The sequence below is a fragment of the Varroa jacobsoni genome, unplaced genomic scaffold, assembly GCF_002532875.2.
Source record: "Varroa jacobsoni isolate VJ856 unplaced genomic scaffold, vjacob_1.0 scaffold_1278, whole genome shotgun sequence".
In the NCBI taxonomy this organism is placed as follows: Eukaryota; Metazoa; Arthropoda; class Arachnida; order Mesostigmata; family Varroidae; genus Varroa; species Varroa jacobsoni.
Genome location: NW_019214180.1, coordinates 49,346 through 121,434, shown reverse-complemented (window position 1 = coordinate 121,434; position 72,089 = coordinate 49,346). Strand labels below are relative to the sequence as shown.

The window sequence follows — 72,089 nt, the reverse complement described above, 5'->3', positions numbered from 1 at the left end:
ACGGAGATGAGGGGCAAGCGTGTACGGGATGAATACATTAGCGGGGCTTTAGACGTTGCCAGGTTAAGTATCTTTGGCGAAGTCAGCGACAGCCGATGGAGCGAGTAAACTCCACACGACTGCTTGAGGCTTAGCTAAAATTCTGTGCAAAAGAAACAAGTTTTATAACAACCTACTGACTGCCTCTTATAGCGACAGAACAAACCGGGCAGATATTAGGTATTTTTATTACTGGGTAACAATTCTATTTTTGTGCAAGCACATCAGGTACTTGGAGCCTATACTTAGTACGCGACAATGATAGCTGCCGCCATCACATGCGTCTAAGTGCGAAATTTAACAGTGTTAGAATTATGTTTTGTAGTAGTATCAAGTATAGATTTCAATCAGTATTCAGGTCGTCCGCACATATTCAAGATAGTAACCGACAAAGCATGAAAATAGAGGAATGCAGCGGGACCAGTGGGCCAGTGAACTAGATCACTCGTGTCTCTCTATATATCCCACATATCCTGACTATACAGGTTTAATGAATAGCGGACTTGTTTGTATTATGGTATAAATTCCACGTGGGTTTTTTCAGGAGCTGTAAAGCTTTTAAAATAGCTGTAAAAGCGGATTAGATACACCAATGGACCTTGACCGAATGACTTTATCTGCTGTCGTCATTACCAACGAAATCATATAATACAGAGCAATCGACTAATGGAGTGTCTGACTATCGGATGACTTGCGGGACCTTTACGCTCAAGTCCTGAATGATCCCACTCTAACTATAGAAGCAAAAGGATCTCACAGTAGTGAACTAGTGTTGATTATCAATTGGTAATAAGTAAATAGAATCTGCTAGCACATATTTGTCACAGCAGATGTCTTTTATAAAGTCGCCGTATTTCACGTGTCACGCTGGCTAAATAAATAGAAAACTTATATCAAATTCGGGAGAAATCGGCAGGTCGGAAACATGGCACTTAATTCATGTTAACAAATTCAATAAGGTATCTCCTGTCAGTTAAGCCAGCGGCGTATACTGGTGTGCGTGTGGTAGATTGGAGAATCGTAACTGCTATTTGCCAATATATGTTGACTCATGCAGAGGGAAGAGAAAAAAGCTCAGGGGTTTTCAAGCACGTGTAGACGACTCAATGAGTACGTCTAAAAAAAGAAGAACATATTTAATAAGAACATGTATGAAGTTCATAACTATCGGCTACAAGGAGGTGTTTGGAAAATTAAGTGGCTCAATTAGACGATAAAGAAGAGAAAAAAGAATAGGTTGATGTTAAATTTCCAGAGAAAAGCTTCTAAGTGAACAAACGCATTTAGCATACAGGAACACATGATGTGTATGCGCATACGGTATACATACGACCTTAGCGGTCTCCACTGAAGATTCCTATTTTTTTATCCCGCTGTAAAGCGCCATTCCAATACCGGTCTGAATTTCCCAAAGGTCTTAGAACATTTTTGTCCTTAGAAAACGTCTTTTTTGATCTTATCCTTGGCAATGAATAATAAAGCAGATGAAGCTTGTCGTTAGCCGCGATACCTTCGCGACCGGAGCAATTTCAGCAAACATGTTCGCCACTCTTCAGTGCTGCTGCTGTTGCTGAGACTGACGATTCAGAAAGTTGGGTGAATACCTGCAGTGCATACGTTACAATAACGTAAACGACCCTGAACTGGAAGTAAACACGATTGTGCGGCAAGTACCATCTACTATCACTGGTACCGGCATGACTGCTACTACGACTTCAACCGCAATACAAATAGACAGCAAATGTAATACGTACAGAACGTACACATATACCAATGTAGAAGTGACGGCGGAATGCGTACAGCGTACTTCTTCTATGCCTTTGCGAGCTACGTAAAGTTCCTGAAAAGATGAGGACTAAACGGCAAGCGTCAGTCATAGTACACATGATCTGCTGGGTACGACCAGGTCTGATGTTGGGGTTTCTAGCATTGCTGACGTTGTTGCTATGACTGTCCGAACATGCGACACCGGGCTTTCTCGGCCGCTGCTCACTGTAATCTTGCAGATCTTGTAGACAGAGAAAAAAAAAGCAAGTAGGACTGTTGCTGGAGTTTGGAAGAACGCAGCCTTAGACGGAGGTACCCGTTTGTACTACGGTTGACAGACGTCACGTTGTTATTGGACAGTGAAAAAATATATAAAACTCTACGTTTGTCTCTATTCACGTGTATTATCTTCTATTTTATGTTTAGGCCAGCCAGTCGTGCGCGCATTGACGCCTGAGCTGACTCCCAATGCCTGTGCGGCGGATCTGTGTGTGTGCGACTCGGAGATACGTGGGAAAATAGAAACCAGTAGGGGGTGAAAAGTCTCGCCCCAGGGCACCAACAACGCAAGCCATTTCAACGCCAACTCGCCTAGCTGCTCGAAAGTTCAGCTGCTGTTACTAATCCCAGTGTGAGAGTTGAATCTTTTTCTTTTCCATTTCCGCATAGTATGGAATTGAACTTGAGTGTGTGCCTGGGTGCGTTGGGGTTACTTGGGGTGGTTCAGTCTCCTCATCTTGCCGCAGCCAGCGAGCAGCCGGGAGATGTCAGCTGAACCACAATTGAACTGCCGACTTCCACACTCCACTATTGTCGCTGTGCCATGCCCATTCGTTTTTCCCTTCTCCCAATTCCTTCAGCAAGAGTGTGAACCCGACTTAATGCTGCCGCAACGACAGTGGGAGCCTTGAGATACCGCAGTAGCCCCAGTAAGAGTAACCAAGCAGTAGACCCCAGCGCTGCTGATCCGTGTTTCTCATGCAGTCGACCGACCCAGCGACCGGCCAACCTATACACGTGCTTCGTGTCGACAGCGACTCAAAACCAGTACTATTAGGGCACACCATCAGAGGAAGTTCCATAATACAGCAAAAAGGATGAAAGAGAGAAGGAACCATGCAAGCGAGAAAATGATAATCTAAACCGGGCGAATGGACGGACTTCGTGTCTAGGAAAAACACTACGAATGAAGTATGACTGGGTGGCAGCTGAGAACCTCATTCTTGCCTTCATATGCTTGTTCTTGGTCTTCCTCCTTGCCGGGCTCATCCCGCTTCATCCTGGCTGAGCTCAGTTCCTTAAGCAGATATAAAATAAATGGCTCCATCGTGTTGGTTTACAAATAGTTTGCCTAGTTTGCGGTGACGCCGGTTGGGTCATTACTAGGTTTTTCTTAACGCTGACCCCCGAGAGAATTTTGGAAAAAAAATTAGTTCGAAGAAGTTCTCTCCTTTGCATTCTAATGGGTCGAGGTTTTTAGGGGTGGACCTGGAGAAGCTGAACAACAAACGTAGGAGAACAGAGAAAAAATAGCTAGAGAAAGACGAGGGCGGGAGAGAAAGAATTAAGTACGAGTGACGTCAGAAATCGATGCGGGACGTCGAAGCTTTAGGCGGTTTATCCATCACATCAGGAAAGTAGCCGTGGTAGGTCGAAATGATCTAAAATGATGACACTGAGATCCTGTATCTGTGACCTCTTGAAAAAATAGTCCACTTCGAAAAGAATGTTAAAAGAACTGAAATTAATAGAATACTTCGCGTACTGTAACATTATTATATATAACTATATAGCCAGATCCCATGGAAACCCAACTTACTCTTCAATATATATACATATATATACCCTGCTACGGCCTCAGCCATTGTTACACAATGACGAGATGCTGCCAGATTGAATCGCATTTATGGCGGTACCATAGTGCACCATCATTATTAGTGCTGGCAGCCAGAGAGGAGCAAATTATCGAAGCCGAAAGGCTCGTGAATTTAAGCATGAACGGAGGGATCGTCCAAACTACAAGGCTAGGTATGTGGTATCGCTTTTAAGCGTAAAGGAAATTATTAATGGAAACTAGGATTTCATAACTCGACGGTCGCAGAAAATGCTGAAGTGCGTACATGCGCGCGTGCTTCAGCAAATACGGTCTCAAGAGCCAAAGAAGTGTCTTGGTTCGGACAAGTGGAGCACGCAGTGTTGCAATGACGGCTCGACACTGTTGGGAATAACCTTACAGCCTGCACGATGATCAACCACAACTTACCTTATGTATCAAATATTAATAAGCGTCAATTCAAAGCGCGGACAACTTGTTGTATCCACGCAGTATTCTAGGTGTAGCGCGGACGAGTGTTTCGGCCTGTACCACTAACCCGAAACATTTTCGTTACTGTTGCTATATAAACGCAAGATGTTATTTGAATAAACAGTATTTATACAGGTACTAGTTGCTCCGTCAAGAAAAACAATTATTAAGATAGACAAATTATATTATGCACAGCCATAAGGTAGAGCATCGGTTCAAGTTGCTAATTATATTCCTGTGATGAATTTGCTCGTAAGTTGACGGTCATTAGCTTGAAAATTAAAATTCAATCAAGATTTGTATTATTCAAGACTATGTATATATATATATATTAGGTTATAAACGAAACTGTCATTCTTTAAGTAAAAGCTTGGGCATCTTCCGTAAGCCTACCTAACGCTTAGGCATGTATATTATGATTATAGAAAAGAAACTTGTATACATGTGTAGCGTTTCTCAACTACGAAACAATCACTTGTATGCATCCTCGACTCCACCCAGTTGACATTAGGGGTTCATTATTTTTCGCTATGGCACCTTTCAATGCGATTTGAATGTTTGATGATTAACAAGTAACAAGAACATCTCAAAACAGTTGAAACAAAAAAACGAGTCTCATTTAATATTGTGTGAAAACTAAGAAGGGAGGATTGAGATGGTCGGGCAGGTGAGAAGCGTTGGAGGTGTCTTACTTCGAGATAATGAGAACAAGATCGCACAAGTAACAAGGATATGAAGGCCGAATCGGAGATTTTAAAAAAATGTCTCGTGCTCATCTTGTATACGCTAAAGCCATTTTTATGGTAACATCGGATACTGAGCCCGTACAATATGGCATGAATAATAAGCCTGCATTTTTGAAAATTTAACGAAAGCACATGTGGGTCTATTTATTGAGGCGAATAAAAGGTTTTCTTAATAATAAGTAGACTTGCGGTAATTTTTACGAGTACGTTTGCTATTGAAATTCCGTAAAAGAGTTTTCTGGACTAACTGTAATCCCTGAAGAGCAATTTCTATTTCTAAGAACCCTATTAGCTTAAGTAGCATTTTACTTCCAATCTCAGTGCACTTTCAGATATCTTCTAGTATTCTGCACATCTCCCTTGTCCTTCGCTATCGTTCCCAAATTTTGCTTACCCCTTGCCAAGTTGCACCTTCTCTTGTTTCTTAGACGTACAGCTTGTACGAGCTCACTTGGAGAGCTACCAGCACCTTTCAAACACCTGCTTCTCGATAACACTGACGTTAGATTAATGATCTGCATTTTCAATGTGAAGTTCGCTCGAAGAATTGTTTGAAAAAACGGGATTCTTCTATTAACTCAAGATTCGATGGCTACATTTCCATAGAGCAAAGCGTCCAACTTACCTTATAACTATGTCACTTGAATTCGACTCGAAACTCTACAAGTACACCTAGAGGAAATCGTTCTGTTTATAGTACTTGCTACGTTCGATTTCCTTCGGTGTAACTTAAGGCCCCACTGAAAGCAATAGGACTTTCGACAGGGCATAGATACCGCCTTTTCATGCTGGCTTTAGTAATATTACTTCAAAAGCTGACCTTAAACAAAAATAGCCTAAAAGTTAGAGGCGCAGCAATATCGACTTCGATTCAATTTCACACACTCGGAACCTTACGAGCTCGCACCTTCACATCGAGTGGCGGATAGTGGCCATCTGCACTCGTCGTTCTTGACTATGTCTCTACGTATAGCGAACGGAGAATGCGCTCCTTGAAGCGTAGGCATTTTTGATGACCGGCCGAATCGATTTTCAACTTAGGGAAAAGCAGCCGCCAGCTTCCATCTGCTTGGTCTTTCTAGCCATCAACGGTTGTACCCGCGATGATGAAGTCTGAATCGGCAGAAAAGTTACTCTCTACTGTAGATAAAGTATATGCATCCGTATAATAACAATATATGATTAGTATAAAAAAAAAAGGTATAAAAAGAAAATATTTATTTAAACGTCTGTGCAGGTAAAATATACGGACTGCGGCCTTCTGGCTTATGAGATGGAGAGAAAAGGGTATTGCACACGCTTCAGATCATCCTTGCAGCCTTTGACAATGGTATTCCCAGGTTCTCCTGCATGAGCTCTACTAGGACCTTTAAAAGGCTAGAATGTCATACGTATAAGTCCTTCTCGATAACTGCTTAGGCCAGGTATAACCTAACAAGTGGAATCAGAAGGCAAGACAGATGACACGCCATTACCCATTCTTCTTGTATAGTTGTACTGCAGGACAAGGCTGTTCAACTAGGAAGAGGCCTGTGAGGTAATATTGTTCGTTTATAATGCTCCTGGGACACCATGATCATAATCAATAGCCTATTAAGGTGCTAGACCTTCTTCTAGCGGAAAACAACTTGCCGACCTAGTTAAAATATAAACAGCTTGTAGTACAATTTGTAAGGTGCCTTTAGCTGCTAATTAATTATATCATCAGTTTGGAACATTTAGTAGTATTCGGTCGTCAAATATTAAATCCTGTATATCAATCTATAATGGTACTAATAACGTTAATGGTAAGTTTTTCAAGCAAAAAAAAATTTGCCATCTGTTACCTTTTTTTAAATATAAGGGCCATTCCAATATCGATATTCGATGTTTTAAACACACTGAGAAAACTGAAAGACATATAGATAAGAAAAAATGTATATAGATTACAAAAAACAACTCAATGAATAGTTAGCCCAAAAGCGGACGTATGTTCCTATGAACCTGGTAGTTTATACCAGCCATTGCCCCTTACGTAACAAATCTTATTAGTCGAATAACATGCTTGTCCAAATGCACTGTAATTTTATAATTAATAGCCCCTATAACTAGAGCTTGGTTCCAAGGCAAGCTCATCATGCTTCCTAACATTCCTAGAGCTGTATGTAACCGTGTCGGTACTTCTTGGTTGGATTCAAACAACATGAATCGGGTGGTTCAGTGTAGGTGAAGCCGAAAAGGGGAAGAATGTTATATGCCTCTATATACTTATTTCTACATATACATTGGTGCGCTTGATAGAAAACGTAAAGCTGTCATGATGGGTAAAAAGGATAAATGAGATCTGAGCTTGTATGGCCGTATTGTGGAGAATAGGGACAGATGTGGGGCTCCGGTAGGGCAGAGTACATTTTTATCATTGCATGTTAGCTCTGCCGGAGGACGTACGAACGGATGCGGCAATACAAAGCCTCAATATGGGGACAGAGGACATGATACGGGGATCGCGTTACGAAAGCTAAGGATTCGTACGCCTTTCTTCCAGGTTTGTTTCAAATACACGCATCTAAGTTCTCTCTGTTCTTCTTCTTTCGTCCTCCATTAAAATCGCGCCCCTCCTTTTTCTTTGTTGCTATCCAGCTTTCTGTCACAGCCATGTCTGCTACTTGCCATAGCGCACAATCTAGGCTATTAACTGAATTGACAGGGCTGCCGCAGCAAACAAACATAACAGAGAATGCAAGGCACAGGACACACGGGTCCTCGAAAAGGGAGACCATGCCTTATCAGAAGTACATTTGTATAGGGTACATCCGGTAGACAAGGAGAGAGTCTACGAAGGTAGGATAAATAACTGAAAAGGATTTGCTAACCTGACGTTCAGATGTCGAACTCGCATGTGGGTGTATGAAGGAGGGGGCTCAGATGTGAAGGCATATTTCTAAACAAAATACGCTGAGTTACACAAAAGAAAAAAGTTCGTCACTCTATTGTTGAAATCGCCAGCCACTTATCCAAACATGAGTCTATTATTTGTACAACGGTTGTAGTTGATACATGAACATCATTTCCTTATTAACAATATCTTCTGTCTCATTACAGCAGGTCTCCTCAGAAGTGTAGTCGCGGCTGTTTAATTTTTCTGTGCACCTTTATACTCAACTTCCCTTTGTTTACGGCTAAGGTAAACTTGTTGGCCTGTACTCCCATTCCAAAACTAGTCATTTTGTCCGGGTCCTTTACAATAACTTTCGAAGGGACAGCAGCGTTTTGGTATTCAAGTTACGTTCTGGTCATCTGGCATTGGAAAAATTAATATGTAAAGAGATGGGTATAGTTACGGAAACGGAAAAAAGAAAATAAAAAAGTTGCCTGTCCTCAACCTTAGCGCATTTGGAGCTCTACTGAATCGCCACCCATCAATACGGCTTTGAATATACGCGCCTATATATATATACCACACCATGATCTTAATAAGTGTCGTGTCTGGACTTTAATGTAGCGCGATATCTTCTATCGCATCTGTCGGAGATGAGCTGTAGATTCGGCGCAGCTACCTCGGATAGTATATGACATGCAAGGGTAGTTTCTGCAACAGGATTGTAGCCACTGGCTGTATAGGGTATAATGTTCTACAAGCCAAATAGTTAAATACGGCTTTAATGATTTGACTTGGGAAAGCGTGCCGCTAGAACCGTAGTAACTGAATTAGTCCAAGAACTATAGAAGACTTTGAAGAGATATTTCAATAAATCTGTAAATGATTATTTCATATCTTTAATGTAGAGGCATGCAAACGATGTTTCACATTTTAAATAATGTTGTAAGAAAGATGACGCTTAGAAGAGGACAATCAATACTTGACTGTGAACTTGTTTAGGCCTGCATGAGGTCGTTGCTTAATCTTAGAATCATTCCTGGCGTTTTTTTCACTGTACTTCAATAAAAATGGAAATAGATATCTACAAAGAAGCAGGAAACTCTTTGTGATAGTCTATAACTTAGCTGAAACCAATAGGCTTCACAAATTATCTAATTATTATAGTAGATATATACAGAGGATGATCCTTCTTATTATTTTCCTAGAAAACGGTATGCTTGAGGTATGCATCTGTTGGTGACCTTATACATTTATTTCAGCTGTCACCATTTTTAAGATTTCGATAACAAGTCTGTTTCTTTTTGTGGTTTTTTGTGTTTAGGTTTCAAACGAGAATAGCACGAGCATTGTAGAAATCACTATGGTTGTTTGAGGCGTGGAATCGTAAGTAAGGATGGGTAAAAAAATTGGCTGAAATCATAAGAGCTAAAAATAGGATTACAATAGACGTTTACAGCAAGGCGATTAGCAAGCGGATTTTTGGTTTAATGCAAGCAGTTTATGGGTTAATTCAGGGTCCAACTGCGAATGAGGAAAGCTCTAATATCTCGCGTAACTTAAAACACATACACACAGGTGAACAAAGACAAATAACACTAGTGTTAAAACAGTGCTTCTGCTTGGCAGGTAAGCCGTTGTGAGCTTCTGACACGCCGAACTTCGTTTGTGGCCCTGTAGAGAATAGGCGGATAATGTGTATAGCACGTTCCCCCTAATAGCCCCTTGGCCATGCTCACACCATCGGTGTGAATCAGAAAGTGGCATGAATTGATGGCCGGGTATCAAAGCTTAAAACCTTGGAAGGGCCGCAAAAATATCTATAAATTAACTAAGAGGGGTTGACTCTTTGACTGACTGTCTAGTGGGGCGATTATAATGAGCTATGCACAGCGAGAAATGACTGCTGGAGGGAAGAAAGTCATCGCAAATTCACTTCCAGCGCCACTATTTTCTTGCAGAGAATACTTGAATAGGACTCGCTGCTGAGGACTTGTGCGGGCGTCCCGTAGCGCACGTCAGTCGGTCTTCTGTAGCGACAGACCGGGTAATCGCCTTGTGAGGGGTACTTGATTCCACGTCATTCACTACACGAAAACTCACAGACGTAAGGCCGCGTACGTACGAATATAGCCAGCAGTGCCTCCTGGTAGTGATCTGCGAGTTCATATTGTTTTCTGTAACGGCCTCATACACATGGCAATTAGACCGTTGCATGGCAGCTGGCCCGCAGATGTCTCTACAGATATGACTGACGTGGCCGTCCGTCAGTTGGCATCAGGATACGTTACCGCTGTTCCCGCCATTCACCCAGTTTACTAAGACCCACAGAAGACGGGCCAAAACGCGAACGAAGGTTGAGTTTATGTAAAAGAGCATGGTATGGAGTTGTCGATGTACGTGAGCAGATGCCATCTGTGGAGCAGCGCCACCTGCACTAAATCGTTCAGCCTGAGCTTGTTGTGAAATTGTTTCACTGAAGTACTCTGACTGATTTGGCCGGTCTGAATGTTAAAAGGTAGCGTATGGATAAACCTCAACGAGTGTAGCTGGGTAATACATATCGACAACTTTGTGGGTTATACGATGAAATGATATATTGTACATGATATTCACCAAAAAGCCGGCAATAAGACTGTTACCTAGTTAATAGTAAATATTCCATATATAATAGTGAACATGATTAAATTTCAAGCTAAACGTGCTATCGGGTCCACACTATGCTCCATTATATAACATGTACAGTATATGTAGGTTACTGTATGTAATATTTAGGATATAATGCTTGCTCAGTTGCTTCACTTGCAATATTCAAGTCAGACAAGAATGAATTAACCAAAAAATTGATAACCATTGAACACGGACCGGGGTCTTAAGCTGTTAGTTACTACTAGCTCAGTCGGTAAGGCCGGAATTACAGCCACACTATACACAGCGAATAAGTCACAGTGTGAGATAGTAGAGTAGTAGGTATCAAACTTTGTATTTTTTAGTGTATTTTAAAAAGTATAAACGTAACTGTTTGGTACTACATACTTATAAAATATTACAGGTATGTGGCTGAACGACAGCCGCTTCCACAGGACTAAGAACTGACTCTGTAAATAGCTTTTATTGGGAGTAATAACAGCATCGTATGCTTCCATTCTGCTTTCAGGGCAAACCCTCGAGAGTAACAAAGCGCATTGTAAACATCTAATAGAGTCTTCTTAAGCGTTCTATTCAAACAATCTCTAGAAACGTATATCAGTCGCCATATGAATAGTCGGTCGGAAGCTAGATACCAGTAAACACAATTTAGTTGTTCTCAGATATTAACGTCCCGAAGGCAGTAAATGAACGAGAAGTACTCGTAAATGTGGTGGAAATACTTGTAAATATAGAACAATGACTCAGCATGTACGTATAGTAAACGTCGATGCTTTTTTTTGATGTGAGGCTGCATGCCATCCTTACATACAAGGTGGTTGATCGAACGTGATGCTACTATAGACATTGATCATGCTAGTACATATAAGCTGTCCATTCTGTTTTCATTTCCTTAGTTTCCTCTCCTACAAGAGCATATCGCTTGAAACCATTTTCTCGTTATTCTTTGCTTACTATAATTTTGAGCTTCCAAGCTTCCGCTGATCCCGCATAACTCCCCAGGAATCTTTCCTCGCAGGTTTCACCTGGTATCATCACCCCACCCCACCCTACATGACACTAAGAAGTGGGCAAGGAAGGTCCCGTCTGAATCCTGACTAGGTGGCAACACGTGACAAAGGCCAATGTAGCGTAGGCCGTACTGTTGGCCTAGGCTAAAACCACTATACGATGGACTCTTTCAGCTCTGTATACAGTACTTGCGTACCGATATATTACACATAGACACATACATTGATCGTCGAGTTAGATTCACCCTAACCTAGATCCATTGCGCTGTAGTGCCCACCCGGTATGTCATGGCTTTATTTCTTACCCCCCCCCCCCCCTTTTCTACTTTTCTCTTGAACATGTTGCCCTCGGCCGGGTATACCAGAACTCCGCTGCGGTAATACTAAGAGTGCAAGAGCTTCGACAGACAGGGGTTTGGGTCTGGCTTGTCGACATTGAAAATCCATTCTCCCCCGCTGGCCGGACAGGGGACTCCTTGCCATCGTCCTTTTTCCCCTCGATCCTTTGATATATTACAAACCAGGTTATGGTGAAGGGATGGGGTAACGGACTGGTGCAAAGACTAGGCAGCAGGATCACGGCGGGTACGAACTGCCGCTGATGCTACGAAGACCACGGACTTCTGAACACCGAAAATCCTCTATAGGGGCTCTTATTTACGCTGTTAGCAATGCTGCTAGCCCGATGCTAAGTCGTGCCAAAAAAGAATCATGAACGAAATTAGGCAAAGCTCTATCGAAAAGAAGGGATGTTATTATTGCTGTTGTTGTTGTTGTTATCATTTTGCCAGCCAAAAATAACTTTTCGCTCTTCGCCCATCCAAGTCCAATGTGATCGCACACTGCGACCCCTGGAGGCCTTTGCAACCAACCAATCCCCTGTGAAACACATTGGCTGCCCCATTTGTACTCGGTCGACACACACTTTGTGGATTCGCAATGACATTGCTGCTTCAAGAAATAGCAGCAAAAAGAGAAGCAGTCGAATTATGTTTTTTTTTTTCTCCACTGTCGTAGACATAGACTAAAAAAAGTGAGAACTTACAAAGGGAGGGCTAACGAACAAACATCATATCTTACAATCAGGCCATGGGGTTAGGGCTAAGACGGCAATCCAATGACAATGGAAATATTTGAAACGTCTGAGATGCAAACAGCAGGAGCCTTAACGGGTGACAATTCTCATCGTTATTTTCATGCTAAGCTTTTTTTTTTTTTGTTTTCGCATGACTATCGTTCATTAGTTTCCTTTGCGGGCGCCAAAATTCAACTTTATCCATCAAATTTTACACATAGGCACATGCTCATAACTCTAGGGCCTCCACGACATATTCATCGAGCCATAGAACGAACACTCCGTACGTAAAGCGGAGAAGAGTAGATAGCTGTTTTCGCATATTGTCCTACCAGACTGACACATCACTGTTACCTAGAACACGCTCAAACGAGTGAAAAAAATGTATCTATTGCCAAACGAACACGTTTATTCACGGGCGCGAACACTAAATAAAGGCGGATATGTAGTGGGGAGATAAGCAGGAATGATAAGGATCATGACTGTTGTTGGCTTTGCACCTCTTCCCCCGCCTTCCCTCGTGTGCCCCACACACCAATGCCAATATCCCATCCTACTCTTACTGTTACCCGTTCCAAGTTGTTGCTCCTAGAAACATCTCCACCGCTTAACCACGATGCTGCCTTTGTGCTCAGTCCCACTCGCTGGCTAGGATCACTATTTGTTCCCGCTTCTCCAACTCCTCTTTTTCGCAGTGCTTCAGTTGGATGATTGTCTTATCTAGATTCATCTCATGTCCGCTTACCGTACATCTCTGCCTGTTGACCTGCCGGTCTACCGATCCGCTCTTCAGTGACTCGCAACCACGCGGGTACTTACATATGCTTGTGTGAGTATATGTCGATATGATACGATAACACGCTCTATACCAGCCGAGCGTGCTCAAGCCGGTGCGGTAGGTTGTTCCTATTAGCTGCGGTTTTGGCTGAAGTAACCATTGAAGAACGGACCTAACTGAGGGTACACAGACAAGCACACCAACAAATGCAACCATTGACCGACCATATGTGCGCTGCTGTAGGTAAGTCTTCGCATGCATTCTGCCGCTTTACTAAAGTTCTACCGGCCTCTACGCTGTAAACGGTGGCGATACATACTAGTGGGTTACTGGTGCACTAGTGGTGTAAAGGGGTCCGGTTCTATTGTGGCACTAGTGATGCTGGGTGGTAGTGCGTGGGGTGATTTTTTATCGAAGTTCGCAAAGAGGTAAAGAACGCGTGAGTGAGGCAAAGAAATGAGCCAGGCGTGCAGAATGCTGCCACCCCCCCGGCCTCCCGCCACTGCTGCTCTGCTTATTGGCCGTGGGTTTGGTTTGGACATTTCGTTGTACATCGCGAAACATCATCACTTGGGCGTGGGCAACATGATGGACTCACGCGCTCGGCCACAAATTTGACGCCATTTCTACTCTATCTTCATTTAAATCTCTCGACATTTCTAGATTTGTGTATACAGATACTAGTAGTTGATTTTATGGTGCTCGTTTGAAGTGGGAAGCGCTACAATTCCAGCGCTTGTTGCATATCGACGTACCCATCCAATCAGGGCCAGACAGTATTTGCACGCATAAATGGTTACTTTTGTTATTTTCGAAGGGTGAGATAAGCCCAATCTTAGAATAGAATATTTTTGGTCTTGCCTCAAAATGGTTTTATTCATGTTTTTGTTTATGAGACCATTATACGATACTAATTACAAAATAGATTGCTTTATTTGCGTAACGCGGGTGAGCAGAGCCATGATTTCACACGTATATCATACATTGACTTTATATCATACATTAACACCGAATGATATCTGTATTTAAAAATATTCAAGGATATGTATATAGGTATTTAGTAATCCTATTTAAAATCCTCTTTCGGTATCCTTTTTCTGAAACAGCAGTAGATATCTAGAAAATTCCGTTTATGCTTTTTGTTCTTATGATTATGTCCATATGTATATGGTATGTTCTTTTCTGTGCACACACAATATCTACTTATGTCATATTGATTTATCTGTTCCCCGTCGCAGGATTCCATCGGTGCCATAGTATGGCCTTGTAGTACACTAACAATTACTGCTTCCACAAGTTTGTGTCGTAGAGCAAGTTAATCAAGGGAAGCTTTATGGTATAAACGACTCGAATCGTCTTTCAATCGATCATGCCATTTTGAAATTCTTCACTAAACTCAAGATACAATCATTCCCTATGCTCTTCTGTGTTCAAATCCAAATCCGAGCACCCAGATCCGTCGGCGGACCTGTATTTCGGATAGCGGGAGCAAACAGCGTTGCCGATTTTGATACGAATACCAAGGCGGCAAATAGACGCGAGTTCCAAGACGAAACTGCCCTGGACCAGCTTGGCCTCGGCAAAGCTAGAGGAAAATCAAAGGGATGAAAAGATCCCGCTGGAGGCGGCTCTATTTCCCTCCAATTTGGATCTTTGCTCATACCATGCCCGGGCTCTTTTCAGATATTGGATTCTATACACTCAGAGTTGAAGCGAGGAGCTCAGAGCAAGGACGGAGACTTCGCCGGGTTTGTGTCGGAATGGAAACCTGAGTGAATACGGCTTGAGGCAATGAGTAAATGACGGAAGGAAAACCTAGTACTACTTTTGGTTGTAGCAGTAGTTGTTCTACTGAAAAGATGTGCAAGGCAGTTGCTTGAGGCAGGCTGGAGGTGCGGTCGATCGAAACTACAAGAAGGCGAAGGACAGACAGACAGACAGCTAGCCAACCCGGGCTTTAGAGAGCTGTCCACGTACACAGAGTGAAAATCCATACACGTAGTCCAGTCCTGACTACAGCTGCAACAAGCGACGTAAGAGCGAAAGCTAGCAGAGGGAGCCAAATAGGATTAGACGAAGGGGAAGGAACTGCTATGGGTATAAATTGAGTACTATGCGCCGCAGCTGAACAGAGGAATACAGTAATTGGCGGTGGTGGACTCTCATTGTCTCGCGGAGGGGAGGCAACGTATGTTTGTTTATGCTGGAAAAGGGATTAGAGATGCAGAATGCGCCAAATATGCTATATGACCCAGAAATACGTCCAACCTACAGTAGTATTAGTTATGTTAATTTTGCGGAGAAGCACTGAGGGATTAGAACGTAAAGGAATTTATGATGAACCCTTGGACCAAAGCAAGGAAATGGGTCAAACGTAAAGGTGTAAATGAGTTACGGCACTGTGTTCTGGTGGATTATTTCCATGATCTGACTTAACGAACCTGATAGGCCATCTTCGAGTATTACACCTCTAACTAATAAACGCATGTAACAAACATCATGTACGATTTTTGTTTGCACGATAAAAGAAATTAAACATACAGTAGTAACATAAGCTTCCCCATTTTGGAAAACAGTTTAGCGATCCGTAAAAGAGCGGCGTAAGGTAAGTAATCCTTTCAAGTCGTTTCCAAGAACTCTTTCGGTCGTTCACCACGTATGCAAATCGTCACGTTTGAAATATATATATATATATATACACATATACTTGTCAGGCCGCTGTATTTGCGACAGGTTACTGCTGATTACCCTCATACGATATTTCTAAACGGCACTTTACGCTGGGAAAAAGGGAGCGTGTAATAATAATTAAGGGTTTGAGCTAACGGTGACAAGCGTTTGTAGTTACGCTAAAGCTCTATACATATAAGGCTTATGCCTCACGGCTTTTTTATTTGCCTACCAAAAGTGCCTCCAGCATACTTCTCATGGTTTCGAGTTTGCGTTCTACCCCCCCTCGCCCTTGCCAACAATATAATCACTAACGATATTATCACTAGCAGCAGCTCTCTTCTGCCGGGGTTCAGGGAGGGCAATCATCTTCTTCAGCCTTTTTATTTATATGCTTACACTATTCCTCTTGTAAATGTATGTATGTAACCAACACTCGAGCATAACGGACCCAAACGAAGACAAGGGAAGAGCTGTGCATCAAGTGAACAAACGGCCTCGTTTTCGTCGTTTTCTTTCCGTCCTTCTCGGCTGCGTTTATCTGACACCTACGGATTTATTTTGTGTAGTGACTGAGCAATAATGGCGGTAGCAGTAATGACAGAAGCAGTGGCAATCTACGAGGTGAGCGACCCAATCTCCGTCAAACTCAACTAGGGCTCTGAACGCTGCTGTGCGTACGGCAGTTCTGGTTGAAACAGTTTTCCTGTGCCCACTTTCTCTTCAGCTTCCTGTCCTTTCTCTCTCTCTCTCTCTCTCTCTCTCTCTCTCTCTCTCTCTCCCCCATACACACTCTCTCTTTCGTTGTTTCTCTTGTGTATAATACTTCAAACCGTCGACATCGGGTCTCGCATCTTCTGCAAGCGAACGACGGTCGCGGCGACGGGCTTCAAATTATCCAGCGAGTCGACTGGCCGACGGATCGTTTGCAAGTGGGTATTCCGCAAAAGCTCGGGGGTAGCGATGCCTTTAGTTCTGTCCGCTTGGCTTTTTCCTAGTCTTGTACGTTCTCCTTCTTGAACACAAGTGCAGATACGAGCTTGTTGAGAGTGCGTATTCAGTACGGCGGCTAGGAGACGAAAAATGAACGCTGCCTTGGGGGCTTCGGTGAAGGACTTGGGAGCTACTGGAAATAGGAACAGGAAGGAGAACCAAGGACCAAAGGAGTTTGATTAAGTTTCGGATAAACGATTACCACCGTAAAGCGAAAGCAGTCCGAAGAACCTGAACAGCAACGAAGCAGTCCCCGCAGGCGGCGGTTGCAACATGGCGGTGGCAGGTGACGCTGGCAAGCGTTGAAATGGTAACGCCGCATTGCCGCAGGCTAGGGGCCTTTCTTTGGTACTTGTGCGGCAGGGTCAATAATTCGAATATATATACTGACGTATAGTACGATCTATAAATGTAGCAAATGCAGTTACCGACACTTACCGTCATTAAGCTAAGAATAGGAGGACCCGTAAAGGAAAGCTTAAAAGCACAGTGTCGAGCAATCGACAACTGTGAAATTCAGGAGCAATTCAGGAGCTATATATGTCACGGGTGCACCTAAGTGCCTCTCTTATCTGTGTGCTCCAAACTTTTTCAAAAGAGCGGAGTGACATGAACTGCGTTAAAGACTGGAAACGGGCCACTAAAATGGGAGGCTGAGAGGAGGTGGGCTCCAGTGCTACTGATTCGGACCAACCGCAATCAAACGAACGGGTGGTAGCGCTGTTAGCGCAAGGGGCAAAATATGGGGACAAAAGCCAGGACTGAGCAGGAGAAATACACGAGATCAAGTAGTAGCATAGGTGGGCTCACTAGAAAGAGATGTAGAACAGAAGCTTCGGCACTCGGTGCGTCGCGATTTGCGTAACGATCTTTGGACGGCGGCACAATCAGACCCAAAATGGTGCAATGAGGGTTAAGGGAAAAAGTGCTAGAAGGAGCGCAAAGAAAGATGTTAGCACAGACTTGGACTGGACTGGCGGGAGCGAGTTGACAATTGGGATGTGGCTTTAGCCCTCAATAACGAGAGACCGGCGATGATGTACTTCTCGGGAGACAGGTGCAAGTTCGTCCTGGTTGGCCTCGCCACGTAAATCTGTCGGACGAGGCAAAGCACGGAAGTAGAACTGTGGAACTATGGTTGGGATGAAATGAGGAGGTGACAGTTGATTACAGGGGTGTATCGATCTAGGCCACCACCCCACCAACTGAAAATAGTGACGGCGGCAGCTACGGTCTTAGTCGCTCGGATGAAAAAAGCACTTATCGTGTCTTGCTCGAGTCGGGTGCATGAACAAAATTGAAGTTGGGTTCTCATGGGACTAAGTGGTTTTTCCTAGACCTTCCCTTGAAATGGATCGATTGGATATAAAAGTAAATGAACATAGAACAAGCAAATTAGCTCGAGTAAATTTGACAAGCAGGAAAGTCTTGTGTGGCTCTTGTATAGAGAACATATAGATCGACACTGACCGTTTTGTCGTATTTTCCCAAGTTCTTCCAGGTCAATTCAAAAGGAACGGTTGCCGACAAAACCTCATCTCCCTTATCTAATAATAAACACTTTAATTTTTCGGGGACAGTACAAATAATAGAGCATTAAATTAATTTATTATTATTATTATTTAATAATCATCGCCTTCATGTAATAATTTCAATCATAGTATTTGCTGCCTTTGCGGCATTTTTCATTCGTGTACACATGTTCACGCGGGCGCATTGTATACTATACAGCGGGAAATTTCACCTTATTGTCTTTCTCGTAATACCTAGGCAGTACTTTCTCCACAGCATCGTAAATAACACAATGGAAACCAAATGTATCGTTTACCTAATGCCATATTGTATTGTGTTGCCTGTAACAGATTTTACGCTAAGCACAGGTTTGCTGATGGACAAAAGTGAACCACGCATTTGAGAACTAGCTTATGGCAGACGCTTATTTTTCGGCATACGATACATCAGCCCATTTTTTTTCCCCATTTCACGTTCGCCTCCTGAGAGAGACCGACAACCCCACAATACGGTCGGTTAACAACTGGGCAACTCGAAATTCACGCAATTCTGTACTGGGCGTGATGATCTCTCAAGTACGCTTAAATTGATGATTTGTTTACTTGACATATCGTAGTTGAAAACAACCAGTATTTGGAAAATTGTCGTATGTTCGCCCATCTGAGATGTTTTCCTTCAATTATCTTATCTTGATTTATACATTTCATTCGTTAGTATGTACTTACTATCAGTCATCGCTGCTGTTATCATTCTCATAAATACTGTTGCGTTAAGATTACAGCGGTAGCGGAATAGCCCATAAAGACGTGGTTCTCTCTTGTAGTCGCTTTAGACTGTCTATATATATATATATATATATATATATATATTATATAATAGTGTACATTCTAATTGCTTTGGGATGTGCCTAAGCGTTCACGTTGCTTTCCGAACCCAAGACACTTAAAGGATTCATATCGCCATGGTGCGCGTCCTTTATCCGCCGCTTCCCTTTAACGGCTACCATCGTCCCACATCCGCATGTAGCATTGTTGACCGTTGACTACAGCCGTCGATCGTACGACAGCCGTTCTTAGTTACTTCACTTTTATCTCATCACATACAAACTCTGCTCACTTTTAGTTCCTATTTCTGTCTGTCGAATTTAACCTGGGATTAGTTTTAGTTTCTCGCATTTTGACAGTTATTGCTTTGCCAAAAAATGCAAATGTGTTAACGGACACACTCAGTGTTGTCGCCGACGGTTAGAGAATTGTATTTACAAAGGGAGACGTTAACATATCAATACACACGCTTTACCCTATGTGCATGTAGAGATATTCGGGTGTACTGATAGATTTTCAGTCTTGTTCGTATACGCCATGTACATACATGCTGTTGTTGTATAGAGTTTTGACGCCATTTCTGCTCATGCTGAGGGGGGAGAACGTCTCGATCAACGAACGCTCAGATAGAATGGCATTAGCTGTAAATATACCGTATATACATGTACATAACTATTTTCCTCCTCAGATTAGAGCGTTAATACTATTGGAGTTGCTTAATGTGTCATTAACAGAAAGTCAACTTACAGAGAAAAACAGAGTGAACAATAAAAATAAGAGTAAAAAATAGTTTTATAAAAAATACCACTATATCAGAAGGTGTGGGAGCGCCGATTTTTTTCGTTCTGTTCTTTGTATAGTATGGTTTGTTTGAACTTGTTGATCAGTTACATCCTTCTTTCAGGTCCTGATGGCATTGGCCTTCGACAACTTATCTACGATGGCTCCACCACCAGCCGCATAATCCTACAAAAATGCAAGATCATTGCCTCGGCTCCATAATTTAGCCGCTTTTCCTTCAAAAGAAAACACCGTCGGTCTCTTATATATTATTAGTTTTCCCTTTACTCGCCTAATCGAATACGACTCTTACACGTGAATATTTATTTGCTGCCTTTCGTTTGAACCGCCCTTAATGGTCGGTAACCTCCATTTTTTACCTTTGTTTAGCAAATATTAAGTGACTTACACAAATATAGCATGTTTTTTTTTCTCTAGATTATTATCGTCATCGATAGTATAGAACCGATTAATCCGATATGATTGTTAATTATATGAAAACAGAAATATTATCAAAAATTTATTAAAAATAACATTCATAATTAGTACTCACATAAATATATGGCATCGTTAATAAGATATTGCGAAGTGTCCAGCTCGGGCTGAGATGACTAATCAAGTCGGTCGATCACCTCTGACGGAACACTCTCATGTTTGTGCTTTCCTATCAATAGTATAATGTTTCTCGCGTGAATCTTTACAGAAATGGAGCTGCCCCAACCTCAAAAACAATGAAGTAACAGGCAGTGCGTCGTTAAGCTTCAGGGACATAAGATCGTTACCGATGTCAAGTCTAGATATATTTATCGTTTTTTCTATTTGCTGCCATTTTTTTTTAAATTAACCTTCCCTATTATAAAAATCGCTATGATTTCCTGCTACGGGTAATTTGTTAGCAGCACAATGCAAAATTCTGTTAAGTTGATCGGCATCAATCGACGAACTCACTCTGGTCACTGATGGGCTTTCTCAGATTGCATGATCGGACAAGTCAATGTAAATGTGCAGAGGATACAGACTTGGTCATCTTACATTTATTTTTCACTGTTAGGGAAACTTTACAATTTTGTGCAAGCATGTGAGAGGAGGACCGGGCAAACAGCGGAGTTACCTCTACCTCCAGGACTCGCGATGAGCCTATGGCACAGCTCAGTGGCCATTCGTCCGATCTGGGACAAACACACATACACGGACACAGCGGTATAGATACTGAGTATTTCGATTCCGGATCGACGACTGACGCTGATCATGGCGGGGTAACGCCAGCCGAGATGGTAGTATGGTAGAACATGTAGAACAAGGAGCACGTTTCGTACAGCGAATAACAAAGGCGTACGAGACCGTAGCATATTCACCTCATTCACCTGCTGTGTTTAACCTTTAAAACACGCTCACACCTCTGCTCCGGTACCGAAGTACCTTCTCAGGCTTGTTCCTAAGTATCTTTGCTTCTTTCTCAATATATATATATATATATGTATATATGGTACAGCAAACTTAAATAGGCATACGTGTGTGCACTATTAGTCTTGCCGGTTTGGTCGCTGATTCACTTTGAAGAGTTTAAAAAGTTACTTGACGATTCGCAAAGGCCTTCAAGCAACCAGCGGCCCTGGACAACGGCGCGTTCCTTTAATAAGTTATTCCTTTCTTTTACGCACCTTTTCCCTCTTCCGCGTTATCTCTTTCCATTTTTGAATGTTTTCTTCACACAGGATTCAACTTGAAGATAGCCTAGGTTAAATCACGTCGCTATTTGCGCTAAGTGTAGAATACTTACAGAGACACAGCCATAGTTCAAACTCCCTTCGGCTCTGACTCGTCTTTATTTCTCCATATTTTTAGTTTCCTATCTGTTAACTTAGTTTCGACGTACACCGAAGACGACTATTCCATGTGAGCCGTTGGTTTTTCTAGTTTGCTGTTTATATTGATATATTTACTGTTGTGCGGCTGCTGGGGCTCGCTGATTCCAGTCGGAGTTATCCGAGAGCTGCAATCCGCTTTGGGGAAGGGGTGGCATCGCAGGCGGTTTGGAGAAGTTGGGCATTGATGGGAGCGAAGGGACCGTTGGTGGCAAGATCCGCGTAGGTCCAACGGTGAAGTCCGGCTGTTCGGTGAACGACGTTAACCGCATAGGCGGTCGTCTGGCTTGCATATCGCACACGTTCGACGCGTTCCTCCGGATAACAAGACTGTTTGTACCGTCCCCGTACCCATTGTGAGTTATCCCGTTGACTCCACCCATCGTCGTGCGCTGGAGGGACATGCTCTTCCAGTTGTGCTGCACGGATCCCGAACGCTGATGTATCGTCGCCGTAGGCGGCAGCGGAATCTGGTTTTGGACTTCAACAAGTAACTGTTCAAGAGAATTCGTCCTCTTGAGCTGATCGCTGCACGCGGAATGCACGCCTGAGCTATTTGAGTCGTTTGAACTTCCTCCCTTCTCTGGACTCGTTGATGTATCGCTAACACAATCTGACCTGCAGTAATATTGAAAAGAAATCGCATTGTCAGCTACAATGAACGTGTATCAGTCAGTTTTACCCTACCAATATGTTACAACTTGCACAATATCCATACAGATAAGTGTTTACAACTCACCGTGGTGTGAGTGTTGCGGGGCTCAGGGTACCGCCATTTTGCTGGGTCAATATACCCCGCAACTGAGGATTTTGTGTGTCGATCGTCAACGGATCAAATTCACCGTTCTGCGCAAGAAGAACGCCATTAGCTTCATTCTCGTCGGACAGAGGACATAGTGACTGCAGGTTTCGTACGTAGCAGAGCCACGTCGGACAAACCCATCGTTTCAATGGCACGGGACATAAACACGCAACAAATACAACAAGCAGAGGATCGCCGAACAGCAACGAATAGAAGGACGGAATACGCTTGTTAATAAATTATAAAGTGCGAGTATAGCAAGAACTGGTGAGCACCGATACGTGTAAGCATCGACAAAAGAAAACAAAAAACTGAATAGGCTAACAAAAAAATAGATATTCAATGAAAATATAAAGATTATTACATTTTAACTGCGCGAGAAACTTCAGTGCGATAAACAAACAATGCGAACACATCGAGCGCAATAAAAGCTAAATTTTGTCAAAAATACACAAAAAGTTGCTTGGCAACTTTTATAAAAAACAAAAAAATTCTAAAAACATAACTCCAGATTTGTTTTCCTACCTTGTAAAATTGGCTGCTTGTTTCTCGGTGAAGTGATGATGAGTTTTTCAGTGGGCTCATCTCATTGCCATGATTTAGCTCTTCCGGCAATTTAGCCGGCGGCTTCTTGAGTTTCTTTGGGCTTTTTCCAGCGCTGCGAGTTTTACTTGGACTATTCGAAGTATCAAACGTCACTTTAGGTTTCGACGGTGGTCCACTGGCAGGTGGACCCTGAGGCCCGGTCGGAGCCTGACCATTAATCAATGGCTGGCCCTGATAGTTTTTAGGCTTTTGCGAACGAAGCCATGAGAGGCTGTTAGGCTGGTCGCCCTCTTTGATTGGCATCCTATAATACGAACGAAAAAAAAACAGCCGCATTAATGCTTATGTGTTATATGGGGCTGTGAAAGTAAAACCTAATCTTAACTATCATTGATTTCCTTCAAATAAAGAAAATTTCGCAGTTATTTCCGTAAACAGCTCGAATATTTACGTAACACATATTCTCTTTGGAAATATCCTTCTAGGACAAACCAGAGTGCTTCTAGCATCCCGTATTGTTTGCCGCTGCCTTCGATTTTAATATTTGGAGTTAACTAACTAGTGCGTGTTGGTAAAGTCTTTCAAGGAAAAACGTAATTTGGATTTAAATACATACTGGAGTTAATGGTGTGGACTAAAGAGGAACAGCTGTGAATGGCCCGACATTTAAGGACGTTGAAGAAACTGGGTGTTTTACCGTAATGGAATGGCCAAACTGTCGTCAAAATTGCAACTGAGCAAAAACTTAAGCTTATATGATGTAACTACTCGATCAACGACTTTAACTCGATCGTTTGATTCGAGAAAATACCTAAAGTCAATTTTAAACATGATGTTCGATACTACCATTGACTATGATCCTCATGGAAGCTTACCTTGGTTTCAGCCAGTAGATATCTTCATCCTCGGAAGGATGAGGTAGTTTTTGGACCTGCTGTTGACGTGAAGCCAGTCCGAGAATAGCTTTCTTCGAGGATATCTCACTGACTCGATACGTTTGCCCGTTGTCAACAACCAGCAACGGATGATCAGGCCCGTCAGCAATTTTCAGCAAGGGCGTGTAACTATACTGATTTTGACCCGTTGCACGTGCTGATGTCGAAAAGTTCATCGGGTGCTCGGAGAGCGGGCCGTTCTCAGCACAGAAATCCCACTCGTGTTTCACAGTGAACAGGAGCCACATCAGAATCCATATGGCGATATGTCCAACAATTCCGCAAATCGTGACGAGAACTACGCCATCTAGGCTAGCTTGATAGATTTTGACAAGATCATGGACAATGGGAGCTCCGACGAGAACCATCGACACCAGAACTAAGAGAGAGTAGATGTGCGGCCCATGACCATAAAACGTAATCCCGCCTGCCTGAGCGCCCTGCCATGTGATGTGGTGCTTAAGCGCCGTTCTCGACTTCCACTCGGAGTATTTAAGTAACCCATACGAGTAGACGAGAGAACCTGAAACCGTGACGAGGACCGTATAGATGAAGTAAAGGCCAAGCGTTGAAGGCACATTGAGTATAAACGGTGCGAAGCGGTGCAAGAGGTCTCGCTGGCCCACGATGTGTACACCATGCAGTATTCCAACCGAAGTGAAGACGAGTAACTTGAGGCAAACCATCGTAAAAACCAGATAGAGAGAAAAGAACAGTGAAAAACACTTGTTTCGCTTCCAGAATACGGCAGGATAACGCAGAGAGTAGATGAATAGTGCTAGAGCATAGTTGATAAACTCAGCTGAAATATGGCCAGTTACATCAAGATGGTTAATAGCTGGCCTCGACGGCTCCTGTGTGTCACGCTCCCAGAGTTCTGTCTCGTTTACTGTGGGTAGAAAGTGTATGGGAACGAGACGTTCGCGGTGCGGGATCAAAAAGTCCATGTCCGTGTGCCACACGTCGCTCCGCTTGAGGAAACCGTGTCGGATAAGACGAGCATGCATAATTGCTTTAGGCACAAGCAGGCAAAAAGCCGACCAAAGGTGTAACGTTGGTGCAGTAGGGCCGCCATGACGCCAAGCAGCCTTCAGCCAGCGCTTTAAAGCGCCTCCACACATTCCTGGTTTACGACGCGCGCGTCGCGGTAGGTTCTCATAGAGTGCTGACGGGTCGGGTGCAGGTGTGGCCTCATCGACTTCTCCGCCAACAGTTGCCGCATCATTCGACATGTTTCCCACTTGAAGGACCGCTGATGCCACAAAAAATGGCAAGAGAACGACTCCTGAAATCGAATAGGTTAAGTTATCAAATAGAACAAGAAATAATGCTTCTGCCTAAGCAGACTATATCAGTCATAAAACTCGCTGCGTGCACGTCTTAAATAACGTATAGATCAATTACTTAATTTAGTAATGATGGTAACACCATGACTTACCAGCTCCTATACAAGCGACGTATGCATTGAGCTCTATATACGGTTGGTCCCTCGAAGGCCAGGGCAGAGACATGTATCTAGTAAAGCGCTGCACACTGCCCGCTATTACGTAGATGGACAGCGCGAGTCCGGCTGTGCAGTACCACACGCTCGATAGCGTGTTGAGGTGAGGTTCCCGGCAGACCGGGAAACCGTGCCGTCGCGGACCGTCCGCCATTTTAAATATGATTGCCTATCGTCGGGTCCTGAGATAAAAAGGAAAAAGAAAATTCAATTAGACATATTGATGTCGACATACAATAAATATATATACGCACACGCATACTCACGTACTACTAATAATACTTGAATTATATATACACATTGTTTGTAGATTTTCGCCATCTGCCCGAGCAAGTATAATTCGATTATAATTTAATGTCACAGATGTGCATGAATATATCGGGGAGCGTGTGACCAACTCCCACGGACACAGAATGATGGCGGTGATGATGGGAAGAGTCAGCGTACACAGGACCATGCAGTGGATACGCCGCCAAGACGGGATGGCGCCGAGGTTCTCACTAGCCTTTCAGCGACCTAACAACAACGGATAGCTGGCTGGATTCGCTATTAGACGGGGGCAATGAAAGGCACAACGTACATAGGATTAGCATGTGTAGCTTGCCGTCAATTCGTGAATATTAAACTTTTACTGAGATCCCGCTGGGCACACATATTCATATCGATGCCTGTTAGTATGATGCGTTGCACTGCAAGTTGTGCACTGATCTTTTAATGTCGGTCTCTTCTGTTCACTACGCTAGACTCTAGCCCGCGGCCCCTACTGTGCAAGCAGCGTTTTCAGTCATAAGAAGCCATACACTATGTTATTTAGTACTATTATTGAAAATACGAACGAATTAGTCGATCAGAAAGAAAGCGCTTGTCCCTGCTTCGAACGGGTACCGTTCAGAGCGAAAGTGGAGGCATTGACCAGCTAAACACAACATATTCCACTGAACTGTAATATTTGTTTCGTGTGATAATCCTGTTCAGGCCATATCTAATTTACAGTAAAGTAGGCCCATCATATAGGTTTACAAGTAGGAAACCATACTTCGTCGATCGTTGGCGCCGACATGAGTCGAGCTGCGATTGAACCTGTCTGAAGTGATACTAAGGTACAATTTGCGCTAAAAGGCTTCGGGCCGTCCACCTGTGGGTGGAGTGGATGCTAAAGGCCGGCGAAACCAACAAACTATTTATATAGAACTCATATGAATAAAAGCTCGGCAATAACTGACAATATTTTGCGAAATCTGTGTTGAACGGTACGAGCTTTCAAAAGCGAGTATATAGAAATGCAGAAGTTCCGCACGTCCTGAGGCTCGGAAGATTCATAGACAGGACAAACGTTTTCACATACTCACAAAGTTTGCTACACACAGGAGTTTAGTAATATACGGCGAATCTGCCCCAATTACACTTCCAAATAGAAGCGCTTTTACCTGCGACCAAAATTGCTGCTTTCGCCTGATGGCCATAATGGCTCCGGATCGCGACTTATATCGAAGCGCGTTCAAGTTGGCTAGTACGGCTGCTGGTTGTCCTCTTGTCCGCAGACCCTCCAACGTAACGTTTAATAGCAATCCACTCTGTTGAGGCTAGATAAGTGGTGACTGTTAGCGATCCAATGACGAACGGACTTCGTCAATAGTAAAGTGCAGGGGGTCGTACGGGCCCATATTTTTCCAAACTGTTCTCCAAGCCAAAACTCATAAAGTTACTCTCGGGATTGAACGAGAAGGCTAGAGAGCGGGCGAGTTAGGCAAAAATGCCATCTATGTAAGCCAACGATATAAGCAGCTAAATACCTCATACACAGAACAGCGAGGCTTTTTAATAGTTAGTAGTCAACTTGGACGTATTGAATTTTCCTTATATATTAAGTCTACGAAGCAGATGGGGCTTCCATCTAGCACGCAATGCAACATCGGCAATGTAGACCAATAGGATTCACGGGGCCAATAATGACGAACAATTGTTCGATCCGTTTAGCCTCCGGTCCTTCGTGACTGCAGATGCCAGTTTTCAGAAGTCCACTGTTGATGACGGTTTCCTGTTCGGAGACATGTATAGCATAACAACCATGACTGTATTATATCCGCGCGTAATTTCTTTCTACCTAAAAGCGCCATGAAACTTTGAACAGACTCAGTAATTATTATTACGGCACAATAGATATCCAAGCATTCACCGCTTATGTGTGTGACGATACTGGTAACGTTCCTCTAAGAAGCTGAAATTCGTGTTCCATTTGTCGTATATTAGTTGCCAGGTCCGTAATTCAGCTAGCCTCCGATAATATTATATTTTGCGTTCAGCATGGGCGTACATCCGTATGTAAGAGCATGGTTCTATCAAAAAATAAATATAACGTCACATACGACCGATCCGTGATGGATAACAAAAGACTGTGCTTGTGCGTGTGCCTCTGGGGAGTGTCGGCACGCAAACCGATTTCTTTACTCACCAAATGAAAAAAGGGGCCTTGACCATAACAACCAACCGTTGCTGCCCGCGTCCAAGTACGCACTTTTGCAAAACTATGCCTTGAACTCCATAAGCACCCTTCCGTGACCGTGCGAGCCGGTAAACGAAGCAGGCAATGGGTCGGCTTCATTAAAATAAATGGACTTCGACCTAAAACGGAGAACCATACCTCGACGTTGCTTTCGTCCAAGCTGCGGTTCCGATCCCCTGTGAAACCCACCCTCATCGCTTCCACCACCACCTTCCACTCATAACGGAGGCCAAATCCCCACTGCATTCTAATACTGCCTTAGTGGTGGAGTCGATTTGCCTCCTTTTCTGGAGAACCGGCCATACGCAGCCACCACCTATGACTGACGCACACACAGCGCAGTACTCACATATCTAAAGTACGCCGAAATGTCAGACTTCCTATTGAAGTCGTACGTTTCTTCGGTAACTGTATCAGTATGTCTACACATATAAACAGGTCTACGCACGCTCCAACAAGTTAGTGAATCCATTCCTGTCAGCCGTCCATGTTACGCAACATGGGCTTTCAGTCAGCCGAAAACCCTCTAAATACTATATCAGCCTGCTTGCAATACGTCTGTCTGCTCGAGTACTAAGGAAGCGGGATACAAGAACCTCAGGTAAAGTTCCCATGTCATTGGCTTGCATTGCTAAATAACTTAGTGATGTACTACCTTACCGCCACCTGTATAGCTCCATAAGATAGGTCGCATACTGCTGAACCGATAAACAGGCAGGTTCAGGCTGTTAGTGATGTCATTGTGGCCATTGCCTGCAGTTCTGTGCAGCTCCAAGCAGAGATTAAACAGTCGTGGGCTATTGCAACGCCTTTTGGCAAGCAACTTCAGTAAATTCGTATCTCAGTAAAGGCAATTACGAATGGGACTGATATTAAGTATTACCTAGCATCTTGACCGCATTACATTTACTGCTAGTCACAAGCAACCCAGCGTGATCTGAGGCAGACTGTAATACAGTCTCGTTAAAAATAGTGAACTCTAGACATGCGCGAGAGGGTCACTCTTAGCTTGCCTTCAGCTTGAGTCTTGATTCGGCCTAAAGACGAAGGACTCCCAAGCCGCACGAAAGTGAGCTGCCAAGTTAATATCCACAAGATGATGCTGGCGACCCCACGCAAAAAGCACCGCAACACTTCGTAATAGCTGGGGGACTAGCATAGCAACTTCCCTTGATTGCAGGTGAAGGCTCGCCGCAACGTTTGATTAATCTGCAATTACTGCAGACTATTCGCAGCTAAAGGCGGCCACAAGTGCAGTTGACCGGTAGCTGATTTACCCCCCCCCGCCCCCCCCCCCCCCAAAAAGCTCGGTCAAGTTAGGCTCCTTAGTCAGCTAACGCTTAATCCAAACAACCGGGCTACCCCGTTTTGGTCATCAATGAATTTCGTCACTCGTTACCACTGTAATGTATACTCGGGGCACTATTTAACATCCCAACATGACTGAACAGCCATGCTCTGAGAGTACTAGCTTCAGCTGTCACACGACAGACTATAAATACTCTGCGAAATAAAAGCTAGCTAAATATCAAAATTTGATTTAACATATCTTTATTTTATGTCCTCGTGTCGCCTTAAAACATATTTCGTACAACTGAGAATATTCACGGGTGAATGGAAAGACATCGTAAGTAGCACTTAAGATGCCTCTGTATCAAGTAAACGTATTACTTTATTAAACAGAACAAAATTGTTATCTCGATAATTTGTTGTGGTGGCCGCTGTCATAGTTTTCGTGTCTGCTCAAAGTTTTAGGTTTTAACAAACACGATGTCGAGACTACATTGTTATTGTTGTTATTCTGTTAGAGTGTTTATTGTTTGATGCCCTTCCCTGACATGATTATGTTACTTACTAGCGGAACGTGAAGCTCCGGCCACCGCCTTTCCCTTTGGACGCGTAGAGAAACGGAAACCATTTCTTCTTTTAACTTTGAAGTCAGCACAATTTTGCTTTACTTGGTTGTTGCCTTGCATTCGTAAGCAATAAATAACAGCATCGGGTGTGAGCAGACACCGTCGAATCTTGTGTTTTATATGAATGCATTTGACCATTGTCGCCCTATTTAAACTACGTGCTTGAGCTAGATATCGTTGCTTTTCTATTGTCATCGCCTCCGCTTGGCTCCTATAATCCAGTCTAGGATATAGATGACTAACATGATGAATAAGTTGCATGCATTTTTTATCTGACTCCTTCGTCTAACCTTCCCCGCCACACGCAGGTTCCAAATTTCCACCGAGATCGTGTACTAGAGGTCGTCGCCATCGTACACCAACACGCGGCACCAAGTTACACCAACGACCATTAGCACATCAACTACTACCACTATTGCTGCAGTTGCTTGTGCGCTCCACCGTTTAATTTAATATGGCCGCAAGGATTACACAATCGCCAGTGTCGTCTCCTTAACATTTGACATCTTTTTTCTGCCTTGCTCTGAATCTTCGTTCTACATCGTCTAGATATTCATATATTTATCTTCCCCTTTTGACTGCTCACCCCCGTCGCTTTCATACACATGCCCCCCTGTGATGGCGCCCTCATTCTGTGTCTATGGGCGCCTCCTATCCGATCTTTTCGCAGAATGTAGGAACCGCCTACAGCTAGGGTATCACTGTAACCCCCTTAGAGGATCCAAGCATGGAGGCATCATTCCTCCTTTTGGTTAGACGTTTAACACGCATAACGTACTAGTAAGGATAGTGGCAGTCATGAGCGCGAAACGTGTCACGTGCTCCTCCTCGACGTTCTTGTCTTCTGCTTCATCGCTACAACCTTGCCTAACGCTCGCCTACCAGGCATCGCATATGTTACCGTCATTGTTTCGGTAATTGTCGGGGTCTCGGATGGTAGAAAGGTGGGCTCTTCCTGGCGTCTACGCCAGAGGCGGCATCGCTGCATGGGATTAGGCAACCGATTGCGCAACAAAGAAGAAAAAGGTGTCGCCAGCTTGACTGGGCCGAGCGAGAGCTACCACAGGGTCTGTAAAAGGTGTCTGCTGGCTGTGCTCCACGAACTCGATGGATATAGGAGGGGGGCGATGTGATTTGTGAAGGGAACAAACGATATTAGATAGCAGTGGTTGTTCAATGGCCGATGAACATCTGCACAATGATTTTTTTATGTATTTGAAGAGGGCGAAGCAGACGAGGTGATGTGTTTAAAAGTTGCCTTATTGAGATGAAATGGGTTTTTATAAATGAATTGTTACAGTTTCTGCTACAGTGGCACAAATATCCAATGTTACCAGGGAAATTGTTTTTGGCGCTCATACAGCAATTACTGTATGCGACTGGGGCAAACATCGTTTTATAGGTGCGGCGCCGGCTATCTCATTACTGATCCCTGCGAAAACTCCTGACTGCGTGTTGAACCAGACCCAAGTTTATGCATGTCTCATTACATCATCCATCCGACATGAGCCATATATTTACCGTAAGACTATAAAATATAAACTGACTGTTGGTGACTGTCAGCACGGAAGTGGTTAGAAAATAAAAACATGAGCCGCTAGTTATTCACAATGTGTTTATATTTGGGTACGTGTTGGCATCTATATGGATCTCGATACACCTGAAATATTTGGATTAATAAACGCACCTTGTAGCATACTGCGATAGCTCGCCTAATAACTACCTCCGTGAAGTTCTTTGATTATCATCTTCAATTATCTGTCATGCTGTACGCTGCCGGTTAGGGAAGCGTGATTTGAAGACAGGGCTTGAAGTAAAGTGCCCGCGACAGCTGGCGATTGGTCGCACACGATTGGGCGATTATCAATCAGGCTTATCAAAGCCTATTCCTACTGTTCTACTCTCCAGCATCCTTGCCATTGGTTGCTTCCATCGACAGCACTGGGCTGACGCGTCGTGACTAACGGAAGTGAACCAACGACGTGCGGCGTTGCTTTCCCTCCTCTTTCCCATCTCTCGTGCTGTTCACAAAAGCAGGACACCCTCGCTTCATTCCGAGATAACTTGTTTGCCCATGCTTGCCTAGCACACGTAATTAAAATGGCGGCCCGGCCGAGTAACTGCGGGTACCGCCCGTTCCTCCAGCTGTATATCGAGCGGACGACAGTGGCGGTGTTTATGAACAACAATTTAATGTGACCATGATGCGGCGGCCCCAGTCCGCAGAACAATCGCAGTCACTTCACATATCGAATAACTGTAGGGACTACCTCTGCTGTGACGAAATCCGACCAATATTCTCGATGCCTTCTTCATTGGAGCGACGAGAACAGATTTCAGCCAGTCGGTGGGGAGACCTGTCATAGTGGCTTTTACGAAACACAGTTGCTACACGCAACGCACTTGTCGACTCCTTGTTTTTCTTCTCACCCAACTGAAACTCCACAGGGATGGCGGATGGAATCTTAATTAATAAAATTGATTCAAATCCTGCCTTTCATTCGACCGTCCATTCCCTTTGGCCGCCTCTCTTCATGGGTTGTTCCCCTTAGGCCTTCCTTCAGCTTACCCTATGCGAGTCAAAGTACCACCAAGCCCCTTAACATATTACACAGCCGTTCCTCTTAGGGGGTAGCAGCTTTGCTCTTATGCCACTGCGTTAATGGCTATTGCCATTACCGTTGCTCCTTTCCTGTGCAATTGCAGATTTTTCTTTTTGCCCCCCCCCCCTACTGTACGGATGCAGATGTAACAATAATTCTAGTTGGACCTTTGATGCCAGCTAGTGCATGTGCATGTGTTGTACATATATATATTACCCATGGGTATCCACGCACGGTCGCACAATGTGTACGTCCTTATTCTTCACCCCTCCATCATTTCTGTCTGGATACCTCATCGCTTGTATGCTCCTCGTTGTTTGCGACGTGCACCCCACAAAAACGTCCAATTCATAATTATGCTGGTAGCGGACCGCAGTGCACAATCCAAAGTCCCAGTTTTCCTCTTGCGTCCCTGCCCTACATCATCTTAGACAAGGATTATCTTTTAGCCCTTCGTTCTGTTAGCTGACCGCCGTTGAATGTTGGGTTTCTCCCATTCAGCTAGTGGCAAAGCGAGAACGGAGAGTAGCGAATAAATTTACAAAAAAATTGCCATAGGATAACGACTGCTAGCAACTAGCCCATGAGGGATAAGGCGACAGTGATGGTTCACATCAATGCGGGAGGTAAAGGGGTGAGAGAAAGAAGAATCACTTTTGGAGACTACTGGGATCCCCCCTCCCCGGTTGCGCCTCATATGGTGACGCTTAGCCAGCATACCACAAATGCAACTCAGCAGTACAAACAAGGCGGTTCTCATCTTATGTTACGTGCCCAAGAGCAAAGGTAGCTGTGGCAGCGCCTGGCGACAGTCAAACGGAAAGGTCGGCGTACTCCGATTGTTGTGAACAAAAAAGAGAAATGGCTAGAGAACGATGGATTGGACTAGTAGTAAAACTCCAAATTTCCTTTTTTTTCTTACTTTACATATAAGAGTACGCGATATTTGTACGCGGACTAAGAAAAAAACAGAGGAGGTCATGCCGCTCGCCGTACACACTACCGCCCTCTTTTCTGTAACAATTTCCTCCTCGTCGTTGCTCGCTCCGTCGTTCTACAATACTTCAGCACAGCATTGACTCCACTGTTCTCAACTCGGACAACCCCATCGGCCCCTTCCCTGACAAAATGCGACCCCAAAACAGGCTGATGTTGTTTGCGGTGAAGCATTAAAGCGAAAATGGAGAACTGCGCATTTTCTTGTCTGGTGTTTTATTCCTTTAGCTGTAGCGGTCGTATGAGGTTCTTTCAAAGTAACGGTGCGAGGTCAGATCAGAGCAGTGCAGGCCATAGCTACATATGACAACAGCTTCGTATCCGTTCAGCTTAAATTCAACAGCGACGAGGGCCTTTGGCATCTGGGCGTGATCACTTAACATCATCATAATTTTTCTCGACACGCCGATAGCCAGAAATCTAGATTAGATGCCGTACGGAAGCCTCCACTCCATACTATCAGTACATGATGGGAGGGCAAGACAACGCCTGGGTTTCTTGCATGGCCAGTAAACATCGGCAGAGTCGTTATCATCCATGATCCTTTAGGTCCTACTGTTACGTTAGACAAATACGGCTCGAACTACAATGAAATCAGCGCAAAAATCGCAACTAAACTGAGGAGTTCTACGGGGCGACAATGTCTTTTGCCGATTGGCTGTCACGACACGAGAAGTAGCATTCTCACTTTGCATTTGCAGGGCGCTGCGCGTTGTTTTGTATTCTTGAGGGCAGGCCTAAAGTTGAAATTAAGTGAATCTCCTCATCGTTAATTTTTGAAAAAGTTCTGTTTCCTCAAATCGTTGTATGGTTATGAAGAAAACGTGTGCAATAATAGCAAGCAATTCAATTGTCCCGTGACATAAGAGGGAAGCATCTGGGCCAACAGTATTTTTAAAGAAACTCGAGCGTCCGCTGCCTCTAATCTACCGTAACCGACTGGACCTTCGACCGCTTGTAACAAGCTGCTGGACGTTCGTTTGTCTCCAGATCGCAGACAATCGTTCGGGATGTATCGGCTTGAGTGTCAGTGCATTTGCCCCCACCATTGTATGCATTTTAAGGAGGATGACATAAAAGACGACAGCTAAAGGAGAAAGACGGTCGGCAGATTTGCCAGCATATGTCAGGGACGATACGTACCACAGCCAACCTGATAACGTGCCGAGGGCTTGAAGTCATGTAACAATATCGGTTGCCACCTAATTGCTACCTCTCAACAGTAGGTTTGCCACACGCGAGTTTGCTGATTTAATAACGAAAGCAAATGTTTGCATTGCCGGTAGTTTCGCTTCAAGCTCTCTTCCATCTGCATCCGGCAAATCAGTGGGTAACAAATGAGAAATTTCTGAAAGATTTCAGAGGCTGGTCGACCTAGACGATTGAACTAATCACCAGTCGGTGGGAGAAAGGGCAATGATTTCCAAACAATTGTTCTATTTCCTTTCTTAGCATTATAACGCTATGACGAAGGTGGCAGCACTGGCGACTACATAAGGCTGAACTGTGCGTTGTGGGCCATGCGCACCTGCATGAACCTCAATAGTTCCGACTGCTGTAACTGCTAATAAGCAAACCATCACTTCGATTACAAGCGGAGCCGAGATGAAACACGGCAATGTCCCTCGAAGTAGGCTGGACTTCAAACCTCAGCTGTTTTTGCCATTCGCCCCCCACAATAGATACGACACGATGTATGAAGAGGATGAAAGTTCAATGGTAGCTTTTCTTGGCTCACTTAACGTTCGCCACTTCATCAGCTTTAGTGAGCTTCATTTGAATCTTTTGTACTATTTTACGCTCAGGCTCTAAGCGACATACGATGGATTATGTAAATAAACAGTTCTATAGCTATTCAAGTCATTTGAAGCAAGCGGTCTAAATAGCGCCGTTCCGTGTGAGCATCATAAAACCCGAACATTTTTCAATACAGAAAAGGCGAAGACGAAGACGTTTTCACGATAACTCGCAGCCGTTGTAAGAACTCCATCGCCGACGGCTAAGGAGGCCAAAGTGACAGGCTTTTCCCGAGCGTTGCACGCCTGCCGTAGTTGGTACTTTGCTAGTAGAATTATTTCCAATATGACTCTACTCTTATTTGTGCAAGAAAATTCGTGCTACATTCGGTGAAAACAAACAAACAATAGTCATAGAAGATCCGGCTGCTGTCCCACTATCATGACTATTGTATTTATTTGGGTTCCCCATCGGCGCTGCTGCTGCTACTATTGCTTCGTCTCTGTTCTGCGCCCCCTTGTGTGTGTGTGTTGTACAAACGCAAAGAAACGATTGGCAAGCGCTGAGTGCAATACAAATGCAGATTTTACTTGCCTTCTTCCCTCAGGATCAGTCACTTTGCTGCCCTTCCATAGATTAGCAGTAGCGATTTCGTCGTCTCTATCGCCGCGACCGCCACCTGCACGGCCGCACCATCTGCTGCGTCACCAACTGCAATACCAGCAGCGTCAAAGTTGCCCTGTGTGTGCATTTGCTCTATAGACAACAAGCTTTATCCGTTCGTTTTCAGGGCCCGTTTGCTTTCAAGTCCTTTTTGTCCAAACACCAGCACCCAATTGGTGTACCAGAAAGGATACAGTGGCAATAAGTAACGGCGACGGATAGCCAAAACAACGTCAACAGAAAGCATCGACTGCAACGATTAGAATAGAATATTTGGTACTGCCGTTGTTCGGGCGAAATAAATGAATAGATGAATCAGAGAAGCGAGGCTAGGTATTGAGAAATTTCTGTTTAGGATAAAAGAGCGCTCTGAGCCGACCGGAGCGGTGTCGTCAGAGAATAGCTGGCAACTTTGTTGTACGAGGAGGCGGACCAGTGAAGACAGCAGTGAAGCAGTGCTTGTGGCCAACGTGAACCTCCCCGGTAGTGGTGGCCTGGCTAAAACGAAGCATCGAGGAAAGTCCTCTTTTTGGCCGCCTGTCTGACGCTTGGACTAGGTTGCTTCGTCGCTGCCTAGGCGCACCGCCATCACCGATGACTCATCGGAGAGCGAAAGGAGAGGGAATTGCTTTTGAGAGGGGTTCGGGGGTGGAATCGGGATAACGACTACTGTGGCGTCGTGCGAAAAAGAATCATCTATCCTGCGATTGACAAATATCCTCAACTCAATGACATCCTTAAAGCTAAGCAATACAGTACAATTACAATAGGCTAGCTTTTTCATATACAAGACCCCCTTTGAGAAACACCTTTTTTTATTTAACTGAAACTTACTGAGAAACCAGTCATTTCTAACAGTTTATTAAGTTTAATGCTGTTATCGTTCTAACAGATACTTGTTACTACGTAGAAATATGGGATAACAACGAGACTACCTATGTTCGTTGAGATCGCCACGCGTATCGTCCTTGTGCATATATAGCCTATCGCCAGTTTCTGCCTTGGATTAATACAAACTCTATTCCATCAATTTATTGTTTGCTCAATAGACGTTAGCAGTGGCCATATGGAAGTTGTATATATTCCTTTATTCGGTCATACACCGGTTGGCAAGCAACGGGTTAACATTAGTTGCTCTACCGTTCGTGTCCCAGCGACAGTCGCGTACTGGCAGCTACTACTTGGGTAACATCGATCGTTGAAATGAGCAAAATAGGGAATCGAGGACCCAAACTAGTGAAGATGGTTGCGTGGCAGAAGCATTTCGATCCGCCGAAGTACGTTAGTTTCGTCGGAGGACAACGCAGTTGTATGTCAGAGACGGAAATGGGTTGGCGGTCGACACCGCCGAAGAGGAGTGAATCTTAACACTGTAGCAGCTAGAGGAGCGAAACTATAAGACAGGCAAGAGGAGCCCCAGTGGAAGGGGTATTACCGTTGGGACAATAGGCGGCCACAGCCTATAGTAGTTGCAGTAAGAAACAGAAGCCGAACTAACAGGAGCAATTGCAATAGACGCGCTGGATGCTAAGAAAGTTCGGGTAGTGCAGCGATCTTGCAATGGCAAGATCCTGTCGTGCTAGGCCCAGATGGCTCGTTCCAGTGTTCAATGAGGTCCCCTGAAGTAAACGAAGAACGACATCAGGAAGACCCGTGCAGGGAACTAGGTTAGGGGGGATATAATTGCAGAGAAAGAAAGGTGGCAGCGAGGTGGATTATACTTCCCAGCAGCGTTGTAGTTTCTCTAGGTAGTTGTCGCACACCGCTGTAGATGGAATCCTTGCTGTAGACGGTTACATTTCGTGGTTAGGTTTCTTTGAGGACATTTCCGATGCAATTCTCTTAGTTAGGCTGGGCAGTAACTGTTGCTGCTGCTCTTGGTTCTAGTGTTTGTGTATCTGACTTCTTCCTTCTGTTGCTGCTCGTCGTCCAACAATTTCCGCAATGCTAAAGGTTGGACACCCTAGTGGTAGTAGCTATGGGTCATGTCAATATCCGCATGACATCTAGTCACAGATAGAATTTAAGAAAAGTAACTGAATGCACAGTAAATCCACTCTTCTACTGCTACAGAGCAGACTCACACAAGCAGACAAGCGAAACGGGAGTTTCCCAAGAGAGGGAAGCTAGAAACTTGGCTGTTCGTCGACCGGAGTTGCATCGGCACCCCAGTAGGAGAAGAGCCACTTTGAGACCACACGCCAGGGTGCTGACTCATGTCGATCTGGTTAAGTAGATCATTCATCCCCTAGAGTAGATGAGACGGACGTCTTTGAGCATCGAAGAGCCAACCACGCCTTAGCCCCGGGCTGGCTGGAAGCCAAGCTCCAGAATAAAGAAGAGGATCCAGACGCGAATAACGTTGTTGCATTTATACCCAATCGTGTTGCTACCCGCCTCTCCATATTGGCCACCATCGGTGCTTTTCCTATTATTACACTTTCAGACTTATCTTAATATTGGTCCATTGTCAGGTTGGGCTAGGTCTAAATTACCTTCTGTTATTTCTCTCGAATACACATATTACTTTGCCTTTAGACTAAGGATGGTAGCCTGAAAAACATTTTACCTGCGCAACAAGTTATGCAGTCAGTGGTTCAAATTGATCAATCTCAATTCTAACTTGTTCGAACGAGTGCTGGAAGGACTCATCTCTTCTAGCAGAGCCTAGGCAGATACATGACCCAGGTTTACCGGCAAAATTACGTATGTCGGTTACATGTCTCACGCTCAAGTTTCGTGTCTCTTGCCTGTAGCAGCGGGCTAACTTCCACCCGGCATCAGTTGCACTCACTGTAAACTAACAGGCCAGTCGTCTTACATCGATACTTCATTTCATTCCTCGCTGTTCGTCAGGGTACACCATTTCCTGGCCAGGTTACCTAATAGGCTTAGTGGTACACCAATAAATTTGCAGTCAGGCTTTTGGCCTCATACAGTGACGTGCTTCGAAGGCAGCAGCGGACTATGCGTGAATAAACTTAATCTAATCGTGACGGGCGGCAGCACGAATCTCAAACGATTTGCGTGACAGAAAAGCAGAAAAAAGTGAAGACGACGAACGCCTACTTACGACAATGGGAATAAATAAAGTAGGCTAAACGTCGCATGGGGTGAGGAACAGGTTGCATATTTTTCGATTCAAGACGAAGTGTAGATTTGATATTAACTGGTGCATATTTTTTTATATCAGCTATATTTGCGTAGCCTAGGTGATACCAAAAAGAGTCCTACCTTTGCCAGAAAGACACCTTTAAGAATCCTCTACGTTTGGATGCATGCAACACCTGTTGTCGGACATGTGTGTAACAATGCATTGTTATTGAATAAAGATTTTGGCAGTGTTAATCATGACGATAACACGGAGATAGTACGAAATTATCTATCTATTTGTATGTACACGGATGAGTAATTAATGGTAATAGTGGACTACATAAGTCATGGCTAAATATCTGTGTGCTTTTCATATTGCTATACTCCTTGGGAGTCAATAAATACCAATTCAAAACAGACGGCTTCTCCTTTATGTAGAGTTTTTTTTAGAAGAGTGACCCTAAATACGAACATGCTACACCTACTTTGCCTGCAGGAACACTGCGAACGTATGAATGTCGAATGTCGACATTACCCAGGCTGAGTTGGGCCTTCTTCAGCACCCAGATGGATAGTGGAGGAAACCTCGCGGAGCTTTCTTGTATTTGCCATTGCCTGCCAGCGTAGCCTGCGCCGACATGATCTGAATTTATGAACCTTCATTCGCAACTCTTCCCTCCCCCCACAGTCCGCAAAGCAGCTCTGCTCTCCTTCGTAGATTCCTTTACACAGCAAGCGACGATATGCGAACTCCGCTTTATGACATGTCATCATCCTGATTGAAATATATTGCAACTATAGAAAATATCCCCCATTCCCCTATGACGTCCGTAATAGTAGGTGTAGTAATCGACGCTCATAGGACGGAATATTTATTTACCCGAATGCGTTGACGCAGGTGCTGGACTATCAAGAGGGGAACAAACGAAGCGAACGTCTCGCATTATTCAGTGCAAGCACATGGCAGGCTATTGACCTATTGTATTTACCATATATTGCCCTTCTTGAGCATATTCTATATACGTTCACTGTTTTTGGTCACAAATGCTAAAATTGCTAATAGTCCTATGGGTTTGCTTAATGCGAAACATATCTGCAATACAGTTAGCCTATAAAATGTTTAGCGTGATTGAATAAAAATAATTTATGGCCCATGGCATTACATCTGTGCTCGCGCACTATTTTAAGAGTCAACGAGGAGAAATCGCCTACAATTTTCTAAAGGGAGATAGTGTGTTCGTATGACCGATAAGTCTAGAAAAACTTAAAGGGGGTATATTCTATGCAGGTGCTCGGTACCGTTGGTCAAGATCAGAGATCGGTTATGTTGAATGGTCCCGTACGATCCTAACGTTTTTATTCTGCGCAAGCGAGAGGACGATATACGGATAAGATTATGAGCCTGAGCTATTTGTCAAACACGAAGACCTTTTTACGATTTCAGTTGACGAAGAAGGCAAAAAAGGGGTATTAATGCAGCAAATAAAGAAGGGAGAAATCAGAAACAAGGCCGAATGGACCTTGACGGGCCTGAGACTGAGTAGAAAGGAAGCGCGCACCACTAAGTCCTATGTAGCTGTTGTGCCAGTGACATACTAGCCTCAGGAAGCCTAGCTAGCTACCTAGCTAAATAAATACTCCGCCTGCTAGTCCTGCCATCTAGCGTTCAGTAGTCCCGCTTCCAGTAGAGCGCTTCGGTGTCCACTTAAAGTAGCTTTTTTTCTCGTAACGGCACCTCGATACCGTTTATCGCGCTGGAGTAACACGCATAGGAACCTTCTGTCCCAGAACCACATATGTATTCTCCCTGCAGCAAGATTTGATTGTGCATAAAGGGACGGATCGATCGATTACAAAATCACCGACGCAATCCAGAACAGCAGTTCGTAGAAGCGGCTAACAAATATAGTAACAACAGCGGCTTGAATCCCGCTATATTATCACACACATAAATGGCTAGATATAGCTTGTTTCGATTTTCTGCTATTTCACAGCTCTGCAACGGGTCCTCGTCGTATTGCCCCCATTTCCGATTCTTTCTACTCTAGGTTTTGCGTTAATAGGGTCATTGATCTAGCTAACGTAAATGACTCTTTGATACTATTAGAGTGTTAATCCCTACCCAAATCGCTAATTTGTAACGGATTTTATGAGAATATTTTTCTCACACAAATGAAGCAGACGCTTATTAAAGTAAAGGAGAGCAGATTTAAGTATTTAAGGCGTGCGTTCGAGTCGACCGTTATCTAAATTAAACTGAAAAAAAAAAACCTAATATAGAGACAAGCTATTTAATATTGATAGTATTATTACACATCTATCACAACCAATATGTGTGCCTCTTAGTATAGGCCAATCAATAGTCATAATACGCTTCGTATAGCGTTTGACGACTCGGTACGCTATGTTTAAAAAAAGTTTTGGAACTAACACCTAATTTCAATTGAATCAAGCCACCACTCTACTTAAGTATATGAATCATAGTAATATTGGACCCGTATCTCAACAGAGCGAAACCAAGATGGCAACATGTATCTATACTGTCAAGACAACAGTAGTAGGCTATGTTAAGCTAGAGCAACGGCGATTCTGGGATCTAACAGCTCAAAATTTGTACGTTTCTGTATCGTACGTGTGTTTGCATCGATCAAATGCTATATCGTACGATTCTATTCTTACCGAGTTCTTTCTGTTTCCTTCGAAACCTTTGAAGTAGGGATCGCTGGACATAAGTCGCTCCACTGCTATGTCTGGGTCGATACTTTGGCCCCCTTGGCCGACGTGCATCGATCAGCTACGACTGGTAACTTGGCTCGTATACGCGGGAGAACTTCATTTAAGTTTTCGTGCCTAGTACAGTGTGCCTTCTTTACAACTCTGCTCCAGGGTAGGGTCGATTGGGACCATCATAACGCTCTGCTGTACTTGTAAGATATCATACTAGCTGTTTCTATGGTAGTGCAGCCGAGTTGTGGTCCTGCTCTGTATGCTCTTTCCCATTCCACAATTCATGCACTATCGGCCGCGCGGAAAGTTCTTTCAGTTCTACTGATTCAAACAGCGACAGAGATAAACATCTCTTCGCGGTGCAGAAGGAGTGTTACGCTTCTTTCGGCGCGAAACAGCATAACGACAGTTGTATATATAATATCATACCGCCACCGTCTATTTGCAACCTTAGTGAGTGTTCAAACCTTCAAACGGCCAAAGTCTCTTTAAGGTTGCCTGGTCCGACTTTTCTGCCAACATGTGTCATGGGTAAATCTATCTAGAAGGGAATTCGCAAGTCTGCAAGAACGAGTGTTTGGTAAGGCTCTGGGTTGATGCCGAACAACGTATGTCTTTCACACAATATCTACCTATAGATCTATCTGCCATAATATTGTATAGCTTTCCGAAGCTATCCTAATACAGCTTCGCGGTCGCTATAAGCATTTAAAAAGTATGTCTGCAAATCCTCAACACTATTGCTAAATTTTTCCCTCTCTTCTAAAGCTTTCGTTCCTAGTTTAGTAACACAATGTTAGGAATTTTTCACACATAAAACCGATTGGCTTCCAATCAACACTCCTCAAATTAGAAAAGCTTTTACTATGTCTACCGGCAGATAAACCGATTTACCTAGTATGTGTGTGTGTCTGTCAATTGTTTTGTCGTCGAATTTATGACTGTCGGTCCGGGAGTTCTCTTTCTGTTTCGGTCTTCGGACACCGCATCCCCGGACGGAATCCGCTGTAGGGCCCAATCCGTCACGTGCAGATGCTTGCTCTCATTCCTTGTCACGATCGTTTATAAAAGGGGCTAGCAGACACGGACGACCGCGGCGGCGAGCCCAATTACGTTGTCCGCCCCCTCAGCAGAATGACTGGGTATATCCGAATCTGGCTATTTCTCTTAGTGGCTGCCACCATGATAGAGCGACCCACAAAAGAAACCGGAGAATCGACGTCGAGAGCTTTTTTACGTCAGGAGATTGGCTGCTCGAAAGCATAACGAGACGACAACACCAATCTAGTTTTTTCCTTTTATGTTGACACGTTCTCCGCGAGTAGGTAACGGAGCGTGAGTGTTTTGTTCAAAGGCGACTTGCCGCGGTCTACTGCAATGCACACTGCTTGATAGTTTCACATTTATAATATTGACATTATGTAAAAAAATTGCATCTAGCAGAAGTTACCGTAACATTAGTACCATGACTAACAAACGGTGTGCCAGCCGTCTGACATATGTATATATATATATATATATATATATTTATTTAAGCCTATTTTACAGTGGCTTAGACGTTTTCGCTTGATTTCTTGCAGCTAATGACAAAAAAGCAAAAAACCCTTAATAGTAAAATCGATGCTGGAAGCAACAACCGACGGTGCCTCTGCAGAACCCAACTACCTTAATGTTTTCTTCCTCAAAATGAGCGAACCTCTTTATGCTATCACCTAAACGTAGAAGGAGAATCTGGCAAATAACCCCCGCTACCCAATTCCCTGTCCTCCATTGTTCTAGCAACCGACAAAATTGTTCATATTGCCATTCCAAGCTCATTTCAAGGGCCACACCATAATGAACTGATGGCTACAATGAAGTTTGAGCGCTTGTTAGCATGTTCCCTTTGGCGTTGTCGGCGTTTACTTCATAGCCACTAGCTCTAGCATCAGCACTAACCAGGAACTGATCGTAGAAAAGTGTTCAGACCGCCCCGGAAACGGTTTCAATACGTCCAACATTGGCAATCCAAACGTCCGCTCACAAAAGCGGTTCTGTTCTGTTTTCTCACAGTAAGAGAGTGCTATCGGTAGAAGCAGTATAAGGTCCAAGAAAGCTTCATAGAAGATTTCGCCTCTTATCGGTTGGTATAGCGGCTTGTAACGACACAACAAAGGAATGTGTATTTATCTATTTCACATGCAATCATAGAGCGTCAACAGCTGCGCTTCTAGTCGAAAAAGCTTATTAACCACGCAGTCTAAGACGGCAAACCGTAGCCATACGATTTGGACTCGGCTTGAGGAACCTTCGTTATGATGTGACATGTTCTGTTTTGTACTGTACTAATAGTCCGCCGGATAATGTACTTTTGTGACAACGATTCATCCCGCTAACGAGGCAGCTCACCTTTTTGTTGCAGTCTTTTCGCCATTATGTTCACATCGCGCGGCGCTGCCATTCTCGGAACTATCGTACTTTTATTGACACTGTGTAAACTGTTTTGTCTCAGCAAAATGCACAACTACGACAGCTATTGTCATTCGTGATGACAGAACTGGTCACACAGCGTTCACATGTTGTGTGGTCAGATAGATGTCATCTTTGCTCAGCCAGTGATAGGCTCCTTATACGCAACAGAAATAAGGAGGAACGTCGACAGTCGCGTGAGATGATAACGAACGACCTGCAACGTCCGTGCCAGTCAGCGGTCTGACCGGCAGCTCCTAAATACACTTCTTCACATCGGGCTATCTAGTACAGCCGCGTCGAAGTCCTGCTTGACACCAGCACCGTTTTTGACAAAGCACCGCACACGTCCGTCCACAAAGTCGAACTCGTTTCCAGGAATGTAACAGCCTGCCCTGCGTGTTGACTTTGGCTTCATGGCATACTACGTAAGCCATCAGCCTCTGTGCTGAGTTACACTATCGAATAACTCTGATAAAATCGTTGCCGCTAGAAGTTTCCATCGGTATATTGTCTCATCGCTTTTTTTGTCTACACTAGATTATTTGAAGTTGTTGTATCTTCGAGTCTTCGCAGCAAAACATTAAGCTTGCCTTTTTTTCGCTCTACTGTCAGTGATAGGGGCGGACCTAGCGCGTTTCACATGGATGCCCGTACTTGCCATTTGCAAGGTACGTAAACACAGCTTATCTAAGCAGTTTCTGGCTGCATTAAAGGGTGCTTCTGGAAAAACGTAGAACGATATGGACTTCCAAGATCTGGAATTGATCTGGATAGGTAGGAGACCAATCTGCAATATCACTAAACAATTTTTGAAAGGCCGCCCAAAAAAGAAAATCATTTCCAGATTACGTTCTAAGAACTGGCAAGTTGTTTCTTAGGCTGCTGCCTAGGTTATCGAATGCACTGAGAGCAATCTACCGCCTACAGGTTCAAGGTGTGCCGTGTATTGCAGCTGTTAATGTTGCTCTAGTAGCGAATGACCAGGTGTTCATGATTGCGTCTTGTTTGCCGCTACCACTCTCACCTTTGGTAAGAAGCTTCCCGTTTGCCATGCCACGCGTTCTTGTGCTGCGTGTGAGCATCAGTTTACGCCTTACCGTGGGCTTTTGCAGCCAAACGCACCTTTTCTTGCTTAATAAACATGCAGCAATTTATCAACAGTGAACTTTTTTCTCTTAGATTTCTGTACAAGACCAGCAAAACCTTCTTTCTCTGCCGCCGCCTCAAGTAGCTTCGTGTCTTCGCCATCCCATGCCCCTAGTCCTACTCTTTAATCAAGCCGTCCTTTGTTAGCACTACTGGAACTAGTACAGCTTGCTTGTCTAGCCGATCGCTCCCATCGTTTGAAGGTTGTCAGAGACAGAGGTGAGCAATGCGTGTCGTACATCATATATCACCCTGGCGATGCGTGCTGCATAGGTATTATGCGAGTGCGACTCGACAATCGTACACATACCCACATATGTATAGCGCATACGTGAGTATGAGTATGTTCTAGGACTCTACAGTAAGTAAAGGGGCAGGTAAAGGGAATTAAGTGGGGGACTCCCTTCGCTCTCCCTCCCCCCTCTCTCTCGTTCTCTTTTTTCTTTGAACGAACTGACTACCGTTTCTTTGAGGAAGGGTAGGATGTAGGGAGGTCATTGCCCGCGAGCTGCATAATCGGAGGCAATACAGACCAACACCACTCGACGAGACCCTTTAATAGCAAACAGCGCCTTCCGCAGCCAGTGGCCATCTGCGCTGCATTCCGCACTGGTTGGTATCGTTGCCGTCGGCCGGCCGGCCGGTCGCTGCGTTAGCTGTCCTGCGTCTCGTGTAATAGAAGGACCTGATCGCAGAGGCATGAACCGGGGCAAATAGCGTACTGCGAGATCGAGGAAGGGGAGGAAACGGACAAACGCTTATGGTGGTACTACCGCTGCTCGCTGTAGAGTGCAAGGGTTCTTGGGACCAGATCCGACTTCTTCTCCACCGGCTTTCCCCTCATACCATCTGTAGTGCTGTGACCATTTCGCGAAACGCAGCAACTGGGACAAGATCGGGCGGCCAGCCAGGAGATATCAACTAAATGAACTGAGCAACAGTTCGTCATTGACGCAAGGAAAAAATCCACCCTTGATTGAAAAGTTTACAATAAAGTAGACAGCTTTTGCTGTCAACGTGTGGGAACAAAGCAATTGGACCTAGCGATTTTATACAAACTCTCTGCTCTCCACGAACATAGAGTTTGCCAAAGCTGAGAGCCACGAGGCCACTATTGGTCCTTTGGATGTGCCTGGCGAAAAAAAGGACAGGGAAGCAGAAAAGCATCGTGGAAGAAAAAAGAGAAAATTGAATCGATTGCTATAATAAAGTCCACTCAAATAACGCGTTTCTGACGAAGAGAGAGCAAGAAAATATATGCAGACTTTATTTGCGTTTTTTTATGTTCTCTCTACATTTACTAGATTCAATTTGAAACAGTCACTTTCACTGCTCATATCAACACCAGTCAACTACGCCAACAGACCTCTTTTTGACGTTACAAAATCCGATTAGTATAACAATGATCAATGATTACGGAAATGGAAAAGGTGGTGGCTTCAATAAGTTGCATGTAAAAGCCATATAAAATGCAACGCGCAGTATAATGCGTCTGCCTATGAACATGTTCGTGGGTCCTGCCGGATAAAACTGCTCATCACCCCAAATGTTGTAAGACATCTTTACGCTTTCGGCGGCCGTTGCTGTTATCGCTGCTGCATTTTCCACTGTTTCTACCGCCACTGTCGTAAAGTGCCACTAGCTAGTTGCTCTAAAGCGGTAATACCGTAGCAAAAAGAAAAGCTGCGGCATTCGCACGAGCCAGTCACGGCATGAATTGCGTCTATTCTAGTCATAAAGCTTTGCAAAGCGGTGCCTAGGTGGTTGGATCTTCCTCCTGCAGCTGTACCATGACGCATCCCCTTCAAACACTTTAGCGTCTCTTCCCTTCGCTCCCTTTGAACACCCATGTCCCTGGCATACGCCTGAATCGGTGACAACAATAAGCGGCCGCTGGTCGACAGCGTTGCTAGCAAATAGAACACAACGCCTTTGTTGAAATGATGACACACCGTTGGCGTGCCGGGGTTCCTGCTGCTGACCCAGCTACGAAAAGAGGCAAAGCCCCAGCAAGTAGAAGACAGAAGTGGCAAGATAAGACTAAAGAAACAAGTAAGTAGAGTTGGTTGACATTGCGTTGCCAGGCGCTTGTCTCTACGATGGAGCTAGGTTCTATCAACGGTCCCCATCAGTAGCTTCTAGCATTCTATAACAGGAGTAGCAGCGATAACAATGGTGACGGATACGGCGGAGGCGGCAAAGGTGATGCAGGGAACGTAAAGCGTGCCGCAGACTCATGAAGCCTTGCGCCGGAAGGCCGGCTGTAGTAGATGAAAAATTTGAACTATAGCAGTTTCTTGTTTGCTGTAGTCTACAGATGAAAAATCCAATATGCAGTAATACGCAAGGAAACAGTAACGCGCTCTTAAACGATGGTAGGAATGCTGAACAGCCAAGTTTAGTGAACCCCTTAAGAACAGCACGCACGGGCGTAACGGCTGAAAAAACGGTATCCAACCACAGTAGACATACATAGTAATGGAATTACTATTCTCACTTTATTATAAAAGATTCTTAGTTTCGATGCCCTAGCGACATTAAGAGGAACGCCTGCTCTGTTGTAATCGTCATTTACAATTTAAAGCCGGAAAGAACAGTTTTTCCAGTTGACCCTCCCCACTTACTCGAACGTGGACCACCCCTGGGCTTAGCTTTGGAGATCGGCAACGCCCAAATTCAGCTTGCTGCGCAATCAGGTTACCGCCTCAGGCAGAGATCAGCCACTTAATGACAGGCGCTCCCACGACAAAGTTAAGCCAAGTACGCATGCAGCTTTGAAAAAGACGCTCATCACACATCCCACCTCTTCGAGCTGACGCGGTTGTATGCGTGACCCCCATTACGACGCTCGCTGCGATTCCCGGTTTGGCACACCTCCGCTTATATCTGCTCGCCGCTGTTCACTCCTTCAGTAAAACAGGATGGCTAGATATAGAGATCGACAAGACTATACTGGTTACCTTGGTGCTTATCCTCAAATACCTACGCCGCTTTCAATCCGGCCGATTTCATCTTTGCACAACCGCGAGTCGGAATCTATCAATGTCTTTAACTAATGGTTCCCACGTGTGCATTGCATTATGCAGTAGTAGTGTAAAGTATTTGCGTGAAATGGCTTCCTAGAGATGATCGCTCTACCAAGGACAGAAAGAAGCCAAGAAACTTCAGATTCTACCCCATTTCACTTCAGTAAACGTAGTAGAATGGATTGATGCATGCGAGTACAATGTCAGCCTATATGGTGAACAACGTATCCTTGTAGAACATAAAATGCTTGATATCGTACCCGATTGTACAACACGCCCAAAGTCTATGGGACTCTTCATAAGACGGGCTGAGGGTTGTATCCTGTCCCAAAGCTTAGTCGTCTCCGACTCGACAAAGTGATGCCTGCGATCCAGCATATTGTCCGACCACTGTCAGTAGTAATAGCACAGCTCGCTTGACAAAGGGTTTTTACAGGAGATTACTCAAACGCGAAGCCCAATTAGACTCATCAAGAGGAGAGAATGAGTGACTCGTTGAAAATGCTCCGGATCCCCTAAACAGTGAATCATGGGACTAATGCAGACCGAACAGAAAGGATTCGGCACACGAGATTTCAAGGGGAGCAGCCATTAGGTCGAGAACCAAGGCTTCCGATGTACCACTGTTTCTTAGGTAAGAAATGTAGTCTACCTTGAAAGTTGTTCTTATTGGATCTCTGATATAAAACCTATGCGAATAGAGAATAAATCTACGCCTCGACCACGAGTGATATCGTTTTCAGTGGTTTACATATGTATACAAAAAAAATGGGCGCATAGTTCAAGTAAGTTGGGCGTTACACATTTGCTTCGAAAACGTTTTTCCTCTATGAAGACCCAAGTGGGCATATTTGCGGGCTTTTCATTCTCTATAAGAACTCTTTCTCGGTCAAAACTGTGCAGGCAGCCCTGCCTGCCCTTTCGTCCAAATGTGTAGTCATTGTTTTAGAGAATCAAGGACTTTCTGCGGACCCATCTCACTAATCATATCTCACGCAGTCTAAGGCGCTACACGGCTTCTTTACGGCTTGCAACAATATGCCATATATGTTGTCGCGTTGTCCCTATCACCACGAACACTTCCTCTAGGTAATTCCCCAGATTCACCTCTGTTCGACCTTCTGATATCGGTCCATGATCGCCGCCGCCGCCATCCTCACTATCTCCGTCGCCATAATCACCGCCACTCTAAAGTCTATGCTATAAGCCTTTTCAATAACCCCAGTACTCAAAAAAAATTGCGTTATGCAAGTGCACGTGTGAATCCCAATGTATTTTAGATACAATTGGGTCAGGCAAATGACCATTCATCCAGCCCCTAGCAATCTAGTCTATCCTGCCCTATGATTTAGTGTATATGCGTTGTGCACACAGAAATGGTGAAATTCAACATTTCATTCAGTTTTTTGTTTTTTCTAGCTTGTTCGACATACACAGATCAGTCAGTAAAAAGTTCGCGGAGAACCGGACTCAAGTGCTAGACGTATCTAAATGAACTGGAAACGAGATGGTGGAGCTACTAAATACATTAAACGCCAACATCGTGATCCGCTGTTCAGACTTGAAGACAGGTGAAGCACGATCACCATATAAATGGAGTTATTGTTCACACACTCAATTGCGTCATCGACATAGCCTGACGGGCAATGCAACCGTCCAGCGAAACTAGTGGAGGTAGAGATTCTCAAAAGAGGAAAACAGGGCGGCGTTGAAGTCTCTGGACGGGTAACCATTGCTCCGCGCGTTGCTGTTGAACGGTACAGAAAGTACAAAGGTGCTGAAAGCCCTGACCTACGCATAGTTAAGGTAACGACAGCCAAGGACTAGGAGAGGTCTCACTTTTTTAATGTGAGGAGCTACTCCTACTCAGGTACATTTTGCCTGGCCTGTTGCTAGACGTGCTCGAGTTGTGTTAACGAACGCCGTTACCCCCCCCCCCTCGTCGCTGCATCGCCCCATTATACAACTACGCTCTGAGATCTCACAGTCAAGCAACGTCACCTTGTAAAGATCATGAGCTGACAAGGCATACCCACAACTCACTTTGCCAACAAGGACCTTTCGGTCTGCGTCCATATTGCCTGCCGAGGCAAAACGGCCCTAAATAAATAAAATATAAAACATTAATTTAAAAAACAGAAATGGCCCATAAGAACGCTTTGCCTTGTGCTTCATATCCAACGCGGAGTCCAGCAATCCTGCGGGTTTGCTTCAACCTACGACACCATCAATTGCTGCCGAAGAACTTACGGGCAAAGTCTACTGTTGCTATGGATATATATCGCGATTTAGTAGGTGTACAGCTGTGGTATCTGTATATAACCAGGGCACATCGAATTCGCATAATGAGCGAAAATATGCTCTTCGTGTATCTTCTACATTAAAGGCTAACGTGTCAATAGAACAAAAGGGACAATTAACGAAAGGCCGTGTGCACAAGTTGTGCGTCCTGATGTACTGAAAATTAGTCAAATCTGTGAAACAAGGCAGGACATCTAAATTGTGCAGAAGCAGCAGCAGAAGAAATGGGTTTATTTTTTCGGGAAGCTTCCTCGTCATCTCTCGAGGGCCAAGAAGGTGTAACAAAAGAGGCGGAATTCTGCTGAAAACCAACCTCAGACCACAACAACGTTTGCAGGTCTTACGCCGTTTCGTTTTGCCCCAGGGCAAGTCTCTCTGCCCGGGGTGGCGTGGTCGCTTCTATTCAGTTCATTGCCTTTAGCTGGGTAGCATGCCTGACGAAGGAAGTCATGGAAAAGAGGGAAGCCTTTAAGTAGAATACTATGATCCTTAAAAGCCGCCCCCTTTCCCAGGTGTATTCTGTTGCGGTTTTTAGGTAGCTATCCCAAAACCCCTTTTAGTTTCAAGAGGATACGCGGGCATTGATCTAGCAATGCTACTACAACTGTTCCTCTTCGTGCTTCTCTCAGTAGACCAATGAGCAGGACTCAAATAATCCCTACATCGAGTAGAAGCCAGGGGTCCATGGAAGGCTCTAATCTTTATCCTATCTTCACCCTCTGCTTAACTATATATATATAACGTATATATATATCTTAATTAAACACTGGAGGTCTTTTCCTACATTAAAAAGGATCAGAATGCAGGCCGATAACTGTCGCCATGCGGTTGTACCCTTCCAGCTAAACCTATAATGACCTGGTTGTAAATTCACAGCGGTTACAGCAAGCGGCTTGCCGTTTGACTCTTCCCAGTCTTCATTCTTGTCTCGATCTTTGACCATGCACTAGACGACCCCCTGTTCACGTGCAAGCTAACCTAACAACAGCCAGCGTCAGCCAGCTATTAAGAATGCCCCCAAAGGGAGTAGAGGCGATAGACACTACTTTAAAGTAGTACGGAGCTCTATACTGTGTAGGTCACAAAGTACTCCGCTTAGAACACTCGATGAAAGCGGGAGTCAATATTTGCATTAAACGAAGACTGGATTAAAAAACCGACCTCATAAACAAACGGAAAGTTATAAAAATTGTGTGTACATGTGGCTACAGTCTTGCATAGTGAATGAAATACAGAGTGACGGTAAGAGAACGAGAGAGGGGTGGAGCGGGAGGGCGGCGGGGGTAGAGCGGAAGGCAAATAAAGTTGTACGAATCTACCACGCGAACTTGCTGTATTCCCTTTGTTCATTCCTAGTAGAAATTAAATCAACTCATTTTGTCTTGGTTAAGCAGGAACTCGACACCCCTTACAATCTGTGCGCTTTTCTAAAAAAATATTTTGCCTAGTTCTATCTAACTTCAACGTAGGTTAGATTTGTTTATTTCAACAAGCGTTGCCTTACATGGTTAGCTCTTTTCCCGCGATAATTATCTGAACAAAAACTATGTAAGTATTTTGTTTTACATATTCGATTCTGCATGACCTTCATGTAAGTTCTGGCCTCACATAGTTTTCAAACTTAGAGGCACTGCTAGCTGGTAGCTTTTGCAAAATTTAATTGGATGTTCTTAGTAATTATCCGTAATACCTAAATGTCTCGAGTCCTAGATGTGGTAATGACATTAAGTAATTTTCTTAGACAATTGGCACTTAGTGCGAGACGAAATGCCTCTAAGCTTGATTTGAAACCGAGTTTGTGCCTAAGTTTAGTAGGCAAACACATTGCCATTGCAGTATCACATACTTTTTTTTTATCTGTAATATAGACTATCGTATAAATAGTCCTGCATAGCTTGAAATAACGTTGTCTGTTGTTGTGTGTGCATGTAAATATTGTGTAGTTTCTGTGAACACTATCTGTATTTCATTGTTTACCGTATTATGGTTTAATGAAGATCAGCCTTTGTTGTCTACAACCCAGACGTAAACGCAAGCTGCTGGGAATACTGAAGGGATCATCACAGACGCTCTGAGGTTTGCGTCTCGCTCCTGCCCATATATACATCTATTTATCAACCACGTCGGATGGCCAAGTCTCCAACAAGATGGTCTCTTTAAACTCTAATCTCGAAGTCGGCGGACCAGATAGAATGAAACAGGCGTGCATTACGCTGTCTTGAACCCGTATAGTTTGTCTGCTAGCATATGCACTTTTCTTGATCCCAAGGATTTCGCGAACCACTTCTCAACGGTCAGCGCCGGTGGCAGTCGGTGGTTTCTCCCTTAATGGACAAAGCGGAAGGCAACAGCAGGAACTGAATCTCCTCCTTCTTCTCCTCCTTTGTAGTGTTGGATCTGATGTCTTCCGTTGAATCTATTGCCACGAATGGGAGCAGGCCGCCACGTTAACATAAGAACGTCACATGCTTTGTCCCTATCCTTAGCTGAACACTGCCTATCCGTTTTTCCATTGCCCCCACCCCGTATAGAGCCGCTGAACCCATAAAGGAATCATCGGTAGAGACGCTATAGCGATCAGTTATGCCTGCTCGCGTTTTTTTCTACATAGGGCTCCAATTTCTTCGTTCAGTGCTGCTCAGTCGTCAGCTCGTACAGCTACGTACATTAATGCGAAACCCCGGCTCGTTCTGTTGGCCAAGAAGCACAAAGCAAAGCACAAGTGCGTTCCACTTGCTCATGGCGGCGATAGGGGTAGTGATGGTATCGGCGGTTGTAATAGCGTCTTGAAAAGCAAGACTCTCGTCCCAGTCACCACTAAGTCCTTCGTTCGGATCAGACCTTCTGCCATTGGGTTAGTCCTCTGACTTTCAACTTGTGCCGGGGCAAACAGCGGCGGTAGCAATGGCAGCAGACCGGTCGTCCAGACGTCGGAAAGATCGGTTGGCCAGCTAGGCCAACAGCCCCACCCATCACCACGCGGTATTCTAGCCGCATCAAACGAAGTTCGTAAGAAGAAGGCGGTGAAAAGAAGAGGACGAGCGCTCGGAATAGCGGACATTATCGACGCCTGGTGATGCCGCTTGTAGAGCGTGCGCATCTATCTTTCGTTTCATTCGAATTTGGTCGTCATTGTCTTTGTTTCCTGTTATCATCATAAAACTCTTTTCAGTTATTCATGGTCCTTCTTGACGGCCGATGAAAGTTTCAAAATAATAGGACGTTATAGGACGCACAGAAACATCCACATCGAGGGGTAAAGGTTGGTGCAGAAATTTCATTGAACAAAGCGTTTAGTTGGGGGGGGGGGGGGGGAAGAAATGTAAAAGGGCTGCAGTGGATATTAGCGTCGTGAGGATAGGAGCAGTGAGTCAATGCCACAGGCGAGGCCCAAACACCGGCAAGCGTAATAAAGGGATAATAGAAACTGTGCGCTCGAAGAGACGGAAGCAGCGTAACAGAAGTAGAGATAGCAGTTGTAGAAGTAACTTTGGGGATTAAGTTGTAGCTAAAGGATAACATTGTGCACTATTTCGAAATTTCGACAACCGACGTGGTAGCTGGCAACGAAACGCGAGCAAAGATAGTGCCGAGACTTAGTGTCAGCTGTTGACATCATTGACATGCTGGACAAAGTAGCGCTTTTCTTTGTGCTAACTGTTTACTTAGATACTGGGTGCTTCTCGACACTTATTGACTGACGAAACCCATCGTTTCGTTTGTGAGTATCTTCTATATACATTTATAGAGTATCAGTTTAGGAAACTTTGCTCACCCCGCACATTATCGAATGGCACATTTAAGCACCCGCCGCACATCTAAACAACCGGTGACGCATTGAGTACATACAGCAAATACGAACCCGGCCCGCATACACGTGAGCAGGTCAATCATACAAGCGATGCTTTAATCGGCAATGAAAGGGAGACTCTTACGATGACCAGAAAATTGGCCACATCGCAAACCACCAGGCAAATTCAACTCTGTTCGTCGCGCGCGGAAGCCTTTCTTGTTTGCGAGCTCAGATGTACGTCACATACCATTATACACACACTCACACCCATATGTATATGTGTATATATATATTGCCGATATACAAAAAACGGAACTGTAAGGATGAACATGATGACTCGATTACTACTTACCAGAATGGTCTCGGCCGACGTCAACTTATACGAAAGTTGTAACTGGCTGTTGTGTCTAATTGCTCTGAGTTTTTGCTGAAGTTATTGATATTGTTTCGTGCGTGGTCGCTACCCTCAACAAGAGTTGCTTCGATCTTTGTTGAGGGTTTTCGTCGTGTTTTTGAGGTTAGGTACGGTCCCCGTGTGTATATCCTCACAGAGTGCGTGGCATCCTTCACATTAACTTGCTTATTAACTTTTTCTTTTCCACTAGCTCTATCCAACAAAGACAGCAGTTGCATGCAGTGTTGTCACCGTCACATTACGCCACCGCGAAGGCAATCATTTCTCTAATTGTCCACCCAAAAGCTGCCGTTACCATCTGGCCGCCATCAAATCTCAACAATAACTTGACACGTTTCTTCCTTCATGTACTTTTGCCAACAGCTTATTCGTACACACACATGCACACACACTAATGCGCGCAGGTACCCTGGCGATGATGTACTCAGTACGTTTTTTAGTGCTACCTCCTATCTATGTATGCTGATATCTAGGTTTTTGGCGGCATAAGCACTTCTAGCTCTTCACGCTAACACGATAGCCGTCAGAGCGAAACGCACGCGCTGAAAATTCGTCACAGTCGCCTAGCGCTTTCTTTGCTCTTCAGATTATCATTTTCGTCGTGCCTCAGTCGTAAATCCCGATTTGATATATTTGTTTCTCGCATTCATAGAGCCGTGCGCGCGCGCGCGCGTCTCGTTTTGCGGCAGCTACTCCACCGCTGTCGACTGTTTTCTATCAGCGCTCGCTCCTTTCCTTTTGCTGCTTTACCTCCTTGGTACAAACAACGCCTGCTGTCACAAACAGGCACATGCGTGGCACAGAGAGGCCCGACAGCACAGCCTCTTGTAGTGCGGTCTCGACGAGATCTGGCCGCTTAACCATTCCGCCCTCTACCTCCAGACAATGGGAAAGGGAGCCGACAGCAATTGATGGCGGCCAACGAAAACCGAACCCAAAGCCGGTGTAGAGCCATTCACTGCTGTTGGTGCTGGCGTGGAACAGTGACGAGGCTCTCGTATGAGAGAGGGTCGTTGTCTGAGCAGGACAGAGACCCCAGCAGGCACCGAAGAACACCGACCCCAAAAGCCGCCGCTGCTGACGCGAACTGAGAACTGGCGGGGTAGTCAGCGGAGGCGGTCCACGAGAAGCTTTGGCGAAAGCCAGCTGGTCGACGTGGATTGCATGCTACCGGCGCAAGCTGCTTTACTCGGGTCCGTGAAAGTGGACTCCGGCGCACATCCAAAACGCCATAGGCGGCACAAAACGTACGACGATTCCTCATAGGCTGGGTAGTGCTTTGAGTATCGACAAAATAGCGATATACTGGCAGGTTTTTCCGAATAGATGCGTACATTGTTCTAATAACAGTTGAAATAGAGTTTAGTAATAACAATGTCTTGAGGCATTACATTAATTATTTATTAAGGTATGCATATGAAAACTTGGGTCTATAGTTTCTTACGTTGTAAGGTTAGATCTGTGCGAACAGTCGGCTCGCACTGCTTGCAAACAACTCAAAAGTAAACTGTAGTATATCAAATCATTACTCGGCAATATGTTATTAAAGATCACTTAAGGATACTTTGAAAGTGTAAGACCTGAATGTCCGCTGAGCTGTTTCAGGTTAAACTCGAGGCCGTGCAACTGTATTTGTGAACTCGATTCCCAAATGCTACATCTTCTGTAGGATACCCTGATGAAATCATTGAATATCCACTTCGCGGACGCTGTTCACTGCTAACGACAATATAAGGCGGCTGCAGTAAATAGTAATGATGATGATAAGGCATCCTGTTCAAGAATTCTTCATGCAAAAAACTGCAAGTTTTTTTACAGGAGCATGCATTACGCTGGTATGACTGTTTTGTTATCAATTTAATCGACTCGTTGTCACCAAAAACATGTTTTCATTAAACTAAAACTGTCGTAGTAAATAGCGCCTGTTTCAATAATATTCATAAGCATTTATGAGGCGGTCTCTAAGAGCTCGACATGGCCGACGTACCTCGTTGTTTAGCCCTCGTTTTTTTGCTAATTTTTCATTACCATGTCGACATCTCATCAAGTTCATTTATAAGCTGTGCTATCATGGGATCTGTCTCTAACGCTCTGTGTGTGATGGGCATGAATCCCGAAGTGGCGGATACAGGCTGGCTTTCACGGAAGCTGAAATAATCATGGCAAGGAACCACGAACGGCTCACGCGGAAGCGTTCACTTAGCTCAAGTCAGGGGTTAGTAGGTGCGCCGATTGGCGGCGTATCGAATCCTCAGCACCGCTGGAAATCGTATCGTCTTCTTATCAGATATTGTAGTGGTCGTCTGGCTGCACGTACGGGCGTTGCTAGTGACGGCCGCGCTGGCGTGGTCGGTCAGTTACTCGGAAGCAGCCGAATGCGTTAATCCTAAGCGGCTTAAAAGGACTGGGGTGAAAGTATCTGTCTTCAGTCGTCGACCATCGCTAGGGAACATGGACAGTGAGTTCCCAGGTAGCAGTATTTGTAATGGTAGTAATAGCAAAAGTAAGTGAACCCCTTGTAAGGATACTATATGTTAAGACGGGGTGGGTGCCTACCTGTTTCGTTGTACCCGATGCGTAGACTCGTCCGCTCTCTGCCTGAATACTGTCTCTCGTCTTCGCATTCAAGAGTCCTCCGTCTCTTTGAGACGAACTTCGTGTTTGCTAACGTAACCGCCTATATAAATCACTGTCGACGACGCTCCTCAGTTTCACCAATAATGATACTGTTCCATATCGACAAAGAGGAGAAAAACGAAGACGATCAGATTTAGTATATGCTGTTAATGCAAATAATGAAAATCTTTAATACCCCCCCCCCTCCCTTCCCCTGCTCGTCCATTCAATCCCCTCCAGACTGCCTCTCCGCGACTCTGGAGCATTCCCCTATAAACCCCTTGGATGCTGTGGAATCGGTAAGGTAAGCGGGCGAATATCCCCACGCTGCTGAGCTAGTGCGCAGATCACAGAGAGACAGGATTATCATATCAGACAGGAAGAGGAAGGGGACTCCGCCTACAAGGATCTCTCACCTATATAACGACCCAGAACTATGGTGTTCGTATATATGACTGTGCTCATGGTTGCTATAGGTATTTGTTTTCATTCTCAAAGTAGAAGTACTTTGTGCGTTACACTGTTGCTATCATCGGATACGCGATACAGAGCGACGTGTCAACAGTTAGAAAGCTCAAGATTACAAGACAAGTAAATCTTTTCTCAACCAGCCTTTATGAAGTAAACCCATATGAGAGGAAGTTCGACAAAGAGTGGATTTAATGAGATTATATTGGCGATACGATAGACTGGTTCATCATATCTATTGCTATACCCTATATGTAGGTAGAAAATAAAGAAAACGTGTTTCCATAAATAGAGGCACGCGTTTGAGCTTGAAAGGAGTTACTACCTTTTAATGGGTCGAACGATAAAGTCCTGCTTTGACACATGGGTTGACCGACTCCTTTCGCGACTTTATTAACAAAAATTATACCATTTGCAGCACTGAAGGAAAATAATTGTCCACCTGTTATAAGCCTCTTTTTCGAATAGCCGTCGTTGTGAATTTCATGGGGCGAATAGGGAAGTTCAGAAGTTACAGCGTGAGAACTTCCGCTGAAAGAGACCTTCATCATTCAACCAGCAGTGTGCTCGTACTATGTTCTCGTACGCTAATCTGCCGCCGCTCACCGTATGTTAGAAGCCCACTGCTACATGTAAGAAGTACGAAAGATAACTGACGGTCGTGTTACGGGTTTCAATGAAGGCCAATAAGCGAATCATAAAAGCATGCCCATATGTCGAAGGCGAGGCGAGAGACACTACCGTAACGCTACCAATCAAAGCTCTTGGTTGATCGTTGAACGAATTTCCATGGGAACATAACTGAGCGCAGTAGTTACTTCGAAGGCTGTACTGGGGGGCGGAACTGGGGTAATTGTTGAAAGAATCGGTAAATGTGAGATAAAAACGGTTATTTTTTAATGCAATCGGGGTTCCGATTGCAGCCCTCTAATCCGAAATCGACAATGTCATCATAGCCTGTACAAAAATAATATAAATTAATTAAATACATTTTAAGTTTGAATCTGAATATATTAGTAACACATAATTTAGGATACAACCGAAGTAGGTTTTTTTTTTAAAAATTATATTTGTTTGATTTGACTAATCATATTGTCAATATTATATTTGCTTTCTGTCGTCTGCCATCTTGATATCTATTAGATTTTAGGAGCAAGTTCACCGGCAGACCGTTACGTAGCTAATGCTTTCAATAGCTCTACAACTTTTACGCATTTAATTAACTGGCCTATTTTTGGTCGATACTCGCCCTAGTACCTCTTGTTAACCCTTGTACATGTTAGACTGGCAGACTGGATGAAAATAGAATATGGTCTACCCCCCGGTTTATCTTTTAGCTACCCTAGCAACGACTAATTTATGCCCCAAGCGCATTTCGCTTGCTCATGAGTTCCGGTGACATAGCTGATCAGTTTGCTAAGAACTTCCTTCCTGGGCTTCTTTACGCTATCATTGAAGATGCATTCAGCCGGGTTCCCTCTACATTCCTTCTTTGCCTTTTTCCATTTGTGCGTTTGTACTGGCGCTTTCTGAAGATCTAAATTTGCGGGCAATTACACTCTAGCGCCAGCGATGCCATTCGTGATGGCTTCTGTGTAGCAGCAACAGCTGCATCAAGAAGCTATGATGTTTCTTCACCTTTTTCCGTCCTCAGTCGACCCCTCAAAAGAGACTCTCCCTAAAGTGTGAGGTTCATTCTGTGTCACCTACCTCAGCTACCCGAATCTGCACACTGGACATGCTACCTCCCCCTTTCTATACACGCTGCTGCCTTTCGACCTACCTACACGTCACTCTGCAACAGCGGCAGCCATCCAGACGAACGAAACCTGTCGGCGAACTTACGCACAAGACTGAGGGCGCCCTCGTTATACGATGGACAAGCAAAGAACACCTTGAATCACGATTAATACACGAATCTAGTAGTGATCCAGGAAGACAGCGATTTCTGAAAGGGTTTCTTGTCGGAGCACAAGGCCTGGCGTGAGCGCATGACGGCTCACCTCGTTGAAATCGAGGTACGCAAAGATAAATACGCGGCACACTTAATACACTACATGTGAAGGAGGTAAACCAGCGAATAGTGTGACTATTTTAGGGAATATAAAGCAGACGTAAGAAAAACGCGATAACGCTAATGGCAGGAGTGGCACAATATCCAGACGAAATTACACGAACTCGGGTAAACAGCCGGGAAAACGTTATGATGCCCCGATGCTTGGTATAATGGCAGAGACGGCTAGTCGTAGGCCGACTGTGGCAACATTAGTAACAACACAACAAATACTGTACTTCGCCGGAAGCACATGTACACAAGTTTGTCCTCGTGATAACGCGGTACTAACGTCTTCACCTACTAAATTTAGGGGACTCGTGGTGGGTTAGGTTCGAATGCAGACATAGACATACTTCCTTTCATGTTGCGAGCAGCGGTCTGAAGTGACGCTTAACGGTATCTATTAGCAAGTAAATACTGTGCCCACAATGAAATCAACTGCGGACGAGCTAAGATGGTGGTCGTGATGATGGCCACGAGCAATAATCTTAACGGAACGCTCTGTACAAAATGAAACAAGACTCCTATCTACGGTCGTAGTAAGACTTCCTGTGGCACGCGTGCAATTTGGTATCGTTCCAGGACCAGCGAAACCACCAACCGATAAGGAACTACTATCCGCTATACACTGTCGGAGCGGAAGATAATTTAAGGCTAGTTTTTTCTGTTCGAATAGAATATATAGCTGCGCGGAGTTGTTGTTGATCCTGATTCAGACGCTACATGGTGACTGCTAGAACAGTCATAGATGCTGCAGAAATGATGAATAGTCCGGTTTATCTGTAGCTGAGTCACATAGCCAGAATGCGTTGTAGATGCTTCAATAACGAAAATGTCATAGTTTTGCTGCTGATGATGTCCGACGGACATCATGGTTATTTTTGCCATGCTGTTCAGGAACAACGTCATCGAGATCGGTCCGTTGGAAGACACTCCGTTGGGGCAATGAGTAAGAAAAAAAAGAAAGAGCTCGTTGAGACGCATAATCCAGTTAAGTTGGTTTTTCAATGTGGTTTTACACGCTGTCTATTTACACGGACGATGAAAAGAAGAAGTTTACCATAGATAATATGTCGACAAGAGCTAGGACTAGAGTGGAACCTGGGCCATTGCTGAACCTCTGTCTATCCGCCGGTCTACCTATCCATTTTATAGGTGGGTAGCTGCAAAGCAAAATGATTTTAGGACTCTAAACAGGTAGTACGGTAACGACGGGGTTAGCGACCCGTGAAATCGTATTGGTTGGTTTGTCAATAGTTTTTGAGCCATGGAAACGTACATATTGGTCAGGTAAGATGAAGACGGGATGACACACAAGGAAGAGATAGCACATGGGAGTGTATGGCTAGCGGTAATGGGCTCTTGCGACGTGCTCATATCGCAGATCATTGTGTCTCATGAATGTTTGCGCGGATCGACACGATTTAGATATGTGGCTTTCATCAAAAGCTTCGATAGCTTCATTCGAAAACCAGTGGCTTTTACTATCAAGATAAGATAGGCGCAAATCAGTCAAAATTTTTGCTCATATCGAAGATGTGTTTCGTGCCATTTAAATCTCGTATGAATAACTATGGGTGTTGCATTTATGTATCTACATAAACCTATTGCCCAGAGATAATATTGCTTCATCTTATGCGGTCTAATCGAGTATTTCCACTGATTTCCACGGTGTTAATTCTAGCCGTATCTACAAGAACCTTGAACCAATGTTTGCTTTTTTCTCTTTACGCACACGCTCTAGAAAACCTTATCGGCTTCAAACAAAAGCGGGCTTGACGGATGGCAAACTTTATGATAGATCCGATTTTGCCCTTCTTCCTTACAGAGAAGTTAATCACCCTTTATCCGAAATTGATTTTCCCTTCACTTTAGACGCTTTCCCTATTACTTTTGCTTTGAAGCATGCCATGCACAGAGTACCACAGTTCCGAAGCTATGCCCTGAAGCCACTGATTTAAATTTCAGTAGTATGCCGATGACTCTTGCCGCTCTCGGATCTTTATGCTAATTTCGTATGTAGAAAACGATGGAGGCTATGATTATTCACTCGTTGACAGCGTCAATTGCATAACTGAGGGACATGAGGTATCAAGACATTAGGGTATGAAAGATAACCGTTCCACCTGTAGGTCGGACAAGCCAAGTTTATGCATACATCGCCGAGCAAGGCGTTTGTTGAGCAAACTACAGACTCGGTGGTTTTGCCCAGATCTAAATACAAACCCAATTGCAGCGCGATATTTTGAAGCAGCAAAAAATAACGACAGCGACGCCACCATCTAGCCCTCATTAGGCTGACCGTCACAAAACATATCTGGAGTATTCATCAATAATCCTAGTAATTGCATAGCTAGGAACATCAAGAAAAGGCAAAGATGAATATACTTTTGCAATTAAAGAAATGTACTTTTTTAATTAGTTGTGGCGTTCTTGTAGTACTTATCCTGTCTTATCGTTTCCGTCTCGGTCTGCTGCTGTCTCCCCTGGAGCGGCGCCCTCGGCCACAAAGCGGCAAAATCTACCTTCTTTCTGGTAACTATGGAAGTTCACAACGTCGGTGGGATTTCTCCGTTGCAAAGATGTGGGGCAACAATCCTTGCTCATATATTTGAGGATAAACCTATTGCCTCTGCCACTGTGGGTCTGGTTTTTTTTAGAAAAAAAAACTCTTTTTTCGTATTAAAGATACCATATGAAGACATGCTCGTTTCGAAAAATTGGCTCAGTATATTGATGACATTATACACACATCGAGAGTATATATATACTCGCGTATATGCGAGACTATGGGTAGCTTGAGAGATCGGACCAATGGTAGACTCCAAGCGACTTTGGAACCCTGACTTGGTCAGGTAGTTGGTATGTCGGTTCGCTAGTGGGGGAATGTGTGGGGATGGTTGGTTAACTGAGATGGGTTATCCTACAGCCACGCTGTGTCTCAGTTGGTGTAAATTAGGAACTCTGCAGGAAATCTGGTAGAGCAAGGACGGGGTCCTCAAAAGAGGTAGAGACAAGTGGAAGTTATTCTGAGGATTGGGTCCTGGTGCCGCTGCGGCGGCGTCGTTGTTGTCTTCACCAGCTGCGCTAGAAGTATTGCAGCCACAGTTGATGCGTTACCGTCGGCGCAATACTCCCTATCTGCGAAAGTAGGTTGGCAGCGTGGCACTTGGATAAGCCGTCGGTGACAGTGGTGACGCTAGCTTGACAATACCATGCATAGTAGTGCCAGTAGTCATGATGGTGGTGTTGTTAAAGCATAGCTGGCGTCTCGCTTCCGCGGCACTCCTACCGTCTGAACTACACTACTCGGCGCAACTTCTAGTCCCATTTCTATCGCTATCGCAGACCCCATCTCTGCTCCAGCTTCCTTATTCGATCTCCACATTTCGTCTTCCTGCACAGCGTGTGGGGAGGCGAGCTTTCAGACGAGCGACGAGACATGGAGGGATGCCACCAGATGACGAATGGCCACGTAAGTTCTAATCTGTGTACTTTACTAATTATAACTGCACGTTCCTAGGACGAGGAACAGACGAAGGCGGCGGCTGGGAAAGGTCAGCAACAGTGGGCATACGTAGTAAGCTAAACCTCGTGTCTTATAGGCAGCCTCCTGTTACTTGCTTGAGAGACGAGTTTATAACCGGGGCAGTAAGGACAGTTGGACATTAAACTGGACTGGTATAATGCACACAGAACGCAAGCAGCCGCACACGTATGCGGTAGTTTCTACTGGGTTCGTTGAACTCTCTCGGTGGGTTTGTCTCTGTGAGAAGCCTCTACATAACTTTACTCAGCTAGGAGACTGGGGGGCTATTACGCACGGTTTTGCCTAGAACTGAGACGATAAGGGACGATGAACTAATTATTGCGAGCGGTCATTTGGGACAACAACGTACGTACATATGGTATCTATACCAGTGTGTTGACCGTAGGCGTACGCTTAACTGGTTACGTAGGGCGGATGGCCACTCGAAATTACATGATCGCATCGTTACTATAGTTGGCTGGGGGCGCGGTAAATATCAACAAGCGTTTCCTTTTCAGGTTGGGTGGACAAAGTGCTATAGCGGTACGGAATAGGCCAACAAAATGAGCAGGAAAGGACTCTTTGCTCTTTGGCTACATTGGCTGGAAAAGCACAGAACTAGCAAACTTAGATGAGATGAAATCTTTGCAGTCACTACGGGGGTGGTGGCCCCAGTACCAAGTTTTAAAGGGTAACCGTTGCTATAGTGTAATAATATAATACTGTCGTCACGGACAACAATAATAGGAATACTGCCCTGCATTTATTCGCATGAATGAATCAATACTGTACATTAATTTGCGTAGCAATGGTACTTTTAAATGGGCTTTGGTACTTCGAAATTCGGGTTCAGGCTGAACATTTGTCTCATCGAACGTTCCTGAATCATATTTGCTATTGTTTGCTGAATTGGTTTCTTATATCTGTTATTAAAATCTATCAGTATATTTGCTGGGTTCAGGTCACACTGACCTATGTCTCTAAAAAAAATCGACAGACAATTAAGTTAAACAAGGATATAGGAGAAATAAAGAAATAAGTTAAATTACAAAGGTGCAAGCTTTGAGCGAATTGAATTTACATTGAGAATGAAACAGAGAGGCTTAAATTTCAACTGTCGATTTGTTGTGTCACACAACGACGACCAAAGCAGCAAACAAGGAAGGCCTTATGGTTCAATGAGCACAAAATATGCGGACGTAATTGCCCCTAAAGCTCTTTAGGTTCAGTCTACATTGAGGCCGAAAGGAAGAAGGAACGCAAGGGGGGCTAAAGCAAATAAGATTTCATATGCAAAACGGGGTCGTTTTCGGGTCTCGTGTGATCGGTCCATTGCTTTCGTTAAGGCGAAAAAGTACCGTACAGAGGCAGGAAAACAGCATTCACCATTGCTTCATGTACCTCCTATGACGGTAGTTTTTCTTACTGACCGTCGTGGCGTTCTTCTCTTTCCATACGAGCACTGGCGATTCCTTCTGCTCTTGACGCTCACCCATATACTAGCACCCTTAGGTAACCTACACTTGTGTTCTGAAGGGAATCACTCCTTGTCACACAACCTCTATTGGTTACAGCAACGCCTGTGTTAGTTTTTATGCGGCTCTCTAAGACGCTGGGTACGTTTAGTTGATCGTCGGCCCCCCTGCGATTTACACCGTAAACATCGAATCGACAAAGGACGCAGCGCCCGAAAGCGGCATAGGAGTGCAATGAAGCTACCTTCTCCGTACACCGTATCCGATACAACGTCCCTTGTACTACTATATTCCAGCATGATGGTTGGCCGCATCTTTTGCAGCCAGACTGTACATGTCAGAGCACTGTCGAACTTCGCCTTTGAATCCGCCAGTTTCGAAGTCCCTGTACCGTCTCCATAGCTAACATAGTCACTGCGTCTTTCCCAATGGGATCTCGGATCTGGTCATATGGATCTGCTTTGCATACGCTTCCTGATAGAGATTATTCAGCCGAAGGGTAAGTAGCAGCGGTAGAAGGAAGTGCAGTGCCCAACCAGATCCGTGGCCAACCACCCCACCACCGGATTAGTCGGCTGAGGCCAAGCAAGCTTCTGCCCAATCTAATGGGAAAACTGCTCGCTCCGAACAACTGCTGTTGCCAAGATCCAACAAACCGGCTTTTTCTGACAATAGACCCTTGACTCGACAGCCGATGTCCCGGAACATTCGCTGGCCGGTTCAGCTAGTGTTGCGTTGCTGACGTGACTCTGCTAGCCGAAACCAGATGCCGCACAGATCGCCCTCGATTTGGCCCAGAGTTCAGTGTGAGCAGGTTTCGATGAAAGGGCGTCAAACGTCAAACGGATAGAAAGACGAAGCGCCAAACGAGTCCCACTGTGTCCTTTACCGCCCTACCACAAGATGCACGACCCTCTGAGTATTTACACCATAGTGTGGATCCACTGACCAGTCGTACGGAGATTGTGTCATCCTGAGCTGACACAAAAAGACAAAATTTCTGACATCTCAATAGAAAACGAGATTTTACTTCCCATGATATTCCAACGTGGCTCAAGCGTGAACATTATTACCGTGGGATTTCTAAGATGAGGGTAACGTATAAACGAAATAAAACCATGTGTTCTTTTGAGAATATGCTCACTCAATAGTACCTATAGGCTAATAAAAATCGGCACTAATAAAGATATTATAAAACATTTTACCGAGTTACAGGCAGTGATCTGCACAGCAAATGGTCCGCTCGGATTTATTTCGGAAAATTAAAAACTAAAAAACAATTGAAATTAAAAGATTCATTCATTAAACGAACAACTGACGTAAAGTTAAGAATTTCTAATGACAATGCAAACTCATAAAGGAGGACTTCGTACTTTCCTTCAAGTTAAAAGCCCAGAGAGCCAACAGGGTCACTTTGACAATAATTACGCAGATGAAAGATAATATGTTAATATTGACGAAAAGCATTATATATATATAATCTATTCATGAGTCTTTCTATAAGTGTATTTCCTAATATTATATATATATATATATATAATTAATAGATAGATTGAATTCGCCGGCGGGTCTTCACGTCAGTCTATTGACTTAATCTGCCAACAGTTTTTTTCCAGTCCTGTCAGGGGTGTTAGCAGGCTTTGCCAGGGATGAGAACCGCTTGTGCCGGACTGATGCTCTTAGCTGTGGCGACCCTCAAGAAGTGAAAAGTGTCCGACAAGTTTCAATTTTCTGTAGAACAGAACGTGTGCGCCCACTCGACGTTGACGAAGCCGGCAGCCATCTTGATGACGAAATAATGAACGCAAGCTTATTGCAGATCGTCGCTCTTTCCCCTACGTTCTAACATCCAAATAACGGAACAGCCTCGAAAAAATTGTTGAAAGTCATAGACAAGTTACTTCAATATTCAGGCTTAAATTTGTCATAGAAAAAAGACACTAGCCCGCTACAGTGCAAAACATCATGTTAATTCTTTGAGAGGCTGGTAATTAGATAGTAAACATCATGTTATCACTCAACAAAGAACAACATCTGACACTTATTACATTTAAAATGAATTGAAGATTGGATAATACACAAGTTCAAGTAGTAGTAGTATTCATTCAGACGGTCAGTAAAATTCTCTGCGACTGACTATTTTTTGTCATATATTATAGGGTATGGTGAGAAGAGGCCGGCAAAGATGCATCTGCGTTTCTGAAGAGAATAAGCTTACATTTTTCTTTCTACAACAATGTGATTTAATATAACTGAGAGCATATGTAAATGAGGAGTGGAGGAGAATGCTCCTATACATATAATAGGGCAACGCTAATTCTGTGTAAAGTTCAACGACAGGACTAAGGAAGGCACTGGTACCTTTTAGGGGAAGGATGTAAGCATTTTAGTTTACCGATATCTTACAAGGTGCAATCGGCACTCGATAGCATTATATTAGCAACGATTGATTAAAACAAATAATGGCACACTGATATGGGTACTTATAAATATTCGCATGATTAAAAAACCCCTGTTGTAGCTGATCGTTTTAGAATATTAAACATATTTATTAGTTCGTCTCCTCCCTAAATTTTTCTTGCATATAAGTAACGATTAACTCACCTTCGCGTCCATTTTAGGCCCATTTCTTTTTGCTTTTAGGTAACTTTGCAACTAAAGTTCCTTGTATCTTTTGAAGCTTTTTTTTTGTCGATAACTATAGGAAAAACGTATCCTAAACAGCAAAAATTACGTTTTTGTAGAAATTCGTTCATCGTTTGTTCGATAACTGTACACTCTTACACTCGCCATTATTGTCTTCGGGGGTTATGGGTTGACTTCTTTTTTTGTACGGATCTGTTTTTTACGAGGGTGCTCATTGCCGTCGTGCTACGAAAGTGATTTGTCGATAAGGAACCGACAGTCAGCTCACAAATGGCGTTGCTATCATTGAACATGCATCGCCCAACAGGCGCCTTGAAGGTGATCGAAGCGGGACTGTATAGAAACAGCGGCGGACAGAGCTGTCCTGCCTCCTGTATTTGCCGTTATAATAATAACTCAATTCATTATCGAACTACAATTACCTGCTCACTATAGCGTTTCAGGTGATGTCGGTATAGGGTAACGGCATTACGAGAATTACAGCGTACGTGTATGTACATTACGTGCGTGATGAAGAGAGATATCGTCTATTGAGTAAGCCATCACTTCGTAGTGCATTACTTTCATTACTACCAAGGTACGCGTGTCGAGACCAGAAACGTTTCCTTTGATGTCGAAGGAGGAGCGGTATCGATGATGCCGGCAGACAGAGATGCAGGTGCGCAAATTAATAAAAGTTTAAATAAACGTATTGATTCACAGTAAAAAATAACTCTGAGACGTTTAACGAATTGACGTACCTTTCATAAGGTATTGGATCAAGACGGGTTATTCTATAGCACCGATATTCTAATTAATGGAAATTTTGTACGAAACTGTGATCTGTGTCAGCCTGTTGACATGCAGAGTACTGCTGTTACCTGAGTTAAAGTCTGCTCTTTCTGGTTTCTGCCCTGAACCAAATTAGAAAGTCGTTTGCAATGCAAGATTAGTGTATTATGAGGCGGGAATTTCAATGCTTATTCCCCGTAGGTGTTCCAACATCCCATCACAGCAGGCACAACTTGTCTTTGTTTTACCACGTTTCAACATCAACCACGTTTAATATGGTTCTATGTCCGATTACAATCATCGCCTATCAAATGTACGCTGCTAACTGGATAAAGTAACCGGACCTTCGAGACCTCGACTCTACCTTAGCCCTGTTCATTTCAAGCAAACAAATAAACATTCGTCTGCTGAAAAGTAATGTGGATTCGGTTCTCTTGCATACCTCTCTAAGGGTCGAGATCAGAGTGGGGTTGACATTCTGTCAATTTCTGTCGAGTTGACAACAACTCAAGTAACTTCGACCCCGTTTCGCTGTCACAGCGCCGAGTCCTTGGTGGCGTCGTTGCTGGCCACGGTAGAATGCGCCTAACTTTCTTGCAAGACGGACCCAGTGGCGAGGTTCCTTTCGTTGGTTCGTCGGCAAAGTGAGAGAAACAATAGTCTTCGCTTAGCTCGCGTGCTTACTGCAGTGCGCTAGCCCGCCTTCTTCCGTCCAACGTCGAGGGCTGAAGCGCGTTCTTCAAGGCTGGCATACATACTCCTGTGGCATCTACGACTTGCCTTTGATGCTTCTGGCTGTAGAGCAAACTCTGTTGACTGCCTGACACGTTCGACCGAGCGAGTTACTTTGGCATGGTGGAAGTACCAGGGTATGGGGCGACTGACCTGTCTATAGATTCACCTCGCTCGACCTTCTCGACAGCATCGGCTTTGCTCTTAATGCAATCCATAATATTAGCATCTCTCTATTCGCCGAATGGAGGTTTCTGTAAATTGAGGGTGACACATTAAATGGCCTTAGGTCTATGGCGATGTAAAGGTGAACCTTCGGTGGAAAGAGAAAAAGGGCATTAAGAAATTACCTTAATGATAGCATTCGCTACCCTACACTAATTTAACATCATTGAAAAATTGAAAATTATCCTTCTACTGTTAAATGCTCTCAAAAGTGTAAATGCTATACGAAGCAGGGAGAAGTAGAAAAAAAGAAGAAAATAAAAGATCTTCGCGTCAGAATAATCGCGCCAAATTATGCGAGTAGCGTCATTGCATATTCTTCGATTTAAATGACAATTAATTTTAGTATATGTGACTGCATACTTCCTGATAAAATAATGTTAGTGAGGCCCGTATAACTATACATCCATGACCTATAAAATTGTCTACCAGCACACTATACGTGTAGGCAGCTCTGGCAGAATCAAAGAAACGTGCTCACTTTTGACCAGTCATCATTTCCTGATGATGAGGGCCTGATTCATAGTGCCCTTTATCTACTCGCTGGGTTAATCAGAACAGCAAATTGTACTAACGCACGGGACTTAATGCATGTTATTCTCGTTAGTATACTAACAAAAAAAGATTGAGTAGTTATTGAATCGAAAATTACCTATTGAGCCCAAAATGAAATTTTCAGCTGAGGTGTTTCTGTTTTGCGCCGGCAATACACGACTGATATTATTACCTGAGGGATTACCGAACAGAAGGATAGTCCTAAGAGAACTAGTATAGGTTTCGATTTGCCGGTATCTGTTTGCAGAACTAAAGGCAACGGATCTTGCTGGGGTACATCTTTGATTTCAGCCGTCGAGAACGCAGTAGCATGAAGGGTTTGCACGTCGGACTTGCAAGAATAAGGTGCAAACGGTCTGTAGCATTACCAATGGAGCCCTGGGGAGACATTAGCATCACATGATGGTGCAAATAAATTGGCTGATGACCAAACATTGCCTCACGAGGCCTTTATTGTATCAGACTTGGACTGCGCGGGCGATTGCTAAACGTGGCGTTAGCCAATCGAGAGTGGATTTAGAAAACTTCGACCAGTTCTCGGGATCGAATCACATTTGTGACTGATATGTAAGCTTTACATTAGTCTCTCTCGGACAGCACGTTCTCACGTATAAAAGTAACTACGGTTCCTTTTAATGTATTGTGAAGCGAGAAAAAAGGACAATCAGTGGCCAGAAGACGCTACAGATTAAAAAAAAGATAAATGACAACACGTACGGTTTTTTGCTTCGAAGACCTTGGTAACGTACTGCCAAGTCTTGACATTTTTTGTCAACTCAAAACAACAGGTTAGATGCCTGCATATTCTTTTTCGTCACTCAGTAAATCATTGCAACACGGTTGAGTCTGTAATAGAAAGTAAAAAGTCAGATCAGTAGAAAGGGTTTTGTCAACCGTCTTGAGGCTGTATATCTGTGTAACCGGTTGCGCCATGATCATACTAGTTGTCTAGTTTCCACAATCAGTTACTATGCTTGTATGTAATGCATATAGTGTCGCTCATATAGCCACCTCGTTTAATATCTTTCTGTATAATTTTGTTCGTTCCCGGCTCGTTATATACCTCCGACAGAGTCAGATGCAATCGAGCTCATTGTTAGCTTCACCGGTCTGTTTCTTGTTCGTGAGCATTGCGCCAGTTGTTCTCGAGCCACCGAGCTCGGTCACTGATCCTCCGTGAACACCTTAGCTCTCCCGTACTACTCTATGCTAGTAAGCAAGAAGATACCTTTAGTTCAACTACTTTTTTTCGCTGCCCCGTAACAATGACTGACTGAACCTCAGACGCACCTCGTCGTATTCGCCGCTTTAATTTCCCTATTCTGTTCTCTCAGCATCGTCTCAGCCTTCAAAGTAGCGTTAGAACCTCCCAAAATTCGCCTGCGAGCCTTCTGGCGCGATCTTTTTGCTCACTAACTGACTAGACTAGACTACCGGAGCGCCGTTTTCTTGGCCCCATCTTCAGCTGTCGCAGCGTGCTGTCCGACTCTTGCAGCGCATCTGGCCCATGGTCCTCAGCTCAAGATGAGGCTTCAGCGTAGTCATAGAACTGGTCTTGATAGGCCTAGATGGACGCTAAGATGGTCCAGATGATATTGCTTCTGGTTTACTTTGAAGAAGGTGACTGAGTGATCAGGAGTGAGACTCAGATGGCTTCGATGCACTCCATGATAGGTGCTCAAACTAGTGGCTCAGACTCCAGCTGGCAGAACTGATTTTCATGCATTAAGATCCTGTCCTTTTGCTTGTTTGATGACTGACGGAGAAAAACATGCGCCTTACAGTATCGTTGAAGCATACGATCGCACTAGAAACGCTATTCTACATAAGATTAACCAAGAATAGCCACACTAATAGAGGCGACAAAGCTGATGCTAGCCGTCACCAATAGTAGCTACAGAAAACGGAACTAGTTTACCATTGACATTGTGATACTGTCATAAATTTATTCGACCATGTCGACGCCGAAAATCGAGAAGTCACTGTAAATTG

General features: G+C 44.2%; 1 protein-coding gene across 2 annotated transcripts; it reads right to left on the bottom strand.

The window, feature by feature from the left end:
* Positions 1 to 18,485: 18,485 nt before the first annotated feature.
* Positions 18,486 to 55,013, bottom strand: tinc (transmembrane protein tincar). Of its 2 annotated transcripts, none has more exons than XM_022847317.2 (6): positions 54,962 to 55,013; positions 25,592 to 25,836; positions 24,094 to 25,438; positions 23,198 to 23,522; positions 22,610 to 22,770; positions 18,486 to 22,488 (listed from the first exon to the last, which is right to left on the bottom strand). In XM_022847317.2, the coding sequence occupies exons 2-6, from the start codon at positions 25,806 to 25,808 to the stop codon at positions 21,945 to 21,947; spliced, it is 2,592 nt and encodes an 863-aa protein (XP_022703052.1). In that variant the 5' UTR covers positions 25,809 to 25,836; positions 54,962 to 55,013; the 3' UTR covers positions 18,486 to 21,944. The 2 variants fall into 2 exon arrangements, with proteins under 2 accessions (XP_022703052.1, XP_022703053.1); XM_022847318.2 differs by having other exon boundaries at positions 22,610 to 22,716.
* Positions 55,014 to 72,089: the final 17,076 nt, after the last annotated feature.

Excerpts from the sequence above, each read along its gene's own strand:
- tinc (XM_022847317.2), bottom strand. The coding sequence starts at position 25,808 with ATGGCGGACGGTCCGCGACGGCACGGTTTCCCGGTCTGCCGGGAACCT. Across the intron at positions 25,439-25,591 it reads CGTCGCTTGTATAGGAGCTG|GAGTCGTTCTCTTGCCATTT; the intron begins GTAAGTCATGGT and ends ATTCGATTTCAG. Across the intron at positions 23,523-24,093 it reads ATCTACTGGCTGAAACCAAG|GATGCCAATCAAAGAGGGCG; the intron begins GTAAGCTTCCAT and ends TTCGTATTATAG.